Source organism: Patagioenas fasciata, chromosome 4, assembly GCF_037038585.1.
Source record: "Patagioenas fasciata isolate bPatFas1 chromosome 4, bPatFas1.hap1, whole genome shotgun sequence".
NCBI lineage: Eukaryota > Metazoa > Chordata > Aves > Columbiformes > Columbidae > Patagioenas > Patagioenas fasciata.
The window spans coordinates 62608442-62678727 of NC_092523.1; the positions used below are offsets into that span (position 1 = coordinate 62608442).

Sequence of the window (70286 nt, forward strand, 5' to 3'; positions counted from 1 at the left end):
AATTAATTGCAGGAAACAATCACCCCTCTGGGGCTGTGCGCAAACGCCGGGAGAGGTTTTTTGGAAGGAGGCAACTATTCGCCCCTTCCTGACGCTGAGCGCCACCGAGGCCCGTCTACCAGGGGCGGACTCGCTGCAGCGCTGAGCACGGAGCCCCGGCAGCCCTGTCAGCCGGCAGCCCTGCCAGCCGGGCCGCTCCCACCGCCGCTCCCGCGGAGTCTCCGCCGGGCCCGTGCGCAGGCGCGGGTTGGCCGCGCATGCCCGCAGCGCCCCCGCGCGCCGGGAGGCGCGAGCATGTGCAGAGGCAGCAGCGGCGGTGCGGGGGGGGCCGGGCCGGGCAGGTTGCGCCGCTGCGCCCGCCCCTCCCGCCGCGGGGCGGCCCTGGCTCTGCCCGGGCGGCGCCCACCGCCGCCTGCTGCCGGCCCGGGCGGGCGACGGACGCGGCCTCCGGGGCGCACGGGCACGGTAAGGGCGCGGCGCCGGCTCCTGCCGCTGCGGCGGGCGGGACGGGCGCTGACAGGCGGCCCTGCGAGGGAGGGAGGGAGGGAGAGGAGGGCTGAGCGGGCGGCCGAGCGGGCGGCCGCGTTGCAAGGGGGGCGCGGGACCCGCCCGGCCCGGAGGCGGCCGCCGGGGAGTCTGTGACGGTCGCGGGGCGCTGGACCGGGCGTTGCTCCGGCGGCCCCCCCGGTCTCCCCTCCCCAGCTGCACTTTCGGTTTCGCGCGGGGCTCGGAGCGGCCGTTGGGCCGCCCCGCTGCCCCCGCTCCCCGTCCCGCGCTGCCGCCCGCAGGCTGAGCGGGCGTTGGGGGCGGCGGGCGGTTCCCGGCGGCTGTCAGGGTAAACACGGCCCCAAGGCGGCCGCGGCCTGGCGGGCCGGGCCCCACAGCCGCTCCCGGGCCGGGCAGCGCCGCGGGGGCAGCGCCTTGTTTACACAGGGCGTCGGGAGAACATGGCAGCCCGGCGCGCCGGTCGCCGGCTGTCATGCGTGGGGCAGCCCCGCCGGCCTGCAGCCTCCCCTCCGTCCCTAAAGAGCCCTGCGCCTTGCTCCGGCTGCACCCTTGTTGAATAGCTTAAGTTTGGAAAATTTTTGATTGCACTTCACCGTGCCTGTAGAATGTTGTACTGAGTTAGCTCTGGTGTTTGTGTTTATCTGTTGTTGCCTTTTTGGATGTGTTCTCTCATGGATTTTCTTTTTCCCACTTAAATAATTCAGTTCTTCGTTCTGCATGTTCCCTCCATTTACAGTTAGTCACTGTCATGTTCCTTGCGACTTTTTTTAACCATTTAACTTCTTTAGCAAAGACTGCTAAAGCTTACCAACTGACAGTTTAAAAACAGTCCATCTGTGATAAGATTTCCCCATCTGCTGAGTTCATCTCTTGTCAGGCTTTGAAGCTGCCTTCCTTCTGAGTGTGCTGATAATTGTTTACCTTTGCAATTTAATCATAAAGCTTTTTGGCACTTTGATTAGTGGGTGTGCATCAGACTTGGAGAGCTTCCTAGTTAGTCAAGACAAACACTGTGAGATAAAGTTGACCCCAGGGATATCGGGGTATAAGCATTATTCTCGAGACTCGTAAAAACGATGCCCTAACGATAAAATTTGAAAGCAATTCAGATGTTTCTGTGGCATAAAAAAATAAAAAAAAAATTAGAAATAGCATGTTTGCATGTTTTGTGCTAGAACTTTGAAATGACACAAAAGTAATTCCTCCCTTTCCCCTCACTTAATCTCTGATAGTGGACGGGATCAGTTGCTTTGGAAGGCTTCTGGGAACAGCATAGTTTCTTTGTATGGCATCCTTTTTCTGTCTCTCATGATTCAGTAATATCTGGTTCAGAAGGTCCTGTGGACTGTAGCTGCCTCTTTGTGTTTAATAGTTGTGTAAGCTATTCAGGGGCTTTTCCTCCATAAAGCTGTTTAACTTAAATATTATATCTTACTCTTTTGACCTCTAAGAATATCCTATAAAATGAATTACACAGCTTTCTTTTGTGTTTGTGTTTTGTTTTGAATGTGCATCCTCACTATTTTATTTAGTCTATGTTTACTCTTTTATTATGTAAAACGATGAATAATTGTACTCTACTGTGGCTTGTGGGGGAGTGGAAATGGATGTTAAGGACCAACAATTGACACACTGGAAAGAAGAGTGCTGGTGCAAAGTAGGGGTACCTGTATGAGACTTCTGTTGGAGGAAAGAGAAGGTTTCAGGGGGTCTTTAAATAGAGAGCATGTTAATATGATGAAATACTGGAATGTCCAGGAGAAGCCTGCAGGAACCACAAAGCTTTTTACAGAACGTTAATAGTTTTTCAGTGATTATAAAGTATGATGTTTTGGGACTCATCAGCTTTAGCTGTTTCAGAGTTTCGGAGCAAACTCTGGATGGTCAGATTACAAAATTAAATATGTATGGAAGGAGTTACTAGTTCTGTACTGGATTTGGTACGTCATTAATTTGATACAGTATGATAGTTTCTCTGTATTGAGCAATAAAGTTGTCTTGTTGTATGTGAACTTCTGAAGTATGATGTGGCCAAGAAGAGTTGTTTTGACAATTCCTGATCTTGTTTTTCTTTTCTACAATTTTTAGGGATTCGTGTAATTTATAAGATGCTATAAACTGCATGGATTGTTTGTTTTGTCCCCCTGATGTTGTGGATGCAAAGATTTGCTTTTTGTCATCTTCTTGAGTGTACCTCCTGATTCTTTAGCTCTTTACAAGGGTTTTTTTTTGTTTTAGTTTTTCCATCAGCTTTTGCAGTAACTTAGTTTTTCAGATTTAGACTCATTCTGAGTTTCAAAAATAAAAAAGTTAATTCACCATTTCTTCTGCAAATACCAGTGTGAATCAGTTAGCCAGAGCAGTAAAAAGTATCTGGGAAGATGTCTTTAAAAGGAAGTTTCAGTTGGCATAAACTTTGTTTTCTAGGGTATGCTATGAGCAGTTTATATGTATCAGAGTGACAGTGACATTCACTGGTGTAACTGAGGTGCTGCCTATGCAAGACCACCTTTATACCCTTAGGAAACCTTGTTAGAGTCACTGGGATTCCTCAGTGATCTTGGCCTGTGTGTTTCTGTACGTATAACTAATATAATTTTCAAGCTGACTTCCTTAGCTTTTTTTTTTTTTTTGATTAAACCAAAGAAAGACCGTTTTGAAAAAAGTTCTGTGTGATGCTACTGCTGGCTGCAGTCCCACTCTTGTGGTTGCATCTGTGTAGGCATCCGCGTAAATCTCTCCTCAGGATTTGGGATGCCAGCTGAATAAAAGAGGGACATTGTTCCGAGTACTCTTAGGTTTCTTCTGAGTGCTGCGGGAGCAGCTGCCTCTTGTCACTGCTGCCCCATCTTCGGCATGTTTGTCTTGTTTTCATGTGTGAGTATGAGTGTCTACATATTTTTTTTTCCCAAGCATTGATTTTGTTTGTTTGTTTTATAATTTAAATAAAAGTGTACTAAAACCATCCACAGATTTATGTTTAGTATTTTGTTTTGAAACCAGTCCTAAGTAACTTGAGTTTGAGTGTGGTGCAGCAGAGGTGACACTGCCATCCTTTTGACACTGTTTCTTCAATAGTTATTTTTAATTCTGTTGAGCTGCATATTTGCTTCTCTATGAACTCAATAGGCAGTTATACACAGGGGATAGATTTAAGATTCTGGTTTTTGTGTGACTACTATGCATTCATCACAGCTCTGCTTTGCAGTGGGTTTATCCCTCTCTAGTTGCTGCTGAAAATGTAAAAACACAGTTTGGATTTCTTATAGGCAGACACTTGTATACATGTAGGCTATATAAAGGTAGTATTAAATACATGAATAAACTGTGTGGTGTTTTGCAGCCTTTATGACAAGAGCCCTGTAGCCTCTGAACACCTACATGCTGTAATTGGTCTGCTTGACCAGTGAAAACTGTATAAATAACTTGAATATTTTTTGTGTCTTTTGTAGCAGTAAACAGAAACTTTTTACTGTTGAGGCAAAGGATGTGGCTTCAGTATTCAGACTTGTAGTTTTGGTTTTTTTGAGAGTGGGAGCACCTAGACTTATTTTTATTTTCTCATGAGATAGGTATAAAAATAATGGATGATAAAGCAAAGCTACATCAAAGGTGTATCCCTATAATAGGGGATATTCCATATGTTTCAGAACTAGTTTCTCGCTGCTTTTTGCATGGGCAGGAAGAACAGGAGTGGATGTCAGATCTGTAACAAAATGATTCGGTCATCTCTTTTGGAAATATTAGATTTTTTTTTTTCCGCTCTGATGTAACTTCATATCTTGCTTTGTTGCATGCACGTGTCCAGAGGGGAATTAATTTTGTAGTGGGGTTTTTTTGTGTGTGTGTGCGTGTGGGGTTTTCTTTCTTTTCTTTTTTCTTCATGTCGTTCTGTAATGCAAAAATGGTCATATGTTGAACCAGCTTCTAAGCTGGCTAATTGTATCACTGAGAATAACCTGGTTTCTTACAAACCTGAATTGTCTCTTCCTTTAAGAATCGAATTGTCTTTTGGCCTTTTTGTCTCAGCCTTGTGAAATGTGAGTTTTGGAACTGATTTCTGCAAGTGGCTGGGCAGTCTCTTCCTTTTACAGAAGTCAGATTGGTTGTGACTTGCTAGGGAGGGGGTGGGGAACTGATTCGGTATTCTGCTGAAATTCGAAGAAGTGAAAAGGCTTCCATGAGGACAAACTGCTTGGAGAATGGGAAGACGGCAAACGCTTGACTGCTTCATTCAAAAGCATGCGTCTGCTGGAGTCTTACATATGCTTGGGTGTGTTTGTGTGTTTGTGGTAACTTAAAACTTCTAAACCAGAATGAACTGAAACTCTTTTTTAAGCTCCCACTGGCTGGCCAGTGGGTTTGCCTTTTTTTCCCACTCTGTCAGGTTTTTGAAGAGGTTGCTGAATAGCAAGACTCTTAGTATGAAGTTCAAATCCTGTTATATAAAGACTTTGAGTCTTTCATTTATTCCTTGCCTAGACTGTTCCATGCCATCAGTTCAAAGATAGTGTCCTTTTGATGAATGCTAAGATTTAGCATCTTATTCTTCTGTGTGTTTTCCTTTGTACAGTTCTTACTTACTATGAATTACTGCAGGAACTGGAAAATGAGGATTATCATTTATGTTCCAGCATTGCCCTATCTTCTCTTGTTTAGGTAATTGGTAATTCATATAGAGATAAATCAGTGCAAAAGTCATCTAAGCTTCTTGTAACCTAGGAGATGGCGAAATAGCAGGGTTTTTTACATAATCTGATCTAGTACACAGTATTAAGTGTTTACAGTTGCTACATTTTGGCAGCTGTTTTGCCACCTCTGTGGGGTTGTAGTACATAAAATATGAACATAGAGTACACATGGTCTAGTATATGATCGTTTATTTGCATTAATATAATGTGTGAGAGCTAAATTAGCTTTGTGACATTCTTAAGCTATGCAAAGGTACTACGTGAAGCGCTGTATGTTCTTACGGAGATATAACTCTGAGTTGCAGGAATAATGCTGATGTTTGAAATTGGTTGGAGGCTATGCTTCCGAATTCGGATACAGTTTCCATTATTTGGACTTCTCTTTCGGGTCATGGTTGCTTGGCAGTATCCATCTAACAGGGATATAGATGGAAAACTGTAGAAAAGGAAAAAGTCTGTTTCCAGTAAAAGTGATTTTTCTTTCCCCCCACCCCCTTTCTGATGGATTATTTTACGTATTCATAAACTGCTGCTTTTTTACGTTATGTATTTTTAAATTCAAAAAGACTTTTGAAATAATATGGTAGTTGATAGGCAGGTAAGGAGTAGGCTTCTTGTGCTAAAAGCCTGGAGGGTGACAGGTGCATATGGCTCCAAGGATGCTTGTTAACTGCTTTCCAGCTTGAATCTTGTTTGATGAGCAGTGGAGGTCTTTCCTTTCCTATTTATCCAGGAAAATATTGGTAATCAAAAAGTGATGCTAGCTTTACAACTGAAACAGTGGAAAATAAAGTATTGCTGTGTTCTGTCGTGTTTTTTGTTTTGTTTTGTTTTTTTTTTTTTTTAATTGTGTTATTACTAATGAAGTGTTTTTAGGTACATATCATGCCTTCTCATGTCGAGTGCCTGTGTAAGCAATAAGCGTTAATTTTTTTTTCTAAATTGCATATTTTTTTTCCCTTTCTTTTGGGATATATACTGTGCTTATTCTGCCACTACTATGACAGTGATTTAAGATGATCTCATATTCTTCAGCTTTATTTCATGAGGATTAGTTGCCTAGAAGGCTGCTATTGGAATTCATTCTACTTTTTGTGTGTAAGGGTAAAAAATATGAATATCTTATTCTGTGTGTCAGGTTGGTTTATTTGATTATTTATTTATTTATTTATTTTTGTTTGCTGTGTTTTTGTAGTAACCTGCCATCCAAGGTTTGGCTGCTGACTTTTTATGCTAAGTTGATATGGCAACATAAGTGATACCTTTTTGAGCATATTTTTATGGCATGCTGAAGGATCCTTAATACCTTGATAGATTATACTTTTTAAGGAGCTTTTGCATAGCGTTTTTTTCTTGTTGTTGACTTTATTGCTTAGTTGATATCCAGTTAGGCAGAACAGTAATTTTAATTTTTACTAGTATACCTAAGCTATTATGCATATAAAGATTTCCATGTATATAGGAAACCCAGTTGCTCTGCATGTATCCACCTTAGCTCTTCCCTGTATGCGCAGGATTAATTTAGTTTAAGCTGACTGCTTGCTATTGAAAAGCAGGCTTACTGAGTTTACCCATTGGAGTAGTAACTGTAGAGTTTTTTCTTCGGTATGTGTTGGAAGATCCTGTTTTCTTGCAGACCTCTGTGCTGGCTTTCTAAATGGATGGATTTTATTAAAAATGTTGAGCTAAATTCTGTGTTCTGTTACAAAGGATTGATCTCAGTGGAGTTACTCGCAAGGGTAATTGATATCAGATTGGGTTCTTAGGTCTCACGTGGAATATGTGCTTTCTGTTATACAACTAAGAAGCCAAATTTCTTAGTTTGCATCTTGAAGTAGTAAACTGCTCCTCACAGCCCAAGGTTTATGAACACAGATTATTTGTCTCTTCCAAAGACAGGATATGAGTAATAATATTTATTCAGAACAAATAAATAGCAGTTGTTTAGAAACAAAGCTCTGCTGTTAATCTAGTTTTAAAGAAATTCACGAAGATGGAGGTTATATATCTTTACAAGTTCAATGAGTGCAAGGCATACCCAGATTAAGGCATTATGATGTGGAACTATTATTTTTTTGACTCATAAAAATTTATTCTCCAGCAAAAAAAAAAAAAAAAGGAACTGCTACAATACTTTTTGTTTCAAAGAAGACAGTAGATTAGAAATCAGGTGTGTAGTTGTGAGATGTGTATTACATGCACATTGCTTTAAAAAGGCAGTGTCTTTGAAAGTTTTATGACACTAGTTATGAATTTTTATCAAACTATAGCTTTGTGAAATTACGATGAAAGTAATAGAACAAAGAAGAAAATGTAATTTAAAAAACCCCTTCTAATTTAATAAGAAAACAGTGACTTTAGAAAAGCTGTGCTAGCCTAAACCCATGTATGTCTCAGAAAGTTAGTTGATGTTTGACTCAATGAGAAATTAATTATTTTGGATGACATAAAATATATAGGGATATTATTTGTTTTTAAAATTGCGTGAAAATTAACAAATTGTAAAGAACCAAACTGAAATTGTTTTATTTTAGTATTAAAAATGAGTGTGAAACTTGTGTTGTATGGCAATATTCAGTGTTAACTTTACCAAGGTCAGCATATTCTGTCACATCTGTTGCATTCACTGATGCTCTCTTTTGCTGTAGGGGTGTGTAGCATGCAGTAGCTTTTATAAATGTTGGAAGACTTTTGAATGTAAACTATGCAAATAACTTAAAATTATTTTGTGTTTCAGCCACCTCTGCCTAGCTGTTTAACAGAAGTGGATTGTGAATTTAAGGCTTTGATAACCTCAGGCCATCAACATTACTGTCTTCGGCATAGATAACAGCTCTCAAAGCTCTTCAGGGGATGCACCATGACATCAGCAGTGATTGACACTGGAGGCCCTGGCCTGGAGTTTGACAGCAATGGCATAAAAAATCAAGAGGTTAGAAAAATAAATAGTGTTTATTTACTAACAAACTTTACACCTTTTATCACCATTTGAAAGAAAAATTCACTGTGAAATTGCCGTGAAAGCAACTGAAATGGACTAGAGATTTTTGTGTAAGAAGAAAGAGAGCAGCCCATTTTTCAAATATCTTTTATTAGAAGATTTTACTATCACAGAGAAATAGAAGCAGTAAGTTTTGAAGTTTGCAGTACAACTGTAGGCTGGGTTTACAAAATTAAATTCTATACTAAGCATCTCTTTAAAGCGAAGAACTCTGGTGTGTCTGGAGGTGTAGAATGAAATGAGCAGAACAATACAAGAATGGTTTTCAGAGTTAGCCAATGCAATGTATTTGCTCATATTTTCCATTCTTATCAATAAATAATAACATTACACTATCTTATAGCTTGTAGTAAATTGAAACTGGCACTGTTCCACTTTGTAACAGATTAAATATGTTACAGACATTTTGATCCTTAAATAAGTAGAGATAGGCATATGGGCTTTGAAGTAGCCAGTTCTTTTGTGATAACTTAGATACTTAATCCAAAACATGAGTCTTCATAAGATACAGGTCAGATATAGGTACGTTGCAGTACACACATGAAGCCTTGATTACATTTCATGGAGCAGAGGGAGAAGAAACACTTCCCACAGCTGAATGTCATAATTAGAAATCTTGCTATTTTCCCAATATCTTAAAGCTGTCTGATGCTTTAAATTTTAAGTGCTTGAAATCAGGAAAATGTCCTTGAGATTCAGGAAGGTCACTCAGGTGGATGATAAGCTACCTTTTATTGTTTTTAATCTCTTGCTTTAGAAGAAAGTTCCCTTGAAAGTCTTTAAAATTTTTATCATTATTCCATAAAATATGTAAGAGCATAAGAGGAAAATATCGATGTAGAGTTCAACAGTGCACTATTTAGAGTGATTTTTTTTTTTTTTTTCTTTCTGTAGGAAAATGAGCCAGTGTCTGAATTCCCCGCAGTGATTGTGGAGCCAGTTCCTAGTGCCAGACTAGAACAGGGTTACGCTGCTCAGGTCCTGGTTTATGATGACGAGACTTACCTGATGCAAGATGTAGCAGAGGAACAAGAAATTGAGACTGAAACTGTGGAAACAGGTAGACTTATTTTATTTTTTGTTTGTTTTGGTTGTTGTTTTTTTTTTTTTTCCATGAGATTTTCTTTCTTTTAGAAGTCTGTGAGGAATGTGGCTTTGTATATGCCCACAGGATGGAGATCCTGACCTAGGTTCACATCTCTTCTCTCTAAACTTAGTCTTACTTATTCTTCAGCGGTGAACAGGGTTGAGGCGTGACAGGGTTGAGGCTTGGCAGGTAAAAATGTCACCTTAGCTGTAGGGCGCTGCGCTGTGACACCGTGTATTCCCAAGAGTAGGCAGATCTTCATTAACATCTTTGTTATCTGCTTCTGAAAGGGGTTAACAAGACAACTTCACTTGGAGTTTTTAAAAATCAGCTAAGCCAGGAAGCTGGTTAGAATTTAGTTTTACAATGTGTCTGAGCCAAATAACTGCAGGGCAGCAGGCAATACGGAGTGTGCTTCTCTGTTTACTGTTTTCCAAATCTTCCCCCTTCCTGGGAGCTCTGTCTCTTCCTATCCTGCCCTTTGGGTCCAAGAGCAGTTTTATTGATGGTTTAGTGGCAGAAGCGTGTGTCTGGCGGGAATGGAGTTGGACCATCCTTTTATGAGCAAAGTGTCTAACAGATTGAATGGTTCAGGTTTTGGGAGAATACTTGCAATTGCAGTTTACTCAAATATGCTTAGAATTAAATAAGCTAGTTAAAAGTTCAGCAAATTCAGGTAAAGAAAATATATGGAATGTGTATTTTTTTTTTTTAATTTTTGACTATGGTAATGAAACTTTTAAGGTTAAGGTGAGAAGTGAGGATGTTCTTCCCAAGAAGCTGAGTTTTGTAAATCAAACTTGGTTTGAAAACCTGTAAGAGCTTATACTTTGAAGCCTTTTGTTTTCAGAAGTGTTGGTTTTTAAAGTATGCTGTTTCTTGTAAGATTTTTGTGGATTAATGGCTAACAGAACAGTTCTTTTGGGATAAAGAGCTACTGCAAATGAACTCTGTTTTTAAGTATCATTTTATGACCACAATAAATTGATGGAAATTACAATTTAAAACCTGTAGCTCTTCTGTGGATTTCTTTTTAAGCTACAGCTCAAACCATCAACCATGTAGTGATTTCCAAGTCTTGATATCTGATAGTACAGTCTTAAAATCTATAGGGCAATTTATATAATACTTTGGTGAATTAAGATACGTGTCTTGTCTGCAGATAGTTTGGTGAGGTTTTTGCATGTGTTTTTTTAATTTCACAATAACTTTCACTTTAATATGTCCTTAAAAATGTAGTGTAACAACATAATAAAATATTAAAATCAGTTCAGATATTTAAAATTTTGTTTTAATAGTTTTGATATTAAAATTAAAGATAACGTGTGCTAAAAAGCCGGTTTACAGTAGTATACAGGAGAAACTAAAATATAATGAGAATTTTAAAAGCTACTAATGATTATTATTGTTTGTGATTCCAAGTGGTCTTTGGGGAGAGAGGTCATCTCCCTCTGCGCAGCCTTTCTCATACTCCAACTTTTCATTAATATTTTTATAGTATATGCACCATTAATCTGGTGCAGTTTTTGTGGTGTAAATATACATGACAGCAAGTAACGGTTCTGCACAGAACTTGTATCTAGTGTGGGTGGCAGAAGTGCTTGGCTTGGACTGTTCTGAGGGAGGCAGTCCTGTGGGGCACATATTTTGACTGACAGGTTTTGGCACTGCCAAGTCTTCCCAAATTCATTGCTTATGCAGGGAGGTGAAACGGATGGAGAGAAAGTATAAAAGCCCCAAGAAACATTCTTTTTGTTACGCACCATTATTAGCAGTGAGTTGCAGGAGTGTGAATCTGAGTGTGTTTTTTATATTTTATTTTTGTAGTGGAAGGGAAGAGATCCTAGGCTGTGGGTAGGGAGCAATTTGGTATTGGAGAGGTGATAAAAGGTGCCGTGCTAATGAGAAAGAAGACTAAAGCAGAAACAAGTCAAGAATGTGTAATAATGTTTATTTAAAGAGCCTTTTAAGATGCTGATTTTATGAAGCACATGCATTTATTATGCTAATGATCCTAATTGAAATAGGTGAAACAGTTTGAGTTCTGTGATCTTGGAAGAAAAATCCATTGTTGTTAAATTAGTATCTGATTCTACTTCATAAATGTCAGAATTGCTACCAAAAAATTCACAGTATTTCATACATGTATAGTAGTTGCATCAAGAATGAGTAGACTTATTACCTTTTGTAGTTCTAGACTATACAGACAGCATGGTAAATACTAAAAACCCACCTTACAGAAGCCTGGCAGTATTTGAAATGATACCTACCCACATAATATAATCCGTGCCCAGTTGTCAGTATCTCTACTGTTGGCCATGGGCCTGATTTTTTTTTTTTCTTGTGATGGTCCATTGGCAATTCCAGTGACTGCTGAATTATGTGCTTTTCACTGTTACAACATATGTATTCCAAGAGCCCCAAGCTACTTTGCAGTTGATTTGAAGTTGCATAATTTAGTAAACTGTAGCATTATTTTAACCTTCAGAATTAAGGATACTTTTTGATAAATGTAGTGGGGAAACTGATGTGGTAAAATTTAATTAGGACACTAAAGAGATGGTCTATGCTGTGCATGGAGTTGTTCCATTTGTGGTTTGGTATTCTGTGACTGGTTTTGAGGCTGTGTGGTCTGCAAGGACTGTCAGTGCTGATCCAAGGGCAGAATCAGGACCCATAATGTTGTTTTGCATTAAACTTTTCACATTTATGAAACCACTATTCAAAGAACATAAGACGTAGAGTCATTATAAATAACCGTATCTATAAATACTGATGAAGTTTTAGTCAATTCTAGTGGTATTTGGGCTTTTTGCCTGTCCGACTCCGTACGATCTGTTTCCTGCTAATCTATCTTGATTCGTTAATTGAGGATCATTAATTACAATTAATTCTTTAACTATAAAATTAATCCATTAACTGTAAAAGTAAGACCCAAGAGTCTTTTAACAAACCAGAAAGACTCAATGATTCAAGCTAGAGTTCTTTGTCCCCTGCCAGTAAAAACTGCCCGTCTGCTTGGAATAGAAAAAAAATCTTGACAAAAGAGTTTTCTAGGAAACACAAAATGTAAGCATTTTGTTCTTTTCAGGTGACGTATGACATTCTCAGTGGAAGTACTGAGTGCCTTTTAAAATGTCTGAGAACAAAAGTATGGGCTTTAGATTGACATAGTGTTTAAATTTCTATTCCTGTGTGTATGGTATTGTTCTTAGAAGCAGTACCTTTAGACTATTGGGGACTGAGTTACAGTCTGAAAATTTTGTTTACTGCAGCAGCGGAAGTGTTTGTATCCTAAACAATACTTCCTTCTTAACAATTTTTTTAAATAATATCCACATTTTGTTGGCTTCCTTATCTGTCCTAAAAGTAATTACCCTTCAATTTTAGGATTTATTCAGCAAAACCTTTATATTATAGTTTACATAACAGCAGAAGCTGCTGTCTTTAAAGCAACAGTCAGTCTCCAATTTATAGTTACTATAGGTCTGTTTGTCTGTCATGACATAGGACCTATGTGCAAAGTAGAAGTGTATGTGTATTAATGGGGTAATCTAATTTTTGGATTTACCGTATGTGCAGTGCTGATGGTACCACAGTCATGATCTGCAGATCTTATACATGGATGAAGCCTAATCTCTTAGTCAAATAAGTCATTAGATGAATATTTAAGTAGGATAATGCTGTTTTTAAAATGGCAAGTTACCTGCAACATTGTCATTAAAATTGGTTAGTATTTTCTGAACTCCGCGCTGACCTCATTCTTGCACTGGTACTACTTTTCTTCTGTTACCTCACTAATGATGAATTGGCAAAACCAATGTTACTTGTTTACAAATCTTGTTGAACAGTAGGCAGCTATTAAGCAAATGTTGCTGCAAAAGTAAAGCTTCAGCCCTATGAGAAGTATGCCAAAATCATTCTGCCAATGGAGACCCTGATGCAATTGATTCAGTCAATCTAACTTCTCATATTAACAGTATTTCCCACCCCCTCCTTCTTTTTTTATTAATCATCAAAGCATCAAGTACAGGTTTGGCATTTTTTTTCCTCACAACTGTAAGGTTAAAGAGGAAACAAAACTACTGCTTTTGAGAAGTTAAGATACCATTTGACTTGTGAACTATCACTTTTTTTTATTTGATGTTCCATCAGAAATCCTCCCTGTGGTGCAAGTTGAAAGCCTGTTTTAATTCTAAAAATGTTATTGCCACAAGGGGGTTGAAGATTGGCATGAAAAAATGGGGATCTGAAAATGTGCCCCTCGAGGATTATGATCTGATGGAAAAATGTTGAGCTACAAAGACAACAATGATGGTATGTTTGTCTATGATCTCTTAATTTTTTTTTTCCACCAGGACGTTCAGTTGAAACTGCCATACAAATTGATAGCCATCCTTAAGGAAGGAGGAGGTTGAATAAACAGTGAGTTTAGGCTTAACTCCTCCCGTAATTTAAACAAATGCATGAATAAAATACGCATTTTTAGGTGAATCTTCTTTTACGTAGTAAATTTCTGGTTACTACTCATTTTGTTATCACTGTGGGAAACAGCTTTGTATATCTACATAAAGTCTTTAGTTATTATGTTTTCCTCTTTCTGCTTTTTTCTCTCTTCTCCCATTATGATTAAAACTTCTTTCTGACTTCTTTTATGTGAACTCAAGCCTGTGAACTCTTTTGCTTATCTGAGATAAGTTTTCATCAGTTGTTAACTATCATATACTAAGAACTCAGTATTAGATGTGGTTAGAATCTTGCCTTTGATTATGACAATGTATGTAGGGGATAAACAGAGCAACGTTAACATTCATTCTGTCACTCTGATTAAACTGCCTCTTAGAAAAAATGAGTTGACATGGACATCTGGTGTATGTTGTAGTAGTGCTGACATATCCTGTTCATTGAACTTCTTTTCCTTATGCTGGTGGCTTGATGAGAGTTTTCGAAGTGGAGAGCAGTTTGCTTTAGAAGACTGTGCTGACTACAAACAAGAGTTTGGGCATTCTAAAAACTTGATGAAACTCTCAGCTCAACTTGGTACTGTCATCATCAAAGAGCTAAGGTGGAGCCCATTAGCTAGTTAAAAGCAAGATAAAACTTGCATGCAGTACTTGCTCTAGTGGAAGAATTAGATGTCTGTAACACATTCATGGGTTAAGAATTTATCCTTTGAATGTGAGATAGTTTTATTTTTGACACCCTTCTGCTGCTATATCAGTGTGAGTTCTCACTCTGCCAATAAATCCATTGCATTTTTGCTGGTTAAATATTGATGACAGCAAAACAAAATTATCCCCCTCTGGTTGCATGTGCTGTTGCATAGCACTTGGAGCAGTTGCGCCAAAGGCATATGCATCTGTTCTCAGTAACATTCTTAATTCCGAAACAAAATTCAGCCACAACTTAAATTGTATGTCATCTTTGCCGGTGTTTCCTTTTCTGAGAAATTAATGAAAAGAGCTGTGCAGCTGCTCAATGGTTGATAATATTTTTACATAACAGCAACAGCCTGGTTGTGGTGTCCAGTTCTTTCTAGATTTCAGGTTTCGGCCTTGTTGCGTTCAGTGCTCCATCCTGAAAGAACGCTGCAAGGCTAAGTATTTTGTAATGAAGTCTAATATGACTACACCTTTCAGGGATAATTTGTTTTCTGAGGTTGATGTGAGACTTGTTGATGCCTGCTAGTATGGGCATTATGGGTTGGACTTCAGATGTACAAATGCACACTCTAACCTCTCAACTCCAGTTCCAACTGGGAGTGAAAAATTGTAGAATGTTACTATGAAGACTCAGCCACAACATTTTGCTAATTAAGCTGAAAATTTTTGTGGTTTGAGTCTTGAAATTAGTATGCAATATGACTTGCCCAAAACATCATGGTATGAGCACACGAGAGTTAGTGATCTTTGTTGATTAAAATTATAGTGAAAAACTTGAAAGCAATAATCTGTAAAGGTGATCTGCATATTGAAAGGGAGGTTGTAGTTGACAACAAGTACTGGCATCACAGTAAAGCCATATGTGTTTATAAATATTCTCCTCAAAGATTCTCTGAGTTTATAGAATAGACATTTGTTGTTAGCAGAAAGTCTTAAGAAATTGTACATGTTAGGTTTTGAACAGAGAAATTGCTCAACAGTGGCATAGTTCATGTGTAAGATCATTTCATGTGCTATGCAAATACCTGATTTCTAATAATCTGCTAGGCTGCCTTGAAATAAAAGAATTTCACTGTAAGGGAAGTGCATATATCAGTATTTCTCCGTAAGACAGCCAAGTTTTTCTTATTCTGCATTCACAAGTAATAATACTAGAATTTAGACACTTGTTATTTTGAATAACTCCTTTTCTGTTTGTCAAAGGTAGTATCAAATACTTTGCTTTTCTCTGTGGAATTACTAATTGCCATATGAATAGTAATGGACATCAGGATCTAAAGTCCACTTAAAGGTGTAGATTGTGGCAGACTCGTGGCTTTGGTATTATTAGACTTCATATGGCATAGTCAAGAAGATAATCTTAGCATGGTCACTGATGCCTTTTCTCAGTATTTCCCTGCTTCCTCCAGGGATGCTTTGTGGTTATGTTGCTGTTACTTTTGCAATCTTATACTTTGGAATCCACCGTGGATGGTAGTGATGATGCTTATGTGCTGATAAAGGAGACTGCTACATCCTCTTGCATATGCGTTTCTGGAATCTAACTTCTAAAAACACTTTTATCGTTACCCTTGCAATGCCATAATAATTATCAACAGTTTGATAGCCTGTTGTTGAGGACAACAGCTACTTCTATAATTACTAGATATTAATTTCTTCAGGATCCTGGGCAAAACTGACCTTTCTGTAATTATTTAGAATTTGTATGTGGTTTTGGCACTTGGAAGAGGACATGCCTGGATTTATGAAGTTACTGGAAGCTTTTTAGCTTGGTTGGCATTTCAGTATTGTTCCTCAGCTATCACTTGTGATTTTTCACTGAGACTACAAATACTACCTTTAGACAGACTGCCATCTGCCCTTGGCTGCTTACTTAAATTAAGTAAAACAAATTACTTCTGTAAGAGTAAGTAACTGCTTTATGATAACTGCCTTTTCCCAGGGTAGCTTTGTTGCACTAGGATACAACTGGAATTCTATGTGGCTAAAACTAATTAAATACACCTTTTCTTTTTATTTCTGGTTCTCAGTTTGCTGTCAGTGATGGGCAGTGAAGGAAAAAGGTGGCATTGGGACATTGTACTTTTAGCATTTCAAGTAACAAAGCTTGTGAAACAGTTTTCCAAGAGAACCTACAGTCTATTACCAGAGAATGTTTTAAACATATTTGTTGGAATTGTGGGAAAGGAAACTTTGCATAGGCGACTATGGGAGAGGAGGCTGACAGTTCCTCTCTAGCCACTGAATGCTGTGTAAGTTTTGAGGACTGTTCAAGGAAGTGCTTAAGGTAATTGATAATTCCACTCCCATCCACTTCTGCAAATCTGCTGACACCTTTACCTCTTACATATTTTTAATTTATACATTAGCTGTCTTGCATGCAATTATTCATATCCAGTTTTTTCTCTTGAGTTGTCTTTCACTTTTTCAGAATAATCACTATGAAGTTTATCTGGTGTATATTGCAAAGAAGAAGTGAAGCTTTTTTCCTTGAATGTAAACAACATTGTTCATATGCCTTAACAAAGAAAGCATGAGTTGATTGATACTTTACTCCTGTGTTTGTTCAAGTAGGGGGGTACCATTCACTTGGTTGTTCCCATTGCCCAACTTTGGTCTCTGCCAGAGACTCTGAAGTGCACAGGGCTGGAGGTGCTATGAGCTGAAAATGCACTTATTTGTTACTGTCCTCAAATTACTTAAGACCACTTAGTACATCCGTGTGTGTCATGAGTATAGTTTCAAATTGTACCTTTCCTGCATACTAGAACATGTGGACTTTTTTTTTTTTCCTGGGAGTTGATAGATTTAACATGTGATGGGCATGTAAGTCTACCTGGCTGCCTTGACATCTGAGCTTCTGGTAAAAAAAAAATACAATAAAACTTAGTTTCTGTACACTCTAACAGTAATTAAAAAAATAATAGTAGGCTAATAAATGTGTTTCTGTCTGACAAAGAATGATGCTGTTCAGGAGTCTGTTTCTATGTATTTTTTTCTGCTTTGTTCATGCCAGTTAATCTGCAATTTCATGTGGTCCTGTTACATTATGGTAGATAATTCTTGCCTCATTGGGCCACCCACCACTCTTTGAGTAGATTTTGTAGCCCTCTTTGTTAGCCTTCTGCCCAGAAGGGAGACTTTAAAAGAGCTTGAAAAGATAAGTGCATGTTTAAGTTTTTCCCGTATTTACTGTCTTTTTTTGTCATGAAATAGTAAGATTTTATTAGCATGACAAATCAAGTAGTGTCGAGCACAAAATACTGGAAATTGGGTAGCTTAAACAACAGAACTGCACAACTTTTGGAGAAAATCATATTCCTCCTTGAAGACAATGTTTTGCTTTTATACTAGTATAAGTAAGTTTGGCACAGGTTTTAATGATCATTTTATAGATTTATTGTAGTTGTTTGCATCTTAATCTTGAAAGTGCACAGGCTTGGATGTTTTCCAGCTGACTGGAATCCCTTGGGTATCCAGTGATACTCTCCCTATCAAAGAGATCGGAGAGAGTGAAGAATCAGAATAATGTGTGCAGCTGTTCCAGTCCATTTCGTGTGAATTGGCAAACACTGTGCTACGTCTGTGCTTGCAGTAGTAAATAAATGTCACTTAGAAAACTGGTATTAAACCAAGCGCTTGCCTTTTTTACTTTCTTTTTTTTTGTTTTAATTATTCATTTCAGACACATGGTGTTTGTCAAAATTACATGTGCGGATTACTTGAATGCACTTATTCAAGTCCACGTATCTTAGGCAAAACTTCGTTCTACCTGTACGGCGTAGAGAGATCAACTTGGATATAAGTCAAACACTTCACTTTGTGACTGGAAGTTGTGGTCAGTAAACAATCCTTGCTGAATTGCATACCAAATATTAAGGCAGCAAACTATGAATGCATCTTTTCCTACGTATATAAGTGTGAACTCCTATAGACACAGGACTGGGTTTTCAGAGGTATTTAGTGTCTTGGGGCACTTTTGATCTGGATCTAAACTGACAAAATATTTTTAACTGTATTTTAGTGCTGTGAACCTAACTGCTGCAAGAGAAATGTGGGTAAATAATTATTTTTAACAACAGTAGGTACACAGGACAAAGTGCCATGAGTACATAGTTACTTCAGTACTCAGTATGTAAGCTGAATCTACAGCACTGTTCTCCCCAAGCTACACTACATGGGGTTTCTGCTTCAGTTTGAGGATGTTTTAATGAAGGGCTATGAAGTTTTACTGCACATTTAACTGTGTGCCTACTTAAAAGGCCTTTACTTGTCCTTGGGCCCCTCTCTGCTAGAGAAATGTCTGCTGGAGAATGCAGCAGAGTCCCCTAGTGGAAATACGCTGAGGAAAGGAATTCATGTTAACAGGGCTGTTCCACTTCTCTGAATAATGTGAGCTGGCAGGAGCACTCTGCTGCTGGCAGAGCCGTGTCTGCATGAGTGCTTGTTGCTGTCACGGCTGGCTAGAGAGTGCCTTTTTTGTCCATGCTCCTGGCTGGAAAGAGCTCGGCTGGCAAAACTTTAGCACAGACCTACCTTTAGATACCGTGGCTTGAATGTGAAAACCAATCACCTCACTTGCAGGCCTTGTTTGTTATCTGATGAGATGATGAACAAATTCAATGCCTTGCAGCCAGAAATAGATGAGTGAAGTCTACAAAACGCCTGCATTTTTGTGTGTGTGTCTGTAAATACGGTAATTAAATTGTATTCCTAAAAAGCCTTGAAAAAGCCTTGAGAGTTGTAGTAGGAGCCTGATCTGTCAAAAGTTTGAGGTACTGAATTTACCAGTTGGAGGTGATTTACATTGGATATTATTTTGTGGTTTCTGTAGTGGGGAAAAATGCTTCTGAATTTGTGTTCATGATCTAGATCCTACAACTACTAAAACTTGAAAGGGAGAGAAAGATTCCTTGTTGTCAGATGGATGCAGCTGGTGCCCTTAACTTTTTTCTAACGGGCCTGTGAAGCTGCTGCACACCGGCAAGTTGCTTTGGGCAATGAGTGGTTGCTTGATCCGTCTTAATAACGGCTTAGCCGTGTAGGGCTGGTCAGGTGTGTGGTGTTAATGAAGGAGTTCCCGTGCCAGAGCTCCTTGTGGGATATGCTTTGCTTTTGTTGGCGTAGCGGCTCTTCGCACACAGCTATGAAGGTCTGGCCTGAGAACGCGCAGCACTAGGAAGCTCAGGGGTGTTTGCACGAGTGCTGCTTCTACTCAGCTACAGCTCAGTGGAGGCCTGGCAGGAAAGGTGTTGCTAAAGCAGGTTGTTCTTCAAATGGAGAGAATGCAACCCTAAAAAGTAGGGTTTGTTTGTGTGGGTTGTTTGTTGGTAAATTAAGAAAATGATGCAACAGTTTTTCCCTCAGAGGTTTGCTCAGAGGCTAGATTTGCTGAAGGATGTGGCCTCTGGCTAACTGGAAGAGGCATCTAAGGTTCTCTTGGAGTCAGCTCCGCTACTGCTGGGAGACAGGTGCACGGTGCTGCAGAAGGCTGGAGTTTTCTGGCAGTGTTTTGCAGGGAGCGCAGGGATTTCCCAAGGAGAAACCTCGTTCCTGTTTGTGGTGCGGGCTGTTGGGCTTATCCGTAGAGAACCTCCGAAATGAGAAAGGGCTTTATCGGTACACAGGCTGCCCTGGTGCAGCGGTGAAGAAGCGGCAAGTGGCCGCGGGGAGACGGGGGAAAGGCAGCAGTCCCTGCTCGGGGCTACGTTCGGATCTGCGCGCGTCCTTGCGAGGAGCCCGCCCGCCGCCGGCAGCACCCCGAGGCAGCGGGGCTGGGAGGCGCCGCCCGCGCCCCGACCTACCTGCGCCCTGGCGGCTTCCCCCGCCCGCGGGCGGCCCCGCGCTGCGGCGGCGGCGAGTGCCGGCGCGGCACTTCCTGTCTGAGGCCGGCGGCGGAAGGATCGCGTGCGCCGCGCCGCCCCGCAGGAAGCGCTCCCGCCGCCGCCGCCGCGCCGTGGCGGTGCCCGCGCCGCCCGCCCTGCCCGCTGCCTCGCGCCGCGGGAGCGCGCCCCGCCGCCCTCGCCGCCGCTCTTCCCGCGAGCGCGCCTCGGCGCGCGCCCGCCCGCCGGTCAATGTGAAGCCGCTCCGGCGGCGTAAACATGGCGACGTCCCTGCATGAGGGGCCCACGAACCAGCTCGACCTCCTCATCCGGGCCGGTAAGCTGCCCCGCGCGCCCGCACCGCGCCGCCGCCCGGGGTGTCGGGCCGGCGGAAGCGCCGGAACGGGGAGGAAGGGACGGAGGGGAGCCGCGGCTCACGCCGCGCTCTGGCGGGCGGGGAAGCAATGGAGGGCAATCAGGAAGTGATCACCTTGGTAGCCGCCGGCACGGCGTGCGGCCGCCGGTGCGCGGCACCTGCCCCCGGCGCGGGTGGCCCCGCTACGGCCACCGCCGTGGCGGAAGTTGTGGTGGGGCGGGCGGCGGAGTTTTGCGGGGTTTGCGCGGTCGGGGCGAGAACCAGGAAGTGTGCGAGATTGTTGTCCGTCCGTCCGCCCACCTCCCCCAGCCCTCCCCTCCTCCTGCCGCCGCCGCCACGCTGTCTGAGCGGGCCGGCCGAGTGCCGCTACCGGGCACAGGGCCACGACCCGGCCTTCCCGGGCGCTGCGCACCCGTCTGCTGCTCCCCCTCCTTGCCCCCCCTCCCCGGTGCCCTTTTAAACTCTGCGCTGGCGGCGCGGCGGGAGGAGGCGCCCGCGGGCGGGGGCCGCGGCCCACGTGTGCGGCGCGGGGGGCGGCGCCCCCTCCCCCACGCGCGCTGCGTAGCGGAAGCGGCGCGTTTCCCCGGGGTCCCCCGAGCGCGGAGGGGGCGTGGCGGCTGCCGCGCGCCAATGGGGACCACCGCCGTTGGCGGCCGCGGGGCGGTGGGGCGGGGCGGGGCGCGGCGGCCGCCAATGGGCGCGCGGCGGACGCCGGAGTGGCGGCTGCCGCGGCGCTGACGGGCCGCGCACGGAATTGGAGGGAAGCGGAGTGTAAACACGGAAGTGAGGGCGCCGCCGGCGGGCCGCACGTGGCCGTCCCTCCCTGCGGGCGCCCCCGGCGGGGCGGCAGGAGCCACATCCCGCCCCGCCCCGACCCCGCCAGGGGCGGAGGGGCCGGGTAGGCGCCGCCGGCAGAGGTGGAAAAGGTGCTGGATCGGAGCTCTCCGGGCAGGACCGTTGACCCGAAGTCTGGCACCTTGTGAGTGGAGTGTTCAGAACCGGGCACAGTTTGGCCTCTTGGTTTTGTTAAATCTACCACTTCTGACAACAGAGCGCTCCAGTGGTTATGGACTGTGTTTAAGTGTGGTACATCCCCAAAGAAAACATAAGCTCAAAACCACAAATACCATGCCAAACCTTCCATTCTCCATGGAAGTTTTACCAACTGTGGTTTTATTTTTGTCTTTAGAATGTGTAGCTCAACTATTTAAAGTAGTCTTTGGAGGCGATGCACAGCAGTACAGTGTATGATGTTATAGGTAATTGTACAGTTAATGCCTCAACATTAACAAATGGAAAGTATACCTTAATGTTGGTTTTACGTTGACATGGTAGTAGGTTTGTATGAGCACGAATGTGTGCCAAAGGTAAATACTCTGTCATTTACCAATGTATTAACACACTCGTTTGAAAAAAAGGGGCAAGTCACTTGATTTCCGTAACGGTTTATTTAATGTGGAAAAACACCCCCCTTTTTTTGAAGGGAGGAAGTACAAACCCCAAACACACACCGAAAAGCCCTACAACAAAGAACTGTTTTGCTGCAAAACACAAGAAGTAGAACATGTCATAAGCATTTAGACACTCTCATGTGTATGATGGAGAAGATAGCTTCACTTTGATGGTAGAACACTTTCCGGTTTCTGCAGGGCTCACAACTACAGGAGATTTCAGTTAGTTGTTTTATACTTTTGATTGTTGGTGAATAGAGAGTGTTTTAAGTAGTTGATTATTGTGTCAGCAGTTTCTTAAGTCACTGTAACTAGATTGCTTGTGAGCAAACCCTTAGATAAATAACAAAAGACCTTTGTATCACTCTTTCTGATGCCCTTAGCCCAGCCAACTCTTTTTTTTTTTTTTGTTATATTTGCATTGCAGTATGGGATACAGATACCTACACACATCTAGTATTCCCATCATCCTACTATCAGGATACCATAGCTGTTTACTTATTTATGTATGTAGATAGTATCATGTGAATTTAAAAGAGGAATCCCGTATCCTAAGGGATTATGTTAATTATAACTTGCCTTTTCCTGTGTCAGCTGGACTCAGTGTTGACAGAACTGCAGAACATTTGATGACTAGGAAGAGAGCTGGACAAAAATTGTTACTGCTTAAGCTTATCATAATTGCTGTTTGTAAGAACAACTGCTAAATGACTTTACAAAGATATGTTTTGAGTTTGTAATTCATATTTCTCTCATTATTGGGCTACTAACATAGAACTGACGGGGAAACAAATGTTTTGAGATTATTGCTCTTCATTATTGAGTGCCAGTATGCAGTGGGTGTTGTACCATCCTTAAATTGTATGCAGCTGAAAGTCTTTTGAACTACAAAGCCAGGCTTAGGGAAGTACTCAGAAAACCCAAGGAGCTGTTCCTCAGTTTCTGAACAACTGTCTGCCATAAAACAAGTAGTAAACTCAGAGTGCCCTCTTTTCCAGTCAAGTGTTGCCTACAGAAAGATTTCTGGGTATTACCTGTGTGGGCAATTCAGCTGTTTTTAATTAAAATGTGGCTTAAGCACTGTTACTACCTTCCATTGCTGTTTACTGTGGTCTTTTAAATACTGAGATAAAACAAGCATGTGAACAGCAGTAAACTTCAATGAGGTCTGTGAGCACATATGTAGTCACTCTTGACTGAGTTCCATGCTTGGAATCATGAATTCTTCATTAAAGTATTGCTCTGGTTGCTTGATAGTATTAAAGGATAAGCTATTGTAAATGAAGTGCTACAGTTAAGTGTTGACCTTGTAAGGCAGACGTTGATAGCTCTTCAGATGAAGAGAGAGGAGCTATACCGCAGTTTCAAAAAGTATCATTTTGAAAGTGTCATTTCATTTTTTCCTTTCATCACTTGCTTTAGTTCCTTTTGTTACTCTTGTTTGATGTTAAAACTGGGGGTTTTGTTACAGAATGGATATGTTGCCAGTATTCTCTTCTATAAAACTGAAGTACAGCCCCGTCAGGCTTAATTACCAAGTTTGGTGTTTTGTAACAGCTGTTGACATCCTTGAATAATCTACTGTACATGATATTAGTTTAGAAAGTGGAGCTAGAAGACATTAGGTCATCAGTGAGGATAGACATCAGCTAGCCTAGTTAACTGTTTGCATTTTAAAAATTGTAATGATTTTTTTTTCTAAGAGGTATTTTTTTATGACAACAGACCAGAGACTCTTTAAATGAAATATTTTAAAAAGTGTGAAGAAGTCAAATTTCTTCATAAAAAAAAGGAAGATGAGATTTAGTTTGAAAGAATGAAAGATGAGTGTCAGCTCTAACATGTTCTGGATTGTAAATGGCAGTCCTCATGTTTTTCAGTTACCAAGTCTGGAAAATTTACTTGCATCCATGTAAACTACTTTGCTTGATTTGGGCAAGCGGTATTCTTCCTGAAATGAGTATATAAGGTAATGGACCTACATCATAAGTTGTTTACTCAAGCAATAAAGTGTGTTTAGCTTAGGGAGTCTTTTGTATGTGCACAGTGGTACCATAGTTCATAGTGTAAACAGAATAGACAATTTGTGAATCAGGCATTTTAAAATATATGGGTTACATTATTCTTTGTTTAGAAATTTTTCTGCCCACTGTGATACTGTACTTGTGCATCACAGCCTTGGATGTACTGAGAGAAGATGAAGGTTGCTGGGGTGACATATGTTCCTATAGCACAAGCTGTGTGAGCCTGAAAGGTGCTGCATAGTAAATAACGGCCAGTGGTTTTCTGTGGTGATGGCCTTTGGCTGAATTTGGCTTTGTTTTTGTTGTGGAATCCTATCCTTTGGTTTGTTCTCCCTGCCCCTCCAGTCTTTATTGTGAGAAGTGCTACCAAGTGTTGTGACACCAGTGTAGTTTAGCTGATGACACTTGATCAAGTCACTGGCAAGAACAGCTGCCTGGTTTTCCCTTCTCCCATCCCCTCTTTGAGAGAATTTCCCCCCCTGACCCCAGTTTGTCTGGGGATATCTTTTCTAGTTGTGTTTTTTCATCAGTATGATTCCTCCAGACTGAGCACTCTGACTTCTGACTTTCCTAGCATGGCAAAAAGACATTTTATGTAAAATCTATATTGAGATATAAATTCACACTTTTCCAAGAAACCATGGACTGTCTAAAGGAGAAGGCAGTTAGCTGAGAGGACTTCAAGCTTGGCAATAGCACTTGTCTTAGTAAGTACTTTAATAGATGTCTTTTTGGCAATGTTAGCTTAGTTTAACTGTCATGGTAGACAGACAGCATGTGTTTTGTTCCAGCCAAAGCCAGAAATGGTACTGTTTTTTTGCTTGATGTTTTTTAGGTGGCAACTTTAGTGGAGTCCTGAGTAACTCATGTTGGAAAAATGTTTGTAAAGTTTGTATTTTCAAATGTCAGAAGGTTTTGAGGAGTAGATAGTGCTATTTTTATTGGTAATGGAAGGGTTACTTAGGGCAGAGGTTGGGTGGTTCCTTGGCTCTGTTGTAATGGTATTGCACCCTAATCCCTGATGTTGGGGTTTGTGGCTCCTTTTCCTATGCTCTAGCCCCTCAGCAGGATGCCGTAATACTGAGAAAGTACAAAGATGGCTTTCAGTTATCTTTTTTTGCCTTGTTCCCACTCTCTGCTGAGTACCTTTTACTTGTGGTGCAGCATCTAAACTGTTATCTGTAGGAAATACTTTGGATACAAAAGTAGGAAAATTTTGCATTTGGGGGTAGATTACTTCAGTAAGCTAATTCAGTACTGTCTTCCAATTGAAATTTGGCAACTGTTGTTTGAGTTACTTTATAGAAATCCTTTATAGATTGAATCTGATATCCGCACAGAAGCAAGCTAACCGGTTATCCCCAAGATGGTAACCAACAGAAACAGAAATGAAAATTGTACAGCTTTTGCTGTGGGGGAGGCAGAGGGATCAATGGGAAAGTTTTGCTGACCTGCTTTAAATCCTGTTTCATGCTTTAGAATAGTAATATGTTAAATGCTGACTTGGACTTTCTAGTTTCACTATTGGCATAGAATTGATACATTAATGATGACTAGCTGAATAGTCGTTCCTGTATTTTGATGAACAGTGGACAGTTTTATCTGATAGATATGGGGAAACTTCATCACCAATTTCTGTGCAACTGAAACTTCTCTTTAGAAAGAAAAAATGTTTAGGTAGAGGGTTTCCGGTACGGCCACTCAGTTTCAGTGCAGTTTCAGCCTCTGACTTGAGACATCCGGCAGCTGCCGGGCACAGGGAGCACCTGGAACCTGCGTCTGGGAAACGGCTCATGGTGCAGAACTCTTGCTGATTGCCACTGATTATCTGAAGGAGAGAAGATGTGGTAGAGACCCTTTCCTTTAGCGTGATTTTCCTGTGCTCTTAGGTAGGCTTTCATTGCTCCCAACATGGGGTGAAGCAGTGGTGGAATGTCAGCTTTATCAGGCCATGTACTCTTCCAAAAGATAAAGCCCCCTAAATAGCACCCCGGGACAGGGCTGTGGTGGGCAGCTGGGCTGGTTCAGCGAGATGTTTCACACTTCACCTAGAATTTTGCATTTGTGCATCTTCCAGATTTTGTTCTCTTCCAGCTTCTGGTTTATGCGTTCAGCTTACTGGCTAGTAGGTTTTTCAAGCTTTTATTCCTTGTGTTTAAAGTGCAATGTGCTGGGAGGTTTTCACCCCCCACGTGTGCCCGCATGAATCTGTTTGTATCCGGTGCTCTCTGAAGTCAGAAGCAGCACTAGCAGGTTTTTTCCCTAAACAAACGTCAAGTTGTTTCTTAGCCATTTTTGGTGACAGAGATAGGCGTCTTGAAGTTCTCATAGAGAACGATTACCGGATCCTCTTCAGTTCTCTGGCGCTGGAGATAGGTGACCCTGCTGACGCTAAAGATAGCTGTGCGGGGCGGGAGGTTCAGCCCCGAGCAGATGGCCTTACATGGGAAGAGCAGCCGGAGAGCCCCGGCCCACCTCTGCTGGGACAGCGGGCATGGGGGCAACAGGTGCTGCTGCAGCCGCTGCTTCAAAAACCTTCACAGGGCTGAGGAGAATACAGTTGGCCTTGAATAAGGATTATGGTTTCAATTAATAAGTTTTTTTTGCTTTTTTTTTTTCTGGTTTTTTTTTTTTCTTTTTTTCAGTGTTACTGCTGTGTGCAAGTTGCTATGATCTGCACTGTATCAAAATTTAGATTTGCTCTGTTGAAGATACTCTAAATTATTTTTGATTAATTACTTAGTTTTCATAAACTTTCAGAACTTGAAAAAATGTTACCTTCTTCTGTTAGCTATTGCTTATAAAAAAACCCACTGTATACTGTTTATTGTGCTTTGTGTTTTGCTTTTTAACAACCGAGCCTGCTAAATCCAAGTCAGAGGTATTTTTAATGTCAGAAAATGAAATTATGTATCTGTTTTGCAAAATAATAATGTATTTCTATATAGATACATACTTATCCAAATAGACTGAAAATCAGAAGAGAGGTGACCATTAGATTTTAATGGGATAATAGTTGGAGATGGTACTACTTTCCTCCTCTGCTGTGTTAGTTTGTAACCATCCTCATTACAGTCTGGTCTGGTCTGTTTGACTTGCAGGCAGAAGACAAATCCCGGAAGTCTGCTTCTGTTAGCTCTTGAACATCTCATAGGAATGAGGACCTTGGTTGTGAAGCAGAAAGCTAATCTGAAAAGCAACAGTGTTGGTTCTGCTTGCCTTGTGTCTTCCCTAAACGTTTCTGTTGACAGGAAGGTATAAAAGGTGTGAAGACCGTGTTGGGATCTTTGTGTTGAGTAGTGCAGTTGTACAGCGATACAATGTGGACTTTTATAAGTAATCTTGTCTCATTAATTTTTTTTCTGTCCTACAGTGGAAGCATCGGTTCATGGAAGTAATGTACACTGCACAGATAAGACAATTGAAGCTGCAGAGGCCTTGCTTCATATGGAGTCTCCTACCTGCCTGAGAGATGCGAGGAGTCCTGGTATGTCAGTTACACTTTCTGCTCTGTGAGCTGTTTCTTCTTCTGCTAATTAGTAAAACAAGCAAATTGGGAAACCTGCTTCTGTGGAGAGCTGTATGCTGTTTAAAATGTTTGTTTATTTCAAAAATACTGATCTGTTGGAGTTTTTTACAGATTTCTCCATGCTGTAACAAGCATATTTAGAGATTAAATAATTTATATGAGAGTGGTTTTGGGTAGAGGTCCTTGAATAGCTACACATTTAAAATGGACTTCTCCATCTGAACATCAGGAAACACTTTTTCACTGGGAAGGTGACTTAGCACAGGCACAGGTTGCCCAGAGAGGCTGTGGAGTTTCCTTCCTTGGAGATATTCAAAAGCCACCTGGACATGGTGCTGGGCAGCTGGCTCTAGGTGGCCCCACTTAAGCAGGGGCTTGAGCTAGGCGACCTCCAGAGGTCATTTCTCAACCATTCTGTGGTTCTGTGAATTTGACATTTTAAATTGCTAAAATAGGAGAGCTATTTTAAGGGAAAACTAGTTTTACCTATCTATTTTAGAAAGAATATCTGAATACACTGTGTTGCGAAGTGTTATCAGTTAAAAAAATAAAACCAAAACTTGATGCGTACTTGATGTTCCTTCTGAAGTTACTTAAAGCATGTTGGATGAAATAATGGTTGAACTGAAACACGAAAGCTACAAAATAGGAAATGGAGATAGGAATAAGGGTCAAAGAGCAAGTTCTTTATTTGTTTCATTCAAAGTTGAATTTAGTCCTAAAGAATATGGGTGTGATATACTTGTCTTATGCCTAGCAATACTGACAAACAAGCATGTTTTTTGGGGATTGGACTGATTTTCTAGATGGTAGATTGTTGGAAAAGAATCTTGGTATAGTATTGTGTATGCTTTAACATAATTTCATGTAAGTTACACTACAATAATGAGGCAGAAACTTAATCAGATACTCTTTTTTTTTTTTTCCTTCCCTCAGAATTTATCCACGCGGCCATGAGACCTGACGTGATCACAGAAACTGTGGTGGAGGTGTCAACAGAGGAATCTGAACCAATGGATGCATCTCCCATTCCAGCTTCCCCTGATATCCATGAACCAATGAAAAAGAAAAAAGGTATAGATGGCTCTTCACAGCAGCAATCTCAGACTTTGTGATGTGCAGTGCTGCAATGGTGAGGTTGATACTGGGGGAGACAGGTTAGATGGTCTTATTTCTCTGCTCATATAATCAGACTGATTGCAATCTGAAGTGTGAGTTCTTAGAAAACGAATGTGCAACAAGAAAAAAAATAGCAAGAGAATGGGCTTTTCCAAGCCATAAAGGAAAAACATGTCTTTGTCATGTTTTTAAAGCATTGTTTGCAGAGTGGAGGAAGGGTAGAAAAGAATTCAGAGGACTTGCGTAGGTAACCGTTGGTGTCTGAAATACAGATACATTTGGAGAGCAGGTAGACTCAGGGATCTTCCAGTGAAACAGCAGGTTAAATACTAGCTTACAAAACCATAAATCAGTTTACAAAATCAGTATAAGATCTTTCTTGCCCCTCAGTTCAAGAAGTCCAGGGAACTGCTGGAGAGAGTCCAGCGCAGGGCAATGAAGATGATGAAGGGAGTGGAGCATCTCCCTTATGAGGAAAGGCTGAGGGAGCTGGGTCTCTTTAGCTTGGAGAAGAGGAGGCTGAGGGGTGACCTCATTAATGTTTACAGATATAAAGGGTGAGAGTCACGAGGATGGAGCCAGGCTCTTCTCGGTGACAACCAACGGTAGGACAAGGGGTAATGGGTTCAAACTGGAACACAAAAGGTTCCACTTAAATTTGAGAAGAAACTTCTTCTCAGTGAGGGTGACAGAGCACTGGAACAGGCTGCCCAGGGAGGTTGTGGAGTCTCCTACTCTGGAGATGTTCAAAACCCACTTAGATGCCTTCTGGTGTAACCTCACCTAGGTGTTCCTGCTCTGGCAGGGGGATTGGACTGGATGATCTTTTGAGGTCCCTTCTAATCCCTAACATTCTGTGATTCTGTGAAAAGTGTCATGTGTGGTTGGCATGTCTCAGAGAAGAAACTTCAGAACAGTGTTTGAGTTCTAAGCATTCAGCTACCAAACGAGAGGTTGACACCTGGTGAGGTTTCTCTCTGGTCTGGCCGTTTTCTTACAGGCACCAATGCAATTCACAAGCCTATAGGAATATTGTTTTATTAGAGCTTCCAGATGCGCTAAGATGGAATATTTACTTATAATGTAGAGGGGAAAAAAATGCAATGTAGTGATAAAGTGATACAAATCTGAAATCTGTGAGGTTTAGATTTAATAAAAACACGTGCACAAAACAGATAACTGTTACTCCACTGTAAATTACATAAGAAAGCTATGATTAAAGCTTTTCCACAGCTGTAGCCGTACACTGGATTTAAACTATTTCTTTGTATTTCACTGTCTGAATGCTCATTACTGGGTACATTATGTTCTAGAACTGTGCTCAGGAAGTTCTGAAATTTTATGAAGGTTATTTTGTAAATATTTCTTTCCTACTACAGAGTCCAAATCCCTGCACTTAAGTGTGTAAGATCATTCACCTGTAGTTAAGGAGCATTAACTTTTGTCTTCATAATTAATGCCTGTTGTAATTCAGCCTTTGATGAAGAACATTGTTCATAAGCCAAAACTAACGCTCTTTTGCCCGAGGAAGGAGAGTTAATCATTGCTGCTTGCCTTTCACTGGAGGCAGAAGCACGGACTGTTTACAACCCGCTGCCTCTGGGGTATGATCGTCTGCCCTGCCTGGGCCTGTTCACCTTGAGTAAAAAGGTCACCCAAGTGTAAAAGCACAGAGAAGCCGCAGGTCTTGCTGGGAGAGGATTTCCCTGGCACGGGAGGGAAACTGGCAGCTCTAAGCCGGCTGCCTGCTGAGGAGTCTCCTCCTAATTCACCTGTTTTCTGAGTAAAACAAGACACTGTACTAAAAGAAAGCAGATACGGTGCTTACCTTACCTGCCATTAACTCGTTTGAAGTTGAGTTAAAACTGCCTATGAAATAAGCAAGCAAAGGATTAATTAAACTGGATGTGCAGTAGTATTAATCTTAAGAATTTAAATATATCCATGCTTGTAGCAAGGAAATGGCAGGAGAGAAAAAAAATGCATGAACTGCTTCTTTTGGCAAAGCTAAACTATAAAATACTTCTATTCTCCATAGGATTAATGCTTTTTTTCCCCTGTGTTTTGTGTGCAGCTGGCCGTAAACCCAAGACCCAACAATCTATATCTGAGGGGTCTCCAGACCTAGGTATAAAGAAGAAACCTAGAGAAGGCAAAGGTACATTTTTCCATTTATCGAGTCATTAAAATTACGCCATATGTATGTATTGTATCTGTCACAGGAAAAATACAGACCTTGAAAAGTTTGGTGGATTAGTTTGTACTGACTTCGTTAGAGTTTTAATTTTATTCAGTGTCTTGAATTTGTACAAAATCTAGCATAACGATGTGTGGAACTGCTCTGGAAGCGTCCTGTAATATGCTCTGCAGTTAATAGGCTTTCTGATTTTTTATTTCCTTTGTGTTTATTGACTAATGCTGTCTTTTGTCATGTGTGTTAACTTATTGCTAGACACGTAATTTGTTAAGCTACTGCTGAAAGGCTTGTTCTCAAGTAGAAGGATCTTATGGGCATTTGTAACGGTGGTGGTTGAAAATATGTTTTCTTAATTGATTTACAAACTTCAGGCGGAATATGTTGCTTGACTAATAGATTCACTTTGGCCTAAGGGGAAAAACAAACGAAGATGTGTTTCTGTACTGACTGAGGGATTTTGTGCGGGAGAGTCATAATTTCCTGATGTTTCTCCTGCTGAATAGTGGGTCCTTTCTTGGTCTCCAAGGCCCTGCTCTTCACCCAGCTGGGAGACAGACCAGGGTGTTTGCTCACAGGTTACCTTGGAGTTGGCGTACAGTGTGTCAGCTCTTCCCCTGGTTACGGGTGAAAAATGTGGATCTATTCCGCAGTTACCGCACCGAAAGTTGTTTGTAGAGGTTGCTATGGCTGGCAGAAACAAAGTGTGGTGGCTTGCAGCAGCAGCACTCTTGCTGGAGGGGTGGGCAGGGGGCAGCTCCCCTGTTACTCTGAGATTTGTTTGAAAGCAGGTTCTCTGCTGTTTGTATAATTCCTTATCTGGGTACAGCTCCTGAGTCGTCACATTGGTCAGTAGACCCAGGAGGAACGGTGCTGATGTCACGCAAATGTTAGCCCATGAAGACCAGAGCAAACAGTAATTAAACTCTGCATTGGCCACTGACATCTTCGGATTCGAGTGTAGCAGTGAACCTCAGTGAAGATCAGACCTTTGCATTAAAAAGTACATATTTTTTTTTTTTTAGTGTATTCTTAAAGCCCACTTAGCTTGCTTTCTAATTCTGATTTCACTATTACAGCTTTCCATTACCTGAATAGTACTTGTGAAGTGTCCCAGTTCCTAGTTGGCTGCACAAATAGCTTTGAGAAAGGAGGCCTGTGTTTTCTGTCTCTTCTAGTTTTTGTCTGTACTGGTGATTTAACTCTATAGCTCTTTGTTTTATAAAGTGGGAGTTGGTACTGCTTTATTTTTGTTTTTTTAATTTCTGTGGGCCCTGTCTCCTTGTATCTGTTGTTCTCATAAGGTATGTCATCCCATATTTTACACTATAACTGGCATTACAATTTATGTGTTCTTTTGTAGGCTAGCTTGATGTTCTACAAAATACTTTGTTACTGTATTTATTTTTAAAATTTATTTTTAAGTAGTATTTGCAAATATAGGCTATTTTACATGCAGCATGTTTTTGCAAAACCAGGAATTATTCCTAGAGCTCAGCAGAGTTAAGTGACGGAGGAGGAGGAGGACAGCTAGTTGTGCACATTTGGAGAGGGGATCGCTTGTTGGCCATGTAGGTACTTTGTCCTGTGTGCATTCCTCATACTTTCTGGTGCAAAATGAAGCAGCTCTAAAGCTGATGTGATTGTTCCCTTCAGTTTATTATACAGGAGGAACTCAGGACTTCTTAAGTTTTTTCTTGAAGTGAGAGAGTGTATTTTTGTCCTCACATAGTAGATTGGCAGTTTAGGCATGGTTTCCCTTTCTATATTTTGTTATTCATTTGCATAAATAAGCCTTTTAAAGTGTAGGGAGCAAAACTGGCTTCGAGCTTCTCCACATAGATGCTGGTACCAATGCAATAGTTCCTTGATAGACACAATGCCTTGTATAGTTCACATACTTCGTGGCCATTAGTCCTGCTAGCTGGAGATGACAGCTAACGTTCTGAAGCAGCTGGCAGCTGGAATAATCAGCTAGCCACGAATATTTCTTTCATTGCGCAAAGCCTACTCTGCGTTGAAGTTAAGATTGGTAATAATCGTGTCTAGCTCAGTTGTTGTGAGACCTTCCAGAGGTGGAGGTGAGAGCTGTCTGCTATTAAATAAGGCTTCTCTCTTCCGAGCAAGGTGCGATATGTATTTGTCTCCTAGGCTGGACTTCAGAATGCTTAGGAGTGGCAAGAATGTAAACCTGTTCAGATATGTTTTACCACCATGTCTTTCTCTTCCTCTTCTTCAGGATTCTGTAGGCTTGGATTAGTTTTATTAGGAAAGTCTGGTTCTAAGGAGAAAGGGTTTACAAGATGGTTCAAACTGGTATTAAACATTTCTAAAATAAGGTTTTTGTGTTAAATGCATAACAGCTATTATTGACACAGCAGCCTACCTGAAGTATCACCAGGTATTACTGGCACTAGATGGCTTCTGAGTGGTATAGGTATTGCATAGTCCTCCTGTGGAAAAAAAGTTCTTGTTTAAGTCAATATAGAGTATTAGGGAAAAGAAAAAAACGCTGAGGCTGCAGCACTGTTCCTGCAGAAAAATCAGGCACTTTCAGGAATGATTTCTCTTGAAGTTCCTGTTTACTTCCTAATACTGAAGCCCATTCTTATTTTTTCAAATAATCCATTGCAAACCCATAGCATTCGATGGTGGACCCAGAAATTCTATTTCTGAGGAGCTAAGAGGCAAAAAAAAAAAAAAGGATTAATTCCCTAAAATCTAGGAACATTTCAGGATTCCTGAGTTCTCTCGTTGATTCTTTGCTTGTATAGATCCTATTCAAATGTCTCGGAAGTCTAGCGAAAGCTGGATTTTGGTAGGTCTTGAGTCAATTATTGGAGCATGTGGTAAAATACGTTTATTCTCCATCCACGAAGTGGTCTTCCAGAAGATGAAACAATATTTCTTTTTAGCCTTTGAGGTTTTTCAAAGATAGCTAAATTCTTGGAATCTGCAACAGTCAGCGGGGCATAACAAGTACTATGCTGGGCTACTAAATCTCAGGAATTAAATGATCTCTTCCCCAAAAAAATTATTATATTTTTACTTGGCTCATGACACCCCTGTAAGCATGATCAAGTGAAAAATTAGGATTAATGTTCTGAGGTTGTTATTCTTGTAGCTCGTAGTTCTTCCTTCTCAGATAACATGAGGAGTCTTTTTCAATTGTACAAATTGGAACGCGATCTGTTTTTTATTTTACACTGCTCCTCCCCTTTCCCTAGATGGACAGGGTACATTCGGAGTGCAGACAACCGCCATATTATGTTTTATGCCATCCTGATAGTCACCATCACAAACCCCATCTTGAGGCTTCTCCAGTGGAAACAGGGCACTTCTTGAGTAGACGAGAAGTACCTTAAATTCTTCTCTTGTAGGCTGACTTTGTTCTGTATGCCCCTCATTACAGAAGGGTGCATGGGATTTCTGCCACATGAAGACTTGTAGCAAGAATTTGGGCTGGCTTCACACCTAGAAGGACATTGGTCACTCTGCAGCATATATTTGGGAACATATAACATGGGGCTGTCACTGATCTGTGTGAGTGCTCCAGATCCTGGACAGGAGATTATGTTACAAACTTACCACAGTTGAGACAGTTTGTTATTTAAAAATTACATATTTATATCCTCCTGTCTGTCAGCATAATAAAATGCACAGGCATTTCCATACCCTGTTTAAGCAAATATGAGAAAAAAATACTGAGCTCTTGTCCTGTCTCTGCTGAACAGATGTAGGTTGTAGTGACTTGGAATGCCCTCCCACACTTTTTTCCAAGAACTGAGAATGGGCACTGGATTGAAGAAGCTCCTGTGTGATGGAGCAGGTCACTTGGATTAGTTCTTTTCAGAATGTAAACATCTAAGGAAGTTTTACTAAACAGAATGAATGAATATGTGCAGATTACATACCATCTGATGTGTAACATTTGCAAGTCATTCAGAGTTAACTATGTGTGGAGAACTTTCTGTTATCTTTAAAAGTGGATTTCTAATATTTAACTTCTTTCTGATTATAGGAAATACAACATACTTATGGGAGTTTCTTCTGGACCTTCTCCAGGACAAAAATACTTGTCCTCGATATATTAAATGGACTCAGCGAGAGAAGGGAATCTTTAAACTTGTGGACTCAAAAGCTGTCTCCAAACTATGGGGAAAGCACAAAAACAAACCTGATATGAACTATGAGACTATGGGAAGAGCTCTGAGGTAAAAATTCTTATATCCTTAAATTATCTACTATAATTTTATATCTCATTCTTAATGTTACCTATAGCAATAGAACAGTTCTGAAATTTTAAAAGCTTTGCCCTCTTGCTGACTTTTCTGTTTAAAAAGCATCAGAGGCTTACAGTTCCTGTTGCTTTTTCTGTTAACAGTTAATTTGCAATTTAGTTCCTGAAGTACGTGTTTAAAAGGTTGGATTTTTTTTTCAACTAGATCCTTCAGATATATTTCCAGTATGCTCTGCCAGCTTCTTTCTGTACCTTCTCACATTGTAGATTTTACTGTGGTTACTTGGGATTTTCTTGTTAGCCTAGAATGGGGTTTTATTTAAAATCTCTTCCTGTGTTGGTTACTACCTAATTGTATTTTTCTTGCAGATATTACTATCAAAGAGGAATCCTTGCAAAAGTTGAGGGACAGAGGCTTGTATATCAGTTTAAGGAGATGCCAAAAAATATAGTTGTCATAGATGATGACAAAAGTGAGTCCTGCAATGAAGATTTGTCAATGCCTACAGATGAAAAGTCATTGGAAAGAGTGTCTTTATCTGCAGAAAACCTTTTAAAAGCAGCAACCTCTGCACGCGGAGGAAAAAATTCCTCACAGTTAAGCTGTACCAGAACAGAAAAAGCAGTCACCAGAGTTGTGAATATTGCCTCACCAGTGCATGATACGTCGTCTTCTCGTCCCTCAACTACCACTACTACTGTCCCAGCAACGACAGCTCCCAGGTTTGTAGTAACGTGGCTTGGGCTGGTTGTTTGCTAATGACAAGGAAGTTTTTAGTTAGGAAGCTGTCTTCTAGTTTTTTGCTTTATGTTTTATATGTTGGAAATAGTTTCTGATTTGCAAGCAGTGGTGTAACAATAGAATACTATGGAAGTCTAGTTTGTGAGTTCAGAGCCAACTGTCAATGTGCTCACCCTCGAACGTATTTTACAATTATGTAGAGAGAGGGAGAGGGGAAAAAAGATACAAGAATACTCCTGAATTTCCGTTGTCCTGTTGCTAGATGTGCAGAAGGTTTGTGTGGTGGTTTGTTGTTGCAGGTTTTCTTTTTCGTTTGTTTGCATTTTGTTTTGTTTTAAGAACCGGTTAGAAATCTGTGAACCCTAGGTTTGTCTATCCCTCTTTTCATCTCTAACAGTGCCCTGTGTTTTGGCTTAAACATGCACATCTGTCTTCATTTTGCAGGACTGTACGTGTGGCAATGCAAGTGCCTGTTGTAATGACCTCTCTGGGACAAAAAATCTCAACCGTGGCAGTGCAGTCAGTAAATGCAGGGTCACCGTTAATAACCAACACAAGCCCGACAACAGCAACAACTCCGAAGGTAGTAATCCAGACAATCCCTACTGTGATGCCAACCTCTGCTGAAAACGGAGACAAAATCACAATGCAGCCTGCCAAAATCATTACCATCCCTGCCACGCAGCTCACGCAGTGTCAGCTGCAAACAAAACCGGGCCTGACTGGGTCAGGAAGTATTAACATCGTGGGAACCCCGCTGGCTGTGAGAGCGCTAACCCCGGTGTCCATAGCTCATGGGACACCAGTAATGAGACTATCGATGCCTGCTCAGCAGGCATCAGGTCAGACTTCTCCCAGGGTAATTAGTGCGGTTATAAAAACTCCAGAAGTTAAATCAGACACAGCGGCTTTAAAACAGGAACGCGAGGTGAAAACGCTGCAGCTGGTAAAAGAAGAGAAGCCAGCAGATGGAAGCAAGACTGTGACCCACGTAGTGGTAGTTAGCACACCTTCAGCTATTGCCCTTCCTGTAACAATGAAAACAGAAGGAATCATAACGTGTGAGAAATGAAGCATAGGTTGCTTCCAGCACGGACTTCTAGACTGTTACGGTTTTGAATATACTGACATAATTGGGGGAGGGAAGTGGATGCGATCACCAAGTCGAAAAGGAGAGTTTTGAAATGTTAATAAACATGGATATGTTGAAGACTTACTGGAAAAAAAATTATTTTCCCGTGTTTCAGTGGGAATTGAACCACATTGATATGCTGACAAAAACTGCCTCTTCCAGTTGTGAAACAGCTGAACCTACGGAGAAGGAAAGACAGAGGGACTGAAAAGGGACCAAACAGTTCACTACGTTACCGACTTACACTAAGACCTGGAACACTAAAGGAGAGTTCTGTGAGAGGTTTGCCTTGGTTTTTAGGTTTCAGGGGGAGAGGAAAGTCTCATTGTTACAAATGTTAAATTTGATGCATTTTATATGCCTACCAGCAATTACTACTGTGTGCCCACAGTACTCAACTGGTGCTATGTGAAAAACTCTGCTACTAGGTATTGTAGAATGTGAAATAAAGGAGAAGATTAAAGAGCTTCTAAAAGAAGACAGAGACATAGAGGGATTTTTGTATTATACAGCTTAAGCAGATGCAAAATGAAAGCCTTAGACTGATTTTCAGTTATCTTTCTTGAAATAAGCTAATGGCTTGTTTGTGTAAAGCTTTTTTATTAAAACAAATTTTTTAAAAATCTTGTACCTAGCACAGTATTGTTATAGAATTACATGTAACATATTTTGTATGGTAGTTAAAAGTCTGTCTAAATTTCTTAATTGTGGACAAAACAGCAGCAGGCTTTCTGCCTTCTGCCATACCATGCCTGTGTCTCTCACTTAGCCTTGACATCCATGCGTACATTTCAGTTTCAGCTCTACTCTGCCACTTGAAAGGTCACACCCAGCATGAGCTTTTGTCAGGTAGTTCTAAACCTGTAAATTTTTTTTAGTTGGAAGTTAAGAGGGAAGTACCAGTGTTCAGAATGAACTATAATAGTTTGTATATTCAACATTTGAAGTATATTCTATTTTGTTGTACTCTTGTTTCAAAGTGTATTCAAGTAGGTTTTACTGAAATATAGAAACTAAATTTAATGGTGTTTGGTCTGCTTTTTATTTTTTTTCGTTTCAACCTATTAACCTTTCTTTCTGCTTATTTGAAATCTTCCAGGCATTCAGCCTAAGATAGCTGATATAATGTGGAAGTTTGGGACTCCTCACTACTCCAGCACTCCGAACGGCTGAGCAACTCTCCCGCACAGTACACTGAAATAGTTTTTCATTGAAGTATCTGAGAAGCTTGCGGTAGTTGGTGAGCTGTAACTTCTGACGGGGGTCTAGTTCTCAGGTGCTTTTTCAGGACGGTGAGCGTACGCAGTGTTCCTGTGTTGCGGCTAATCACACTAGTGCTGGTGGAATAACCTCCGTAGCTTTAGAAGTTACTGCCCTCCAGCCCGCAGGTGATAACTTTGTGTGCGCTCCCAGCTGTTTTAATGCAAAGAAGACAGGGTTCACTTAAGTGATTCTGAGAATCAATAACTTCTAGAGCTCTGTGAAGTACCTGACTATTCCTCCAACTACACCTTTGTTTCCTAGGGCTGCGTTGCAAAGGAAAGGTAGAAATGAGCAGAGCTGGCTACTCAAGTGTGCTGATCTCTCTGTCGGTTTCATAGAGGCAAGTAGAAAGTGCTGGTAGGTAGAAACTGTGAAAAAAGAAATACCAAGTTACACTGCTTGTACTTTTGATGTTGTTGCTAGTGACATTTCAAACTGTTAATATTTTGGCTTCAGCCACAAATACATGACTTTAGGTAGATGTTCGGGTTTTTTTCCGAATGAAGTATCTAAATAGGTTTTCCATTTATAATTGCACTTAATTACAGGTATCATGATACATTACTACCGGGTGAAGCTTAGGTGACAACTAGACAGTACGTGAATTACTCCATAGCTGCAGTCGACGTGCAAGAGTTTGGCTTAAAATAGGTGCAGAGTAGCTCACCCTGTTTCCATGGGGGCCACATTGTCAAGAAGAGAGAAAAGTAATAGTGTATTTAAAGCCACGTTTTTAAGTATTTTCTGTAAGAAATCCTTCTCTAAATGGCTGTTATTTGATTGTACATGAAAGAGAGATGCTGTTTCTCAGAAATGTGTATCACCAGAGTATTTCTAGTTAAGACCTTTCCAACACCTAATTTAGATACACTGGAAGTCAGATGGGGACAGACTATCTTCCTGGAAATAGAAAAGGATCTTTAGCTGATGTCCTCCTCCTTCTCTTAAGTTAGAGCCAAGACTTCATCGTGTAATGGCAAAAATGGAAGGAATGAAGGCGCGCATCTCTGCGGCCCACAGCCGTGCTCCAAGACGCTGCTGTCGTCAGTGCTGTGCCTTGCCACCGAACTGGCGATGGCCCTTTGGCTCTCTCCCCATGCTACCCGGCAAGCGGCACACGTGTCCCGGCTGCCAGAGGACACGTTTCAGAAGTTAATTATGTGCTGTGAGAGTCTGAAGGTGCGTGAGGATGCGCTGTGACTGAGATGGAAACCGTACTTAACCTGGCTTCAAACAGTGAAGCCCCATTTTGTTGACCTTTCCAGGTACGCCTTTGTACCTCTCACTTGGTTTCTAAAATTAAGTGTTAGCTGTAAGTACAGACTGGCTTTTTGTCACAGTCAGGGAGTGATTTCAGCCAATCTGCCAAAGCACAGCTCTTCAGCATTGTTTTGTGTACATGGGGTTCCTCTGAGTTGTTCTGAGATGCAACTGTTCTTCAGAAGCGGTGTGTAATCTAGGTAATATGCTACGGTTCTTACAAGAGGCAGCCTCTCCTCTACAGCCGGGTGTCAGAGTGGCAAGATTCCCATCTGTAACTGAAAATACACATAATTCTCTGGGTCTGTGCAAGCTTGCTCTTCAACATGCTGCTTTATGCTGACATAGTTAATTACTGTGTGGGCAAGAAAGAAATGTTTTTACTGGTGGTGTTGGAGGATGTGACCTCAGGATGAGAGAGCTTTGATCAGGTTTGTAACACCTGAAATGGAGAAAGGGACACTAAAACGTTGAAGAAGGTGGTATCTAGCTATACCAGTCCTGTTGAAAAATATGTTATTTTGTCCATGTGTGAAAGTGGCACTGGCTTTTTACATCTGAAGCTCATGGCTTATGTAGAAGAGTTCAGGCTTAAGTCATCCTTGGCAAGTAATAACTTTTCTAGATGTGTGAGTGGAATGGAACTAGTGTGAAGTGAGCACACTTTTATACAGAACGCATTGAGGCATACACAGCCATGGTGTCAAATGATTTTATATATATAAATACAAATGTATCATTTTTATTTTTCAAATAACTACTATTTTAAGCTTTAGGAGGGACAGGGTAATGCTGTATAATCCACAGGAGAAAACCTGATTGTGAATGGCAATGCAGAACAGAGTTCTGAGTCTCAAATTTTCTGGGTTATGACAAGAAAAGTTACAAGGGGAATCCCATCCGGGAGACCACTGGTTTTGTTTCTCTCCCTTGGAGAAAGCCCATCTTGGTTAGCATTGAGGTGAAGGTTTCTGTGCCTTGGCACAACTCAAGCGGTCGGGGTATAGTGTGCTGTGGGGAAGGCTGAGCTCTGGGGATCCTCTGCTAATTGATCGGCTTTGGAGAATTACATCTGAGCTGATGAAGGATCAGTGAGCCAGAGGCAGTCAGGAGGTGATGAGAAAGCGGAGGGGTGCCTGTAGCTTCAGTTCTCACTGACAGGTGCAGCATGGATCTTTGTTTGCACATGAAGATCGTCACAGGCAGAACAAGCTAAATTCAATTTCTGCCTTGTAGAGCCAGTTCAAATAGCAGGTATTAAACTTATTAGGTGAAGAGGATCCAAGTGACAGTATCTACTGACCTAATTGTTCTTTGAGAGAGAGTGTTTTAATAAGCTTGCAGCAGCTTCCTTCTTTCAGCAAATTAAATAAGCAGGTCATTTTTTCCTTCACCTACCTTGAGGGTGAGGGAGAACTGCCACTACTAAAGCTAATGAAGCTTTTATTTAAGATTAGAGCAAAGCATCTGTTGAGACTTTCTTTAGCGTTGGTGCACTTATAAGGCAGGCAGCCACAAGAAGAACTTTGAAGACATTTTTTTGGAAGAGTCACACTGCTACATAAGAAAAAAAACCAACAACTTTCCTTCTTCCTGTGAAAAATATTTATTGTACTGATATTTATAGCAGGCAAAAGCATTTCAGTGCTGCAGGCCTGCCTCTTGCTGAGTTAAACAAAGCAAGAGCAATATTTCTCTCAAGTTTTCCAAAAGAGCCTGGCTGCAAAATTTATAGCTAGTACTGGAATAAAAGGCTGAAGCTGGCTGGGAAGTAACCAGTTAAATTTCCGTGTCTTGTCTACTTTTTATTACAATACAGCAGAAGGGGCTCGCTGTTGTGCTGTAACAGGGATGTGTGATCTCCTGAGTGTGACAATATTAAGCACTGCTGTGTGACAGGGAGAGTCTCCAGCCTTTTCACAGTTATCCCACCCTCCCCTCGCCTTTGAAATTGCCCTTTAAGGACATGAAGCAGTGAACATCTATATGTCTGTGGTGAAATAAGAATCCCAGCGCTTTCCACTTCAGAAAAGCTCCACAGTGATGGCAGTATCGCACAGATTGTGCTGTTTCTCTGCAGTTTGGTTTCTTTTGTAGAAGAGTTAGCATTGAAAGCGAGGGTCTGAGTAAAATGCCGTAAGAATCGTACAGATATCAAATATCATCCCCTGTGAGAGCGACGGTGGGAGTGTTGTAGCTACTATAGTTTGGCTTCTGTTGGTAAACAAAGCGTATCGTAGTCAGCGCTGTGGCTCTGTGCCCTGGGAGTGGTGAAGCAGTGCCACGTGGGTCAACATCCTTGGCTATCCTTAGGAAAACAGAGTTCTTTATGCAAAAATAAAATGGAAGTTGAGGGCCCTTTCATGTTGGTGGTTCTTTTGTTTGGTTTGGGTTTTTCTTAATACAAATCTGAGTATAGTATTGCCCTTGCTCTCAAGTTACATCATCCTACCACAAGTGTAGTTGCTTTCAGAAACTGCCAAAAGGGTCTGAATGGAAACTCCAGCTTTTGGTGTGACTTTCTGTGGTAGATGAGCAAGGAGTTGACTTACTAAAGGTATCATCTTATAGGTCTACATTGTTGCGTTGCTTTTAGAAGTGTTTAGCTACAGATGACCAGATACCTCCATTAACAGGCAATTGCATTATTTCTCCTCCTTGGAAAGACCCATTTGAGGGAAGATCCTGAGAAAAGACAGGATCTTCCTAAAGGAGAAGCACTGCATCTCATCCCCTCAGAGAGCAACTGCTTGCAGCCAGCACCACAAGAAGCCAGCTGTCTCAGTCTGACTGGTATGAAATGCTTACGGCAGGGATGCTCAGGGATCTGCCATTCTGTGGGCTGTTAGGAGCATCTGGATCTTCGGCCTGGAACCTCCCCCAAAGCAGCTACCCTTCTGGCTTCCAGGGACACAACACAGATTTGCTCTTTTTGAAAGCACAGCTGAAGGAGGCCCTGGCTGGTAGTGTTTGGTATGTCACCATCTGTTTGGTAGGAGTATATACCAAGGAAGTCAGGCTCTTTGGCTGCAAAATCTTTTCTGCCTGGGGAATTTCCAGTGTGCATTTGCTAGAGGAGTCCTGCATCCCAGGCTGGTTAGAGGCTCTGCATGGAAGCAGATCATCACTTACTGTGCAAGGGTCAGGAACACAAGCAGAGCATGTCACAGCTGCACAACATGGCACTTGCTTTGTCTGGCAGAACTGTTGGGAAGAGTAATACAGTAATGTAGACTCTAGGCTGCTGCTTTAGCTAGGGGGAGAGAGCAGCTTAACATTGCTAGAGGTACCTCCCTACAGACTTGCTGTGGAATTAGGGCATTTCAAGTTTAAGAAAGAGCACTTGCTGTGATAGCAAAGCAACTGTTCCATTTTATAAGATTAGGACTGTGGGGCTGGAGGAAAGAACTCTGGAATGGGCAGCATCACCACTAACTCAAAGCTTGAACAGTCACTAGTTGTGACAGATCATCTACTTATGATAGGGAAATGAAAAAGATGGCAGCAGAGACTTTTTTTCCCCAAAGACTTTTATTAATAAACACCTGGAACATTTCAGAGTTAGTATGGGCCTTACTTTACATGGAAGTACTGCTTTATTTGCTCTGCCTCATCTTTCCCAACTATCTCAATATCAGTCCAACTCCAACTGTTGTCTCTCTTCCCTCCCCTCCGTGCCTCATGTTCTGGCACAGTGGCATGTTTATAATCCATATATGCAATACCTATGTCATACCAATAAGCACCATGCACACAAACACAGCTCTGTTGTAGCCTAGGTGCTTAGCCAGAGTTCCCCTGGGCCACAGAAGAAGGCTCCTTAACACTGTTGCTGTGTGATTTCAAGTCAGAGGCAGGATAACCAACTTCTCTCAATAAATAAATTTTATCTTCTAACAGGTTCCAGTGTAGCTTTAGATTCTGAAGATAAATAAAGTTTTCCAACATGAAGATTTGCCCTTACTGAAACAGCAAGATTGACAAGACTACAAATTTAAACCATTTAGAAAAGTAATCCTTGAAGCAGAGGAGGAAAAACTCCCTGGTTAGGTGTGTCCTCTGGAGGGAAGCACGGAAGAGACAAAAGTAACAGTCACTGTGTGTACATACCTGCAGGTCCTGTGTGTGACGGACACATGCACATTCATCTGGGAAAGTGAGGATATTCCTACACGATGTAAAGTAATCTCAGTTTCCTCACTTGCTCCTACTGGAGCAGGTCTTCCTCACACTGTGCTATTATCCATTCACTTTTAATGAAATTGTCATCTCAAGTCATGTAAAAATGAGAAGACAACACTAGTACGAGCTTAGATTTGTTCATGTCTGAACTCATTAAGCTTCCTGTGTATTGCAACAGAAAAACATTTAATATAATCTCACTGAGGAGTCAAGCCTCTTTCCCTTTGGTACTTGCACAAGCTTAACATGAAATGAATAAAATCAGCATGCTGTCAGGGCAAGTTGTTTTACAAACACATGTGTTTTGATTTAAATATACTAAGTCCTCCACATTCATAGGAGGATTTAATCTTTAGACATGGGAGTTAGTGAAAGGATAAAGCTCATTTGCCTTCTGGTTTGCAAACCCTGACATGGCAAGAACACCCCGAGGAGAACACTGACACCTTTCTTCCTCCCTTGGAGGCTCCAGATTAACAAGCACTGAATGGCAAGTGTAACTCTGAACAAGTGCCCAAAATAATGTTTAGTCAACAGTACTTCCTCACCCTTCAACAGCTTCCAGCTTCAAAAAGTTTTGTCTAAAACATAGTGGTGAGTTAAGACACTGCAATACCAGGTGGCATTCCAACACACTACAGCAGTCTGTCGGGATCTGGATTAAAACTAAAGTCACACACCAGAGAGAGGTGATCGGAAGGGTAATTGAACGATGGCAGCCTGTTGGGCCCAATTTGCTCCTCAGTCAGCAAGCCTAGGGCTGAGTTCACGTTCAAGGCATGCTGGGAATACCAGATATAATCCAGCGTGTGCCGGCACTCTCCCGAGGGCCGGATCTTCCAGGTGGTGTACGGGGGCTCTGACTGCCCATCAGGGCTCAGCAGCTTGTACGCGCTGTTTAAGTTGAGGCTGGAGTTGGAAAATTCCCTGTAGACCTCCTCAGTTGGCTCCGCGTTGAAGTCCCCACAGATGATCAGAGGGATCTTGGCGCCTTGGGTAATGTTCTTCAGGTTCTGGAGAAGATCGCAGCCTTGAGCGGACCGAAACCTCTCCCAGCCAGTGCGAGCTTTCAGGTGAGTGACAGCAATGCAGAACAGTCTTCCAGTTTCATGGCACTTCAGTGTCTGAGCGATGGCCACCTGGTTGGTCTTCAGCTTCATGGCGGTCAGCCGGATGTTGGCGCTGTTGATGAGCTCAAAGCGGTCCTTGAGGAAAAACAAGGCGCAGCCATCCGGCCCGTTGTTCTGCTCCACATCCAGGCACGGGGACCACGGCTTCGGGAAGAACGTGCACTGGTAGCCCAGTCGGCTGAGGAGCGGCTCAAAGGTGTCGAAGTAGTGGTCGACTTCTTGCAGGCATAAGATATCAGGCTTGTACGCCAGGATTTCCTCCAGGATGAGGCACTTCCTCTCTTCCCATTTCAGAGCTTCCATGGGGCACTGAACAAAGTTGTCTTTACCTTCTCCAAGAGCTGAAATTAGCAAGGAGGGGGGAGGAAAAAACAAGAGTTACTGATAGCTAAAACGGGCTGTTTTCCTGCAGGTTTTGCAGAGGCCAGAGGCAAGGCACTGCTCTCGGGAGCCAGCGTGAGAGCAGGCAGCCTTTCACAGCACCAGAACTTGTAATGGAAAGTGAGACAAGGCTTTTGCGACTCTTTGCTTTCTCTGTAAAACGTGCACACCAGTTTACATGCAAGTGATGGGTTTTGCAGGAGTAGCTTCTGACTTTAAGGGTGCCAGGCTTGTCAATGGGTTTGAGAAACCCTTCTCAAAACACTGAAGTCTCTAAAAAAAAAATTAAGTTCCCCTTACAGGCACAAGCTAGATTAAAGACATCTTCCTCCTCTTCCTGAAACTCACTACACTCTGGTGTTTCCACATGTGGCTGCCACTGCTTAATGCTAAGAAAAAAATGCAGTGCTGTAGGAGTGACTTAACTGCACAGTGTTAAGGCAGTCCCTCTGGGGAGGATTTCCCATCTCTAAAGATTTTAAGATCAGGCTGTTACATAAGTCAAACCCCAGCCTTGACGTTAAGAATGAGAAAATAATCAGTTAAAATTATTTTGAAGAATTAAGAATTCCCGTAACAGATGCAAATCCCTGAATAGCTCACCAATACACTAATGAGAAAACCGTAGAGAACCTTTACAAAGAAAGTTTTACAGAAGGATGAGTCTTTTCTGGAGGTTAACAACTATCTAAAATTGATGTGTCACAGCTTTGTGACTACACTGTGTTCAGTTAAGACAGGCATTCAGAGCTGCCTTTGGCTTCACAGCTGCAAAGAGAGACCTTTTCTTCCTTCCTGCAGAACAGAAGGCAAGCCACTATTTCTTATTTTCAAGTGCTGAAAATCTCCCTTCCCTGGCACTCAGTCAGTTGCGCTTCAGGTAATTCACCTCCCTCCCTTTGCCAGTCCCAGGCACACCTAACTACATAGACACATCTGCACAGACAATTCTGCATTTGAAGGATTTTGTTGCTGCCTTTGATCTCAAGGTTAAACGCCAGGCTTAGAGGCAGCTCCTACCTTGGGCAAGGATGTTCCACTGCATGACCCGAATGGGGCGGTGGTTACTGGCAGCATTTTTCTTCAGGTCCACAAAGTCTCTCTGAAACCGGGGTGGCCGTTTCTGCAGAACAATCTGACATTCCTCCAGCAAATCCTTGGGATCAATGGGATCCAGCCGGGCTGAGTCCAGCTGCTCCAGGCAGTCTTGGTGCTGGGACACGGTACTGCTGCTCAGTGTCTTGGCAAGTGCGCTGTAGAGCCGGCTGGTACTGTTTCCCATGGAACACACTGGAAAGGAAAAGCTGGCATTAGAGATGTCCACTGTGACTCTTCCCACCGCTCAGGTGCCTCATGGACAACCTTGCTACAGCACCAGCAATCTGTGGTTTATGCAGGAGCCTGTTCCTGAACCTGAGGTAAAAGAAGAAGGATGCAGAGACAGGGTTAGTCCTGTCCACAGTCTCATCATGTAATATTCCTACACATTTCTGCAGCAAGTCCTTGGCCTGGTTGTGCACGCCACAAGATCTCTTCCACCACCACTAACACTTCCTCTGGTGAGAAAGTTTTGCTCTGAAGTGCCACCCTTGCCACAGCACATGGCAAGGACTTGAAGGGAGGCTGTGTTAGCACTTCTTCAGGCCCAGCACTCTGCCCAGGTAGCGTGCTTGGAGGCTCAGCTTCCCTTCAAAATGGGCAGTAAGAGCAGCGCTTGCACCACAGCAACTTGTCAGTGCTGCCTCTTGTGCAAGAGTTTCGTTGTTGTCTCAACTTATGGCACTTTGCAAAAGTAATCTTCACAAGAATCACAGAATGTTAGGGACTGGAAGGGACCTCAAAAGATCATCCAGTCCAATTCCCCTGCCAGAGCAGGAACACCCAGATGAGATTACACAGGAATGTGTTCAGGCAGGTTTTGAATTTCTCCAGAGTAGGAGACCCCACAACCTCCCTGGGCAGCCTGTTCCAGTGCTCTGTCACCCTCACTGAGAAGAAGTTTCTTCTCAAATTTAAGCGGAACCTCCTGTGTTCCAGTTTGTAACCACCGCCACTTGTCCTACCATTGGTTGTCACCAAGAAGAGCCTGGCTCCATCCTCATGACACTCACCCTTTATATATTTATAAATACTAATGAGGTCACCCCTCAGTCTCCTCCAAGCTAAAGAGACCCAGCTCCCTCAGCCTTTCCTCATAAGGGAGATGCTCCACTCCATCATCTTCATGCTCTGTGCTGGACTCTCTCCAGCAGTTCCCTGTCCTTCCAGAACTGAGGGGCCCAGAACTGGACACAACATTCCAGGTGTGGTCTCACCAGAGCAGAGTAGAAAGGAAGGAATCTTGAGCAAAAGAACTTCTGTGTGGCATCGCATTGACCTATACTTGTTTTTAAGTAAGTTTATTTGTATCTTTGAGTTACTTAAGAACTGAAGAGACTTGTCATCTTGTGCTCGTATCTTGCAGTAGGTGTAAGGTGCTTCCCAACATGCTTGCGTGTTCAGCCTTTGCTAGCTTGAACTGCAGCATTGCCAATCGTAAGAGGTGGTGACAAACATAAGATAGTGACAGACCTGGCTAAAGGGGAATGCGGGAGGATGGATGCCCTAAAAGTTGAATAAACTTACCTAGAAGGAGTAAAAGAGAAAAGATCCTGCAGCAGGAATCTCATGTCACTGTCTTTAAGAAAAGAGGTACTTTTAAAGACACTAAAAACCAGTTGGTTCAACATACATTTTAGATGCATAAGCCAGTAGAATACTGCCTCCGAGCAGTTCTAAGTCGCAAACTGGATGTAGGACATCTCTTCCCACCTCCACCCCCATATCCATCCTTTTAGTTAAAATACCATAAGTTCCTTGAACCGAGATGTGAGCTCGGGCTCACAAGCATGAATGTCTTCCTAAGCAAACTGTGTTTCATGCATTTCAGTTGCTGCAGTCTTTCTTGGTTTACAATTTTAGTCAAGAAGCCAAGTGCAGCTGAAGTAAAAGAAATGCCATTCAGTAGTGAGGAAAATGGGCACAAACATGAAATCCCTAAGCAGGACTCTGACATGGCCATGAGGGGATGGGAAGCAGGAACGAAAGCACACTCTGTGCTGGTTACAGACGAGTCCAGGTTACACACTACCAGAGCTGCCAGGCAGCCATGCAGAAACTCAGAGAAATCAATAGAGCTTTTAATGAAAGCTCCACAGGGAGCTCCTCACCTATTTTGGGGGTAGGTACAACCCACAGTTAAGTGCTGCAACCAGGGAGAAGTACACGGTGCTTTCTGCTCCCTCAGGGATGCTGTCAGCAGCTGAGAGCCCTAAGCCCTACACAGCTCTTGCCCCCAAAGAAACACACCCCCTCTCATGCTTCCCTCCTGGCACAGCACCAGCCAGGCAGTGGGAAGCCCATGCAGAGGAAATGCCTTCTGCACAGACCCTGCTGTGCCATGGATGAACATGGCTCATGCAGGGCCCTCCAAATGAATGAACAGGGAGTTATTCTGCTCCAAGAAACCAGTGGCAACAGCCTAAGTTGCTCATTGCTTGACCTGAGTCAGGGAGAGCATCAAAAGGGACAAGGTAGCACCATGGAGAAGCTGGGTGCAATGCATCTGGAGCAAAAGCCTACTCTAAAGCTCTGAGTGGCTTACATCTGCTACAGCAGGACAAAGTCTAAGTTCAGTCATGCACCTGCCAAGCTGCAAAAAAAAGCCAGAGCATTGTTCAAATCTCCTCACCCCTGGGGTGATGTGGTATCCAGCTCTTTATGGGGAGACAGGTGTAGCCTAACCTGCAAGGGATGTACTACAGCTCAGCTGCAGCACAGGTCTGACAGCTTTTAAACTCATTAAATGTCTCAGGAATGAAGAAGAGCTTCTGTCTCTTGAGAAGCCAGGGAAAGCTGGGTGAAAGACAGCCTGTGCTGCAAATCAAATGCTTTCAGGCTGGTGGCAGGAGGCCTGGGAGCCCTTGGCTGAAGGGAGACTCCTGCAGGAAGACTCCAGCTTAAGTTGACCAATGAACTGCACAATCTTTTCCCCCCCCAAAGTGCTGAAACCATCATAGCACAAACTGGATTATTCTGTAGAACAGGGGCTGGACCAGCGACTCGAACATTGAAACTCCAAACAAAATCCGTTTAGTATTTTTGCAGTGCTTAACATGCGCAGTGAGACAAGTCCAAGATCACCGTTCCAGGATCCTTACAGTCCAAGTTAAGTGACCTGTGACTTGCTGGGATAACGTCTGCTGCCAGTGCTGTGACACAGTGGTGCTGATGTACGCAGAACAAGTGGTCTCCTGAGCACGCACTTCAGCAGCAGACGGTGAACACGGACATGATTCACTTGGTGTGATGTTGCAATAGGGAACGCCAGCTCACCAATTACTATTCAAGGTACTTAAAAAAGCCTTCCTCTCAGCAAGGGTGGTGCCTCAGCACAGTAAGGGCAGGGGAGGCATTTAAACTGTTCTCTAACCTTCAGGAGAACACAGTGCAAAGTTCAAGGTTTCTTCTGTCATCCAGCACAGAGGAGACAAACTTGTAGCATATCAGTCAACGAGCAGTCACAGACTTTATTTTAAGGACTTTGCTTCAAAGACAAGGGCTGCAGCATGACAAATTCTGTGTTACAGGGTATCATACTACTTGTACAGCCTTGTTCGGGCCAGCAACGGGATTACAGCCCTGGGACACCCGCATTCAAAGCGGCGGTTGCTGCTGCTTAGAGTCCTGCTTTCGGCATCTAGGCCAGCCTTATGCACAGGGGAGTCGGGACCTCGTATAGGGAATTTCAGAGAGCTCATCACAGCAAAGGAGGTGCTGCCTAGTCAACAGGCAACACCAGAAAGAGGAAGCCTCAAATCCTGCCCTGAATAAGACACAGAATCAGTACTTGGCACAAGCTCTGGAAACCCTTCTCCTCATGAGTGCTCTAATCATGAGCTCGACTCTGCCAGCAGCTAGCTCTCATATGCTCCTCTTCACTAGAGCTTCATAAAGGTTCAATCAATCCTGTAGTTTAGCTTCTTGGCCTGCCTTGAACAGGAGAAGTTAGAAGCACCCTGCCCCAGCCTCACCCATAGACCCCTCCTGTAACAGCACCAACAGGGAATGAACACACTTTACCCCAGCCAAGGACAAAAAGGAGGATTTCCTGCATGCCAGGTAAGTAATACAGCCCCAGATATATATCCCACCAGCAGCAGCCTGCCCAGCTTTGACCAGGAGCCTCTCCTCTGGGTATGCATTTTCAGCCACAGTCAGAGTCAAGCTGCTTGTTGACAGACATGGCTTAAGGCTGCATCTGAACTGCAGGGGCCCAGCTGGTGCGTCACAGGTCAGCGGGCAGAGGCGAGGGAGCGTGGTGCGTGCCAAGGCGTTGTCCTCACATGAACTCCAGGCACAGCACGCATCCAAGGACGTGTGGGACCTCAAATGCTTTCCAAGTCTCATTTTGGGAAATTAGAATGGGGCATAACCGCTTATACCCAACGGTATAGGCAAAGAGGAACCTGATAGTTTTGCATCATCACCTTTGCTGGGCTTTTCCCATACACTGTTTCTAACAGAAAACAAACAAACAAACCAAACAAACAAAACAAACAGTGTGTCCAGTACATCCTGTACAAAGCACAACACTGGAAGAGAATATTTCAAGTAGCCAGCACTAAATTTTTGACAGTGGGAAAAACACGCTGTGACCCATTCAGACACCTAGAGAGTTACCCGATGAGTATGCAGTTTTATTCCAAGCAGCCAGCCAGCCTGCACTGGAGTGCAGAGCGTTCTCTGTCGCCCAGCCAGGGCTGGCAGTGAAGGGAGGGAAGCTGCCCTCGTTGAAACCCTGCGGCAGCATGGGCAGGGTGTCTGGCAGAGCCTCTCGTAAGCGCCAGCACTTCGGGTCGGTTTGTCGCTGGATGTCACCTGTTCGCTCTTAGTGAGCAAAGGCCCCGGTACACGCAGCGCTGCGGGGTGACGTGGATGAGAAACCAGATGTCTCTGTTCTGACTACGGCCCGGAGCGAGCGCTCCCGGAGCCTCACGTCTGTGACCCGGCCCGGCACCCCGCGCCCCAGTTCCCCCAGTACCCACCTGTGCGGGGCAGCGCCCCCGGCGCGGGCGGGCCACCCGCTGCTGCTGCCCGCGGGGTGGCGGGGCCGAGGGGCGGTGGGGCGGCGCGGGACCGCGGCGGCAGGAGAGAGGCCGAGGTGGGAGCGCAGCAGAGGGCGGGCAGCGCCGAGCACAGGCAGCGAGCGGGGCTCTGGTACATGCTCCCGGCGGGGCGGGCGGAGCAGGACAGGACGTATCCGATCGATACACGGCTCCCACGCCCGCGCCGCGGCGGCGCTTATAGAGGCGGCGGCGGCCCGCGCGGCCGGTACATCCGGCACCTACCACCCGCACCCGGGGGGGAACGATGCACCGCGGCCGCTGCCGCCCGCACCGAGCTGGGCCGCGGGCACTGGTGAGGCGTCGCCTCCCGTGGTCTCTCCGCGCCTGGCGCTGCCGCGGGCGGGGGGCGCTGCGCCGGGAGCCGCGAATTCATTCTCCTCCTTCCTCCCCCACGGCCGTGGAGTGGTGTCGCCCGACGGAGGTTTTCCGCTGTGACGTCAGAGAGGGGAAGAGTTCTGTTCCCACGGACGTCACAGTACGGGGTGGTGGACCTGTGGATTCCTCTCCGCCACCCACCCACCCGCCGGGTGGTTCTGGGTGGCTGAGCCGTGGCCATGTGAGCCACGGGGAACACGGAGTGGGGTTCCGCCGCGCGTGGGGCGGCCGCTCAGCGTGCCAGTGTGCTGCTGTACAAGGCGGGAGCGGCGTGGGCTGCGCGCCTCCAGCGTGGAGGCGCCGCACCCCTCTCTCCACGTCGGCCGTCGCCGCGCAAGGGAAGAGCGTTTCCCCGGAGTGGCTGTCCCACGTGTAGCAGCGTCCTGCGTGGGAGCCTGCGAAGTGCTGGATGGGGGGCGATGGGGGAGTGACTCCTTACAATGGAGATCTGGCATCCGAAGCGGGGGGCTGGAGATCCCTCGGCTTGATGCCCGCTCCTTGCCTCCTCCTGCGCCAGCCGAGGGGCTCCGGGGCGTCCCATGGGGCGGGGGGGCAGAGGGGAGCTGGGTTTCCTCTGTGTAAATTCAGGCAGGGACCATAGCTGGTCAGAACAGGCTCGGTGTGGGCTCTCTTTGTGAAAACACGACTTTTTCTGAAACGTTGCATATTTTATGCGTTTGACAAAATAGAGGTCGCTCATGGGTGGTAAATGAGTTCTGTGAGAGATGCTGCTCTGGGAGCTAGGCCAGGCAGGCACAACGGTGTTAGACCTGGGTCTGCTTAAAAACTCGTGTGCTCAGCCCTCTCTTCTACAGGCTTTCCCTGTCCAGGAGGACTGGCAGCGAGGCACAACAGCTGCTCTCTACATTTTGGTGTTTCAGTACCACTGCCAGGGTGTTTTTTCCAGCTCGCTGCCTGCTCGGCACAGGGCAGCTACAGCCTGTGGAGGCGAGAGGCGAGAGAGAGGAGTTTTCTCAGCTCAGGAGAAAACACCGGCTGGGCTCCACCGCCAAGCAGAAGTCAAGTTTTGGAGCGGAACCTTGCTTTTTTTCTTTGCACCATCAGGATGAATTAGCTGCAGGCTGCCTTTGTTGGTAATGTGCAACCCCTCTCTAAGCTGCCAGCAAGAAGATTTCACAGCCGCTCAGAGCTCCCAGAAAGATTTTTGTTGGGCACACAGGCAGGCACACCTCAGGGTACATGGGAAAGGGAGTCGTCACATCTCTGGGAACTAAACTGGCCTTCTGGAGCAAATGCTGCGTGTCATCGGAAAGACAGGACTCATCTTTTCCGTTGGGTCAGTGCTCTGATGTGGTGAGAGCTCTGACTTTCTAGCGTAACGTATGTGCTTATCTGTCCTAAAGCGTAACAGCTTACCCTGCTTTCCCCAGCAATGGAAGGTGATTGTGTCTTGTCTTGGTTCTGGGAGATGTCAAGAGCAGTTGATTGTTGCCCTTGTTCTAGCAGCTTTTTAATCTACTTGAACACTGACTGTCATGGGCCTCTTTGTCTTTTTTTTTTTTTGTCTCTAGAATAAAGAAACTTACTTCCCTCAGATCTCTTTTTCCTATTGCTCTCTCCTTGAGCTTTTCCCTGCCTGCCCCAGCCCAGAATTGAGGTGCCTGTGATGGACGCAGAACTGGCAGAGCCTGGAGCAGTGCAGTGCTTCTCTGCTGCATCCTACATGCAGCCTTCCTGGTGACTCAGTCCGCTGCCAATTTGCCCTTGTCCCTTTTGCAGCCATGCTCTGTCACTGTTCCAGTCCTTCCCTGTTGCACCCCTACCGGAATGGCTCCGATTTTCGTAGCACGAGGGTTCCCGCGGTAACTCTTTCTTCACCTTTTCAAGGCAGGCGCGTTATTCTTTCTTCTGACACCTGGGACCACGCTTCTTGCCTGGATTTTGGAAGGTGCTTGCCAGGGAATCAGAGATGTCATGCCTGGGCATGGCACCGGGCAGTCTCCAGGTTATCCCTGCAGTTCCCCAGGGTGACATTGGGGGGGTCTTGGGGTGATCCCGGGAGGGTCCCAGAGTGACTACGGGGAGGGGGGGGGGGGGTGTCTTGTGGTGACCCTGGGTGACACAAGATGGGTCTCTGGGTGCCCCCATGGTGAAACCGGGAGCGGGGGGGTGTCTCTTTCCTTGCTTTGCTTCCCTATTTCAGATTTACTGTGTCTCCCTCTCACTTCTATAACTTATTTTTGGTGCCCTGTACCATTTTGATGCTTTGAACCCTCTTGGCTCTGATTGATTTCAGTTAGGAGCCACCCTGATTTCATCCCTGAAGGGTTGTGCTACTCTGTTGTTCTTGTTTTTAGTTTTATCTATCTGTCTATCTTTCCCATTTGTCTTCATTCCTCATTTCCTTTTTGATTGTCAAAGCATACATGATGGTAGTCTCACAGGCCCTCTGCTGACACTGTTGTGCTCTATACACTGCTTTTCTGTTAAAAAAGAGAGTACGTTGGAACATGTACAAAGCTGCTACAGTTTCAAAGGCGGGTCCTAGAGTTAGGTGCTTAAATTTACAGCTGGCCATGTGTAGGCTCATCTACCCCTCCCTAAGCAAAATGTTGGATGCTCTAATGATCAAATGATTTTAAATGAAGATAGCTAAAGAACGGGGAAGATAATTAAACAATGTTTTAAGGTAAGTAGTTAGTATCCTGCTAACTTCTTGAGTTTTGTTTTCTGTGAAATGAAGCAGTCGTGCTGCCTGCCCTTGACAGAGACCTGCCAGCGCTGGGGGCACAGGGAAGAGGCAGGCGGAGAACCATGGAGGGAAGGGCTGGAGCTTGGCTTCCTCTGCTTTCAGACACACTGACCACCCCTTGCCGATCTCTCAACTCTGATTCATGTCTGTTCTGCTTTTAATCTGCATGGTAGAGACAGAGGCTTAGTTGCCACACAGAACGGTGAGCCCTGGTTCCTTTCTAACCAGACTCAGTGCCTGACTGGGCTTGTCTACTCTCGAGCCTAGGCTTCCTTGGCAGAAGGGCAAACTTGTGGCTGAGAGTTTATTTCCATGCCTGTCGTGTGTGATGCTCTGTAACCAGCTTATTTTTTTCCCCTTTCTAGAAGGCCAGACACTTCTGTAAGGAAAGACTGGTTAGTGATCCACGTACTCCATGAGCTAGCCTGCCAGCCCTGCTGGGATTTGGCAAAGAAAATCTATTAACACCAGTGGCCTTAGGGATAGGTAACTCAGGTTTTGTGGAATTATCTGCCACAATACCACTGACAGATGCCAAAATGATGGACTTGGTGACAGAGAAGCTGCTTGGCTGACTTTCCAGTCCTGCTCAGGAGGCGAGGCAGCTGGGCCTACTGAGATCTGTGTCCTCAGCTCCTCTTGGGCAGCCACGGACATGTGGGTGCCTCCAACCCTGGTGGCTCTTCATTCTGCTTCTCCTGCCCTATGGGAAAACCCTTTGTCCCCAGAGATGACTGCTTGTCCTCCCTGCGGCTGCTCCCACCTCCTGCTCCAGCAGGTTTCACGGAGCCTTCTGGCTGCTCGCTGCCCAGAGAGCTCAGTGGTCATTAAGTAAGTAATGACTGGAAGGTATGATATGTTTATTATTCAGTTTATTACTCTAATGACTCAAGGAGTTGGGTGTAGGCCAAGCCACCTCGTGTGATCTATGAGGAGGAGGAAGAAGAGAAGATTTCCTGCTCCCCGCTGTACTGAATGTGCTTTTCTGTGCTGGTTTGGGTGTTGTCTTTCCTAAGCTGTGTGTGACTGAGCCAGTGTGACAATAATGAAGGTGGCTTTGAAAGAAATAAAAGTTACTGTTGATGCACGAATCTGTTTTCCACACCTACTGCATTGTCCTCAGGATTTGGGAAGAATGGTGATTTAGCTCCAAAATATGAATCAGTGTTTGGCTGACGTCTCTGGGGATGATTCAAAAGTCCTAATAGCCTGCCATAGAAAATAAAATCCTGCTGAAAATGTACAAAAGATGCAATTAATTTTACGTACATGTGATTCAGCTTTCCAAAGAAACTTCTCTCTTTTCTCTGCCCCAGCTGTCACGTGCACATCTGGCTGATGTTTCCACTAGCTGGCAAAAGTGAGCAAAGGGAGAGAAGGTGTCCAGGCCACAGCCTGCATAGACTGTGAGAGATGCTCTTTTTCTTAACCTTTTGACTTGTTCTTATCCTGGAGATGCTGAAGTTTCAAACATCCTGGTTAGTGGACAGACTGTTAATCCTTTTCCAATTCTGTGGAAATCCCAGGCCCAGTGGAACTATGTTATCTGTTAAAAATACATGTATGGCTAACATTTTTCCAGCATGTAGTAAAAACAGTGATTCCCACAAACTCTACTTCCTCAGGATTAGTACTGAGCTGAGGATAATGATCCTTCCACCTTGGTCAGGCAGCTCCTCCCGCATGTCAGGAAGGAGATTGTGCTGTGTTTGGTGCTGCTGTCCTAACACTGTTGGCGCTTTCATCTTGAAAAAGCATGATCTGAAAGGAAACACTTCTTGTTCATATGATCCTGTGGGGGATGGACAATAATCACTGAAATACCTGTGGCAGTTTTTCTCTGCACAGTGCGGGTGTCTGTGAGGGCAGTGGTTTCTGACTTCATGGTGCACACACATCCCAGCACTTTCTCGTTTCTCCTGTGACTGAAGCCATTGCCAGCACTTCTGGCTGCTTTCCTGTGGGGTCCCTTCTACCCCTGGGATACCCCTTTGCCCTACCACATCCCCAGGAGCCCTTCACCTCTGCACCATCGCCCTGCTGTGGGCATCCCCCTCCTTGAGCAATGAGCCTGGGAGTGCTGGTACACACCCAGCCAAGCTCACCTGCTCTCCCCTCCGTGCCTCACCTTGGTCTTGGGCACCTGGGCAGCAGCTGCAAGTCAGGACTTCGTGGCAGATGTGGGGATGTCAGTGGGTTGGAGGGAGGCTGCTCCTAAACAGGTTCACCTGAGGTAGCAGCAGGGCAGAGGATGGATGTTTAAAACAGGCAGTGTTACCATAGATGGGTGAGATAGCTTTTCAAAGCACTCAGCTCTGATTTCTCAAGCAGTTCAGTGACTAAAGCATCTCAGAAAAGTGGAGTTTTGCTGCTTTAACCCAATATCTGTCTCCCTGAGAAATGAGTAGCAATAAGTCTGGGCAGCAGATGGTAGAGTCTTCCACATAGCTAAAGAGGAGAGAGGGAATGACAGTGACATTTCTGACATCTTGTTAAATAAACACACATGTCACTTCATCTCAGATATGAATGTACACTGCAGAGCAGATGATTAAATAGAGTACTGGGGGATTGGACTAGATGATCTTTTGAGGTCACTTCCAATCCCTAACATTCTGTGATTCTGTGATACTTCATATTTAGAAGTAGGCGTCTGCATGTTGGGTCAAAATTTTGAACACTTCTACATGTGGCAGCCAGCCTTTGGCGAGGTTTGCTCAGTAACTCACTGAACCTACTTTTAGTGTAATTATTGGAATAAATATTTGTGCTCCAAAGACCTGCTATCTAACTTATTGGGGCAAATCCATTCTAATTTCCCTTTTTTAATACGAGCAATGTTGAAGGGAATTGGTGTGTGAATAGCTCTCCCTATAGCCACTGCAGCCACTTGTGCTGCCATGCTCACCAGCATCCGAGGAAGGGGAAGGGTAATTCATTTCCATTTAGCACATGGGGGGAAAATACTTCCATTCAACCCTTAGTCTGTCTCCTGAGACAAGACAGAAATGGGCACATTGTCCATTTAGGCTGTTAATGTGACTATTAGTGTTTTGGTATTAGCTTCTAAAGAGCTATCAGATGCTGTCATGGTTTTTGGAGGACTCCAGGTCAGGCTCTGTGTGGCGTGGTAGGGTTGTCATGTCCCCCTGACCCACTGGTGGGTACTGGAGCTCTTACCCAGTAGTGTGTGTTAGTTATTGGTGATGTAGGAGTGGAACACGAGGCAGGTAGAGCGAGCCCTTTGAAAAGCCCAGGGTTTGTGCAGCGTTAGCTTTGATAAATGTCCTTCACCTGTAGAGCTTGCAGGTATTTAGAGGCAGGAGTGGGGCTGGGGCTGCCCAACAGCACCATTCATTGCAGCTGGTGTTGGGGCTTTCCTTGCTACCCGTTTGAAGGTCACAAATGCTGCTCTTTCAGTGTGTGCCAAAGGACAGAAGATTCAGCCTCCATCGCAGTGACTGCTTTGGGGGTGAGGATATCTTAAATCAACATGAAGAGATTCTTCTTGGTGTGAACATGATTTTTTTCTTTCCCTTCCTCTCTCTCTCTCCTTCAAGGTACAAATATATCTCTCTGAGTAGAATTGTGACCCCAGGTTGTTTTGGTGTCTTCTGTTGTATCAGAGGAAGCACAGTTTCAGGGGACGGGCTGTGCAGAGGACTTTCTACTCTCTCCTCTCTTCTTCTTGTGTTCCCTGTCTCAGGGAGGTCTGGCTTGGATCCACTCTTCCTCCCACTTTTAGCAGATTGCAAAATGATGTGTTTGATTCCAGCATGAAGAAAACAACCTCTAAGCAGGGGTTGAAGTTCCAGCTTGCCAGGATGATGTTCGTGAGCTAGGAGGAGAGGGGAAGAGAAAGAAGGGCTGTGCCAAAGGGCTTTAACATTTTGTTTTTTGTACAGCTTTGAGTTGTTATCAGATATCTTCTGGCATTGGTTAATGGTTAGTGAAGGACTCAGCTGTGGTCTGGGGTGGAGAATCTACTTACTGACTGCAGTGTGGCTTGCAGTAAACACAGGCACTGAGTAGTTTGGCATGTGTGGTGCTTCTACAGAACGGGCTTGAGATGTGGAAAGTGAAGTGTAATAGGGTCTACCTGGGCACCTGACTGTCAAATGCCTTGAGATCATCCAGTGTCCTGTCTTAAGTCCTATTTGAACAGGCTTAGCTCTTTTTCCAGTGGTAGGGATGCAATACTTAAATATTGCTCTGATCTCAACAGTTGTAAATCAGAGTCCTAGAGTTTTCCTATCCAAATAACTGTATTTTGGAAGCTGCTCTGCAAGTAACAAATGGGATATTTATGTACTAAGCTATGTTGCTGCTGTCCAGGCTCCTCTTGAAAAGCAAAGTGGTGGGTAACTGATGGAGAACTGTTGTCCTTGACGTGGAGATGCTGAGGATCCTTGGTTGGGTACTGTGCTCCTCAGGTAAAATGGTGTTAATGTTAATCTTAGGAAATAAATACAACTTCTGTTCTTCACGCTTTATTACCCTGCTTTCACAGTACCTTGGTGTCTTGGTAAATAAACTTGCCAGTCAGCAGTTTCCAGCTAGTAAATCTGTAATTGAGGAGGGGCTGGAGTGGTGGAGCTGGCAGGTGAGCCAGAGGCTTGGACTTTCCCCCTGGGGGTGTGCTCGGCTGTGGTGAGGTGATTGGGCTGCCCAGAGGCAGGGCTGCAGGCAGCTCCCTCTGCCCCAGATCTGTCTCTGCCCCAGTCACTGGTCACACATGTGCCCCTGCACTGGTGTGTCCCCCCATGGCTTTTGTAACCCATCCGGCAGGGCTCTGGGGTGCTTTGCCCTTGGCCCTGCCAGGCATCCTGGCTATCCCCAAGACAGAGGCTTTGCTCTGCTCCAGCTGGCCTCAGCAGAGTGGGGGACCCCAAAATTTGGGTTGGGAAGCACTTGGTTCTGCTGGTAGCTGACCTTGCCGGTTGACACACCAAATCAGAGGTGTCCCCTTGAGCATCTGGTGGGGCTGAACAGCAAGTGGGCTTTTGGGCTTTGCACTCTTTCTGGAGCTGTCCTGGGCACTGCGTTGCACATAACTGAGCGGTCACTGGGCAGGTGAACTGGCAAAGCCTGATGTTTTGCTAATCCCTGGCCATGAACATGAGGGTTGGTCACCGGCAGCTTCCCAAGCGTTTGGCTGGGCTGTCTCCTCTCACCACCTGTGTGCCAGAGGGGTTGCTCTGCCAAGGAAATGCAAACAAGTCATGGAAAGTACCACCTAGAATGAATTTTGCATCCTGCAAAAATGTTTTATGTATTTGATAGCAAATTCCTCTCTGAATTGCTTGCTTGCAATGTATTGAGCATAGATTTAATTATGAATAGATTTTGTCCTTCCAGGGCAGCTTTATGAGATGTGGAAAGGTACCGTCCCTCTGCAGGTAAACACGGGAGTTTGGGTGAAACTGCTCTTGTTTTTCACAGAGAGCATCTGGGCTTTCTGAATTCATTATATTCTAGTTTCTTTCTTTGATGGAAATTCTAATTTTGCCTCTGTATCTTAAGGATATTAGAGGATTGATGTGGCCTCTCAGTAATAGACTTTGCCTAGCTCTGAGTCAAGAAGACAATTTACAGAGAAAGGCACGGTTGGATGCTGATTCCAGCAGTGTAAAAGCATTGCTCTGCCTGGCACAGCTGACTTTAGAGGGAATACTGAATCCCTCTGTTACCGTGCACGAATCTCTCCAACTTCAGCCTGCTTGTTTTGGTGCTGCACCACCCTGGGTTTTGGTGTGTCACCACAGCTCAGACCTCACTTCCAGAGCTGATGCCACCTCCATCTCCTACTCATGGGGGTAAGACACAGAGCGGGCAGCCAGTGACTTATGGAGCTGTCTGAAGCCAGATAAATGATACTGGTTTTATTATCTTTTGACAACTTGGTGAAAACATTGGTGAGTTGCCTGGGACGCTCCTCAGGTCCTGCTGAAGGTGTGTGTTTATGTGACATTTTGGCTTTGGCTTCTCAGTGTGAAGTTGTGATGCACCCACTGGCTGACAAGGTGAGGGCAGTGAAAGAGTTGTGCAACAGAGCTGAGAATGTGGTATTAAAAACAAATAAACACAAAAAAAGAAAAGGACTAGAATTTTGGGGTGATTTCAAGATTTCTGTGTGTTGGACAGATGAGGGGCAGTTTTGAACAACTTGTGCTTCGCATGGGAGCAGAGTGAAAACCCCTTCACCTTGAGAAAATAGGACCCCGTTTGAGTTTAACTCGGTTTCCCCTCCACTGAGCCGAGTCCGGGACAGCAGCAAATTCCCCCTGAGATGGACAGCAAGCCCCAGGCAGGGAGGAGGCTTGTGGGAGAGGGACCGGAGGGTGACTTGAAGGCAGCTTGGTGACCTGGTCCTGCAGTGGGCGGGTGCAGAGCAAACCTGTGGACCAGAACACATGCTTGTGAACACAGGGAAGCTGGGATGGTTGATCATTAGTGACTCCAGTGAGGCTTGAACAGATATCCTGGAGGGGAAGAGACACTGTTTTGCCATCTGTGACCAAGCTGAGCATCCCCCCTGCAGTGTTATTCCATATCCAAAGTCTAGCCAAGTAAAGGTCTGATTTTTGTTCCAGCTTGGGGGTTTTAGGGCAGTGTCAAAGGGCAGCATCTTGGCCTGACGTCAGGGTTTAGCACTCTTGTCAGCACTTATTCTTTGTACAGTGTAAGGCAGACACACGCAGAAAGAAACACCCACTTGCCACCACCCACTGAAATCCCATCCAGCTGCTGCTGGTGGGCACAGCCAACGAACCATCATCCCCAAACCTTCTGCAATTGCAATACTGACTTTTCTGGTAAATGTAGGAAATCACTGTTTGATGGCACTCGTGAAACAGCGTGGTTGTACCACTCTAAGTTTCAATGACCTCTCTCCCGTTGAAGGAAACCTTCCCACCTATGCTATAATCTTAATTTAAATGACTGAGAGTGAACATGAAGGCCAGCTCTGTTTCTAGTTTCTGAGACAAGCAGGATAAATGCTGCTGCACCTCCAGGTGAGGTGTTAGGCAAAGGGCAGAGCTGTCTCTGCTTGCAAAAACTTGAGACAGGCTCTGCACATATTTCCTTGCCTGGAAAACAGTGGGATTTGACTGAGAAATAAACATAGCCTGAGGCTGTTTTAAAGATAAAAACCCCCACAAGCTCTTGTGTCTGGCTTCAGGTCATGGGATGAGTTTTGTATGTGGTTCAAAACATGAATGCTTTTTGCGTGTGTGAGCCCTGCATTGATTTAATTGTGTGGTGTCTGGCCTGAGCTGGCTTGTGCTGGGGGAGCTCAGCACAGCTGCGCCCATTGCACAGCTGCATGTGTAGGCCTATGTTAGGGCAGGGCAGGGCCTTTTCCAAAACACCTTGGTTAAAAAGCACTGTGCATTTTCCAGCAAACTGTGTCTGAGTCTTTCAGTGCCTTCCACTGAGACAGTGAACTCCACAGCAGCTTATATTTAATTTTAAAAAAGTGCCATATATTTATAACAATCAAATATGAGATGATGATTTTGGGTGATGGTGCTTTTTATTTGAAATATAATTTATTCAGTATCTGCGATGCCCTGCTGATGTTTGCTTGCAGGGAGAGGTGGTGTTGTCTTAGCTGCAGATTGGAGGTGCTGGGACTCCGGGGCTATTTGTTTTTTTGAATGGTGTTTGCTGCAGTTTTTATTCTATGCATTTTCCAATTACTGCCCAACAGGCAGGTTACTTTTAGACTCATGCGGTGCTGCTCCCAGGTCATCTCCTGGGTGTGTGTGGGGCTGCCTTCAGCCAGCGCAGGGATCCTGAGCTCACCCCGGAAACTGGGCGGGCTTCTTGAGTCAGAGAGAGATGTGCCAGATCCCTCCAGTGGTGTTCACTGTGCTGTTTGCACAGAGATTAGAAACAGCAAGGTACATTTTAGCGATCCCCTCATGATCACTGTTGTATCTTCTGCTTTATTTTGCACTGCCACAAAAGCAGCAATGCCTGCGCTCAGAAGTGCTGCTGTTCCTGCCCCTTAGCTCATTTCTTCCTCTTTTGACTCTTCTCCATTCTTTTTAGAGTTTCTCACCTTGCAATAAACCCCCCATTCCTGCTGTCTTTCTTCCATGGCTGCAAAATTATCCCCTTTCATTCCCCTGAATGCTAGAAGATTATAGGATGACAGGCACTGGCTTCGTATGCAAGAGCACCTCCTTGTGTTGGTGACAAACCAGGCATCCTTGAATCCCGTGTGCGGTTTTGCGCCCCTCATTACAGGAAAGACATTGAGGTATATAGATAGTGCAGAGAAGGACAATTAAACTGGTGAGGGACCTGGAGCACAAATCTGATGAGGAGCGGCTGAGGGAACTGGGGCTGTTTAGCCTGGAGAAAAGGATGTAGAGGGGAGACCTTATTGCTCTCTGCAACTACCTGAAAGGAGGTTGTAGCATGGAGGGTGTTGGTCTCTTCTCCCAAGTAGCAAGTGATAGGAGAGGGGAAATGACTTCAGATTGCACCAGGGGAGGTTTAGATTGTATTCATGGAAAGACATTGGCACAGGCTGCCCAGGGAAGTGGTGGAGTCACCATCCCTGGAGGTGTTTAAAAGATGTGTAGATGAGTTCTTAAGGACACGGTTTACTGTTACAGTTAGGTTATGGTTGAACTCTATGATTTTAAGGCTCTCTTCTAACCAAAATGATTCCATGATTCTAAAATCCACTGCAAGTGAATTTCCCAACTGGTGTGTGTTTTGGTGTTGTTGGTTGTGTGTTTGTTTTGTTTTTTCTTTTTTTCCATTTGGTGTCAGCTACCCTTGCCATGGTTTGGAGGCAGTGAGCTCTCAGGAAGGCAATCAACATGCTGTCTGTGCCCCAACCTTCCCTCCAGCTTTGGGATCCTGCTCTCTCTTCTCCTGGACTTTTACCACAGCATGAGGGGCACCTACGGCAGAGGTTGGATCTATTTCCTGTGTCCATCACTAACTTGTCCGGCTCGTGGGGGAAATCCTTGCAGAGGAGGTAGAGCTGTTTTCGACATTCAGGCTAATTGTGGTGCTGAGTGTATGAAACAGCCCCTCTGAGACCTGCTGCTTGTTACCCATATCACAGCTCGACTACTTTGCTTAGTCCTGAATGTAAACACCTCTGCTGTCGAAGACATGCTTCTTCCAATGTGAGAAAAGACGTGGGGCTCATTAAGAGCTGTTTGCACACTGGGGTTCAACAAGGGTTCTTGGGAAGATCGCATACCTTCCATGGTCGTGGAGAGGGATGTGACTTTTTAATAGCAGCAGTGAGAAACTCTCAGGTTCTCATCACTCCTCAACAACCGATCAAGTTTTCCCAGGTTCCTGCCCTCCTCCCCCCCAAATTAACTCCACTAATTGCAATGATGGGGACAGAGGTTTCGTTGCGTGTCCTGAGGTGCGAAGGCTGGGATTGCCACTGGGCATTTTGGTGCTGCAGACATGGCTGTTGTGGGTACCCTGATAAGGATGGGATCCACCATCGCTGCCTTCTTCCATGTGCTGGTGTGTTCAACCGGCACCTGGCAGCCCCTTTGGCAATCAGAAATGTCCTGTGAACTGAACCTTGCTTTCATTTTTTTTAATTTCTTTTTTCTTTTTTTTTTTTTTCTCTCCCTAGGCAAGCGAAATGCAGAGCCTCGCAAGCACTCGATTTTTGTTGCTAGGTGAATAAATGAGTTTCTGCTGGGTTGTAATTCAGCCTTGTTTGCAAGTGACCCTTGGTGATCTCTATTCCAGCATTTCCAAACGCCCATCTCGACTCTTGCAGGTGCAGCTCTGTGTTTGCACAAGTTCAGTTTTCCTTCACTAGATGTCACTGTCTATACAGAGAATTTCAGAAGCTGGTGGAAAGGATGATTAAATTAGAGAGAGAGAAAAAAAGAGCTATTTGGAGAGGGTGTGTAAGTGACTGAAAAACGTATTTTCAATTACATCCAAAATAGGAATGTTTTCCTCTTCTTTATCCTCCTACAGTTTACAAGAGGCATCCAATGCTGCTCAGGAAAATGAGGTCCCCGAGAGCCTTTTCCAAGCGAGGTGTGGGAGGCTGGTGGCCATCTCGCCTTTGTCTGTCCTCACCGGCAGGCGTGCAGCTGGATTGCAAAACGCCTCCCCAGCCCGGTCAACCTCTTCTCCTTCTTGCAAAGTGCAGGTGGTAGGATTGAGCGTGTTTTAATCTTCCTCTTCGCAGGGCACAGACTGAAAATAGTATGTTACAAAAAGTCCACTGACTGCAATCAAGGAACAATTTTTGTCTAGTTTCTGGAGTTTCTTTTTCAAAAATATTTCGTTCTGGGTTATGGAGAGTTTTAATTAACCCTTTAATTAAGCTGACAGGATAAACAGACTACAAAGAAATAGAAGCGCATGCGATGGGCACTGTTTGTTGGCTACATTAGCATCCCTGTTTTTGTTGTCTTATCTGGAAAGAATAAACATCTCTTGCATGACACATTGCCATTCTTCTTCCTCCTTTTCTTCCAGGTGTTTAGTTCATTCTGAGGATGTTTCAGCCAGCTAGTTACACAACTAATAAACAGTGCTTTTGGCAGAGTTGATAACAAGGCAAGTCTGGCTTTTGCTACTTTTTATTTACATTCTGGTATGGGTTTAGCATCACATATGTCTTCAAAATTATAGAATTTGCTTCCTTAAAGATTTTAACTTGGAAGAGAACATTGAGAGCTGGCCTTTACTATACTGGGAATATTGCTTCTTTTCACTTTGGCAGGCAATGGAGCATAAAACACACTGCTGTGTCGGATCTGCCTTTATTTCACTGTGTGGCCTTCTTTTTTTCCCTGATAGTGGATAACACACGTGCACCCTTGTGGATTGCACTGCTGTCCTCATGCAAAAAGAATGCAAAAGCCCAGGTATCCTCACCCTCACAACATCTCTCCCTGCCTGGCTGTGGGCTGTTTCTGCCTCCCCCCTTTCCGTACATCAGCCCTGGGTGCAGAGCAGGTCAGAGCAGAGAGCATTTGTGGCTTGTTGTTCGTTAGTTTCTTGTGTCTTTGGAGCTGGGTAACATCCATAGGAAAGGGGTGAGCTGATCTTATCGAGCTCCCTTTGATATCCTGACACTCACATACTGTGAAATTGGGAAATAGTCAACACTGCCACCCAGAAGCAAATCTAACAAGTGGTCCTACCCATTCAGTAACACCTTGGATGGGACTTATGAGCTTGAATTACAGAGGGCTACCCTTGCATGTCTGATATCACTGATTTCTTCAGCAGCTCTATTCCCTCGTGGTGGAGTGGTGGCAGGTACTGAATCCCTCAGTATGACACCTGTAGACCTAGCAATGAAGTGCAGTGGCTCCATTATACTTTTTAAATTTACTAGGATGCAAGCAAAGTTCCTTGATCTAATGCAAACTTTGTGGGTATTTCTGAGATGTGACGTGGGGACACAAAGCGCTCATACTGTGTCTTACTACAATTTGCCTCTGTTCTTATATTAGCTACTTAGCAAAATTTTCCTGTTACGCCTTCATTAGCGCAAAAGAGCTGTGGGGGGATATTCCACAGTAACGCCATGAGCCACGCGAGCTCCAAACTTGCCTCTTTTCTCCTCTTTAATCTTGATAAGGGCACAACGGAACCCCATCTGTGGGCTGGAAGGATGTGCTCTTTGTGAAGGGGGAGCTGCTTTTGTGCCTCATCTTTCCATAAGAGGGTTCTCTTGCACAGAAAAAGAGACTGAGGGTGTATGAAGCAGTGATGGCTCAAAATTGTCCTCACTGCGGTCTGTAGGGTTCTGTTAAACTGAAAGAGAAATGGAAAGAGCAGCTCTGTGTCGGATGAATATCAGTTAATTCTTTTACAAAGCATGCTTGGAAAGGCCTGGAGTGAAAATAATGTGCAGGGAGGAAGCCAGCAGACACAAATGAAAAATGGCAATTGCTTTTCATAAAACATTCAAAGGAAACGGAACAATATTAATTTTATTTGGAATTTATAATCAAAGGGAAACTTGCCATTTTGATTGGAGATGGAAAATTGCCTGATTATCTTCATTTTTTTTCTATGCCTGTATAGGGAAGTGTTTCTTTGCTGGTGAAGTGAAGGAAAATATAGAAAGGAGACGACAGAGATGGGAAGAAAAATACTGCTTTTGTTTCTGCTTTATATTCTACTACTGACATTAGCAAACAATACTGTTGCTTTTCAGAGCTGTTCTCCCGCATGTGTGAGGCCTCCTCAGGGACAGGGGAATGACAGCAAGGCACCCGCTTCAGCGGCAGAAAATCTGGATGATTTCCTTGCTTTTCGGCAACTTCTTCAGTTCTATTTGGCTCCAATCTATTTGTTGTTTTTTCAGCCTCCTTATCTGTGGAATGAGATAATTCTTATTTGTTTTATAGAAAATGTGAGAAGGCTGAGGATTTTTCTTTTTGACATATCCAAACTCAAAAGCTTCTCAAAGGTTTTCACTTCTTCAGCTTGGAGAAGGAGGGATGAAAGGTGTGAGCATCAGGAAAGGTGCAAAATCTTACATCTGGGTGAGGACATTTTCTCAGTCGGCTTCTGTAGATCTGTCTGGCAATGAAAAGGAAAATGAGAGGAAAACCACTGAAAGCCCCAACCCCACAGCTTGACCATTTGTGGCAAATATATATTTGTTATTTATTTATTTATTGTCTCCTTCTTGTGGCACCATTCCCCCATCTCTGGTGCCCACCTATTGAGGCCTTTTGGAAGGAGCTGGTAGATATTGCATGACGGGCTGTGAGCAGGACAAGAGCGGAGTAGCACAGACGGACAGAGACCATCAGTCAGTCGGTGTCCCCTTGCCACACACCCACACAAGGCTGCCTGCTGCTTTCTGCTGAGCAGTAGTGAGCAGCCCTGATGGCACCATGCTCCTGCTCCTGTGCTCCTCCTGTGGCCTTTTGTCCCTTCCTTTGTATTCTTAAAGCCCACCCACAGGCTCAGCTGGGCTTCGGTAGCCAAAATGTGAGCAGTGAGCTCCCACTTGCACACCAATCTCCCTGGCATTGGGTTGCCTGGAAGGTGAAGGGGTGCAATCACTGCAATTGCATGCAGCACTTCTTCCAGTCTTACCAATTGCCTTGCAAATTGTGGAGATGACATTTCCCCCCAGCCTATTTCTGTATGTAAGGGTGGCCCAGCATGGGTGTCACCCATTCCCTGATGTGTGGAAGACTTTTGAAAGCCATTATTATTTTATTTTCCCTTGTGAGTAGACTTTCAGGGGCTGTCATGATCTGTGTGAGGCTGGCAGAGCATTGCACAAATAACTGTCCTCACAAACCACTGGAGGCCAACCAAGTGGTGCAGAGCAGGAAAGAAGGTACTTCTTTTTGCAGCCAAAGTATGTGAGCAGAGAACTGCTCCAGCTGTGGGGCTGCAGGACAAGCATTGCTCTGACCCAAGCACAGGTGCTGAGAGCAGAGCTGATGGTGATGCTTTTGCTCTTGGCTTAAAATACCATCCCCTGGATGCACAGTGCTTAAAACACTTAGGGTAAATAAGAGAGGTGGTCAATCAATAATGCTTATTTGGCACAGCATTCCTTTAACCAGCTCTTCTTGTGCTTGCCAAGCTGCTGACAGATATTTGAGCGTCTGCATCTTGCTGGGGCAGTGGCTGGAGAGAGCAGGAGACACCTGGGCTGTGCTGGGCAGGGACCACTCCCGTGGCACCTGGAGGTGATGGCTCAGCAGGCAGAGGCGGGGAAAGAGATAAAGAGAAACCAGATTTCTCCCAGGCTGCTCACTTTTCAGTACACAGCCTTGTAAACTGCTCTGATTTTATTTTTCCAAATGCTGCAGCATGCCTGATTAGAGCTTGTTAGCACGAACCCCTAGGTGTTTGAAACCAGAAAGGTTTGCTTTTGTCTCGGTGACATCCGAAGGACTCGGGAAGCTTTTTAGGGTTTGCTCCTTTTCGGGAGCAAGGTTAAGCTTTCTGCAGCTATGTCCTCCCTTGACTACCCTCTAACAGCAAGTCACTGAATTTTTAGCATGTCCTTCACAGAAATAGCTCCCTAGTATCAGCTGAGGTTTTCGCAGATCTCTCCGTCTCTTGGTGTTTCTCTGTTCCCTTATCTTGTTTACGAAACTGCATTATGCGAGACAAAACTCATTTGTTGGCGAGGAAGGGACATTGTACTCAATGGGATATTTACTGTGTACCTGAGGTATAATCTATCCTCCGCAGTAATACAGACTCCAAAAATGAATGGGTATTTATTTATAATAATATAGCAGACAGTCCATAGGGAGGTGTCATCTTGTTTGTAATCAATCCTGGTGCGATGCTTTGGTTGCAGCACAATAACGCTTTGCATTAAGTGATGAATTGGTTTAGTCTTCTTATTCTGACTGTCATTTTTCTTCACTGAAGATGCATTGCCTCCATTATACGACCCTTGTAGCTGAGCATCAAATATCCACGGGTGCTTAAAAGGGAGCAGGGTGAGATCATGCTTATTCCTGTGTAGAAAGGGAAGAGAGCAGGCCCCTGAACAGCCACGCTGTTGATTATGGGGAGTAATGGGTTCCAAATAGGTGACTGGGTGCAGCATGAGCTGCACTTGCGGTGAGGTAAGCAATGATTTATTCTGCTGAAGTGGGTCATTATTGGACTAACTTTGTATTTTTGGATTGATTTCAACTCGGAACCTGATGACAGAGTGGATATTTTACTGCTGGAGAAATAGACCATCCATGATACCAAACAAGCTAGATATATTTTAAAAGAGATGTTCTTGGTATGCTGGGGAAAACAACAACAAAACCTCTATTAAAATGACTGAATTTGGGTGCTATGGAGTTGCAATCGATATGCCTGTGTCATAAATGTAAGGCTGTTACCATCAAAGAGGAAAACCTGCCCATTGCTCTGCAGCTCATGAGTGAGTTGCCAGAAAAATAATTATCTGGTTTATGAAACATACCGTAGAATATGTCATTGTGTAGTCATATTTGAAGGCTGTATTGGCTGGGATCTGGATGTTTCACAAGGTGATGCTGCTGTGGGTGGGGAGGGCTGGGCTCTGTCTGCCAGCAGGGCCATGGGATGGGGAGAGAAAGTGGGACCGGCTGGTTTTTTTGGTCTTCTGTCCCATGCTTGTCCGAAGCCCAGGACATTCCCTGGGCTGTCACTGTCAGGTCGTTTTCCCCCGTTGCTTATCCAACAGGGCGATACTTCCAAGATGTCCTTTTGTGCATGGCAGGTAGGGCTGCCCATGTGTTTTTTGGCTTGTCTTGCACGTAAATATGTTCAAAGGCTAAGAGACTCTTAAAAGGAACAAAAGGACAAAACAGGTCCATGTTTTTAATCCTTTCTGCTTCCTTGTGATACATGGGAAAAGCTTGCAAATGTCCTTCTGTCTTTGTAAAATCAGAAATACCAGGAGTATGAAATCTGCTCTTTGCTGGATTTCCCTGGAGGCAACAGAAATGTCTCAGCTCTCAAAGGACGTGCAGAGGCGGCTTTTCTCCTTGGCTCTGGGAGTGAGGGAAGTGGGGAGGAAAATACACAGAACACCAAACGTACACTAAATGTTCTTAGTGATAACCACATGGTTTCCAGTAGGAGTAGCTAAAATAATAATCCTTCCCCTCTGCCACTTTTCCATAAAGCCTTCTAGGAAAAATGGGGTGGGTGAAAATTACTTGAAAAGCTGGGGTGAAATTGGCAGGTTTGAAAGAGGCTCGAGAACACCCTGGCACCTTTTTACCCAGCACAAAG

At 44.1% G+C, this 70286-nt stretch overlaps 2 protein-coding genes across 5 annotated transcripts; one reads left to right on the forward strand and one right to left on the reverse strand.

The window, feature by feature from the left end:
- Positions 1–310: 310 nt before the first annotated feature.
- ELF2 (E74 like ETS transcription factor 2) lies at positions 311–38100 on the forward strand. 3 transcript variants are annotated; one of them, XM_065837150.2, is made up of 9 exons: positions 311–465; positions 7936–8130; positions 9094–9259; positions 27495–27608; positions 28587–28724; positions 30844–30927; positions 34985–35177; positions 35573–35926; positions 36390–38100. In XM_065837150.2, exons 2-9 carry the CDS (start codon positions 8059–8061, stop codon positions 37015–37017), a joined length of 1749 nt encoding a protein of 582 aa, XP_065693222.1. In that variant the 5' UTR covers positions 311–465; positions 7936–8058; the 3' UTR covers positions 37018–38100. The 3 variants fall into 3 exon arrangements, with proteins under 3 accessions (XP_065693222.1, XP_065693223.1, XP_065693225.1); XM_065837151.2 differs by lacking the exons at positions 311–465; positions 7936–8130; positions 9094–9259 and adding an exon at positions 20454–20607; XM_065837153.2 differs by lacking the exons at positions 311–465; positions 7936–8130; positions 9094–9259 and adding an exon at positions 27231–27385.
- Positions 38101–43112: 5012 nt separating this feature from the next.
- NOCT (nocturnin) lies at positions 43113–51715 on the reverse strand. Of its 2 annotated transcripts, none has more exons than XM_065837880.2 (3): positions 51380–51715; positions 46314–46583; positions 43113–45253 (listed from the first exon to the last, which is right to left on the reverse strand). In XM_065837880.2, the coding sequence occupies exons 1-3, from the start codon at positions 51555–51557 to the stop codon at positions 44418–44420; spliced, it is 1284 nt and encodes a 427-aa protein (XP_065693952.1). In that variant the 5' UTR covers positions 51558–51715; the 3' UTR covers positions 43113–44417. The 2 variants fall into 2 exon arrangements, with proteins under 2 accessions (XP_065693952.1, XP_071664155.1); XM_071808054.1 differs by having other exon boundaries at positions 46314–46706; positions 51380–51458.
- Between the last annotated feature and the right edge of the window lie 18571 nt (positions 51716–70286).

What these genes read in the sequence shown, in the direction of transcription:
- ELF2 (XM_065837150.2), top strand. Translation starts at nt 8,059, where the DNA reads ATGACATCAGCAGTGATTGACACTGGAGGCCCTGGCCTGGAGTTTGAC. An exon ending in GACTGAAACTGTGGAAACAG is followed by an intron (nt 9,260 to 27,494) that starts GTAGACTTATTT and finishes TCTGTCCTACAG; the next exon opens with TGGAAGCATCGGTTCATGGA. An exon ending in ACTATGGGAAGAGCTCTGAG is followed by an intron (nt 35,178 to 35,572) that starts GTAAAAATTCTT and finishes TTTTTCTTGCAG; the next exon opens with ATATTACTATCAAAGAGGAA.
- NOCT (XM_065837880.2), bottom strand. Translation starts at nt 51,557, where the DNA reads ATGTACCAGAGCCCCGCTCGCTGCCTGTGCTCGGCGCTGCCCGCCCTC. An exon ending in GGGGGCGCTGCCCCGCACAG is followed by an intron (nt 46,584 to 51,379) that starts GTGGGTACTGGG and finishes TTTCCTTTCCAG; the next exon opens with TGTGTTCCATGGGAAACAGT. An exon ending in GTGGAACATCCTTGCCCAAG is followed by an intron (nt 45,254 to 46,313) that starts GTAGGAGCTGCC and finishes TGCTAATTTCAG; the next exon opens with CTCTTGGAGAAGGTAAAGAC.